Here is a 72,089-nt window from a genome sequence, read left to right on the forward strand (position 1 = left end):
ATTCATCTTCCTCCCTTTACAAAGCTCATATTTACTATGCCTTTTCAAAACACAAATGAAAAAATAAGTTTTATATGTCAGAGATACTATCTGATCAGAATATCTTTTCTTCCTTTTCTCCTGGCATCATGTTATCTTTCTCAAAGTGAAAGGCAACACAAACGGTAGTGGTGAGCCACTGGTACCTACAAGGAGAAGAAAAATATTATGAGGGAGCAATAAGGGGGAGTGAGGTGGGGAAAGCAGCAAGGTGGTGATTGAGGCCAAGGACAACGCCTTGTCTTTTCAGTTGAAACACCAAGCAACACTTATGAAGGGAAGTCATATGAGAAAGGTCTGACCTTGCTCACGTACTCCTTTATAGATGCTTTTGTATCTTTTAGTGCTTACACAGCTGGCACAGTTCATGAAGCTTTCATGGCCCCTCAGTCCTCGGGACAGAGGCGAAGAACTTCCCATAGAAAAAGCAGGGCCCTAGCCATACAGAGAATGTGGAGGCCTGCACAGCCACTAAAGCTCTGATCCATTGACATAGTAGCAAACCAGAGAATTATTGTAACTTGCTATTTTGTCTCTGTAATATTCTAGTACACTGAGTTATTCCTGGCTATGTTGGGAATGATGATTACATGTCAATCCAATTCAATTACTATTTATTTGCTGTCTGCAATACATAGTGAACTGAAAGACACTGAAAAAAGATAGAGGATGTTCATAAGACATGGAACCTGTCCTATTGGATTTTATAGTCAAATGAGGCAATAAGACATACATATAGATAAATGTGATACATAATGGTCCCAAAGATATAACAAAATAAAAAAAAATTAAGAGCCAAGAGAGGCTGGGTGCAGTAGAATTTGTAATGAAAAGACTGAGGTTTAATCCTAACTCTGGTATTTTTACTTCTAAACCCTAGGGCAAATCACATTGTTTCTCTCATCTTTGACTTAGGTCAGAAGTGTCAAACACACCATTAACAATTTTCAATAGAATGTAATTTGGAAAGACTTAAAAAAATAAATAAAATTTACAAAAGAACAGAGATAATATTAATATGTGGTTTTCTAAGTAAATTTGCATCTGTAGGAATCCTTAAAGTTTCTTGATCTTTGATTCCATTTAACTCCAATGACTTAAGTGAATCATAAAAGGACTTGGTCCAGCTTTAAGTCTCTAAGTCCATAACCCTATGGTCTAAGAGGTCATTATCTGAAACATCATTATCCATAGCTGAGATCTGGGAAGATTTAATGAAAAAGATTTCATTTCATTTTAGTTGGGTTTTAAAGAATAGAAAAAAAATTTACAGACAAAAGGGAGAGAGAGAGGATATTTTAGTAGTAGGGAAGAGCTAGAATGAAGGCACAGGGGCATGAGAATACAAGAGATAATTGACATACCAAGGATAGTTCCATTTCCATGAAGATTTGATGGGTAGAACAGAAGAAAGGCTAAAGTGGTAGATTGGTGTGAGATTGTTAAGAGTATTAAAAAAGATCAAATGTTGAATTAGGAAATCCAAATACTTCAAGACAGAAAAGGAATGAAGTAGACAGAAAAGGAATGAAGCTCTTTCCTGATTAGTAGGTTTTAGGGTACATAATATATGATTTGTATAACATCATAGATAATTCAAAACTTTTATATCTGCTTCAAGTTAATATCATTCACTTTAAGATTCATGAGCACTGGGGCAGAGCCAAGATAGTAAAGGCAGAGACTCTCCTGAGCTTTCCCCCAAACCACTCCAAATACCTTTAAAAATGACTCTGAACAAATTCTAGAGCAGCAGAATCCACAAAAAGATGGAGTAAAAAAAAATTTCCAGCCCAATACAACTTGGAAGGTAGTCAAGAAGGGTCAGTTTTACCGGGTTGAAAGAGGAGCACATTTCAACATAGGCCTCACCAGCTCAGACCAGGCATGAGCAAACTTGGAGCAGGTCTCCAGCTGACCAAACCACTGGCAGCAGTGGCAGTTTCCAGACCTCTCACCCCAAAGATACCAAAAAGACCTTGGAAGGTCATCAGGAAAAGTCTGTCACACCTGAGTAATAGTGGAGCACAGTACAGTTTAAGTTATGCCAGCATAGTCCCAGTCCCAGCAAACCAGAGCAGGCCTTAAGAGTGACTGAATCAGCAGTGGCAATAGCAGCGGGGCAGTGGCGGCTTCCAGAGCTCTCAGCTCACAAATGGTAATGGTAATGAGGTCAAACAACTGGTCAAAAGGAATTACAGTGGTGTTTTAGCTAGCACTGAGGCAGAACTCTGTTGCTTTTCCTATACTTGGGTCCAGGTTGCTGTCCTGGGTGACTGTTTCAGGGTGAGAAGGAGCTCTAGCATAGCCAAGCTTGCAGCAACAATGGAAGGGGGGCTTTCCTCATTGTTGCAGGGCAGAAAAGAGTGCTTGTGGTTACTCACAGACCAGTGCACAGGCCAGAAGAGTAGTAAACAACTCTCCTTAGATCATAACACATTGGAAGAACTGAAAACTTACAACTCTGTAGAATATCTCTGAAAATAGCTGCATAAAGACCCTGGAAGCAGAGCCCCACTTTAACAAAGACTTAAAAGTCACCTTACAGGCTTAGAAAATAAACAAGTAATGGAGAAAAACAACTATTTTAATTGCTGTGGTGACAAGGAAGATCAAAAACACACCCTCAGAAAAAGAAAGTGAAGTCAAAACTCCTACTTTCAAAGCATCTAAGAAAAATATGAATTGGCAATGGAGGACTAATCAATTAAGAGAGGTAGAGGAAAAATTAGGAAGAGGGATAAGAGTGATGTAAGAAAATCATGAGAAAATGAATCAACAGCTTGGTAAAGGAGACACACACACACTCAAAAACACAAAATATACGGAAGAAAATAACACCTTTAAAAAACAGACTAGGCCAAATGGTAAAAGAGGCCCAAAAGGCCAATGAGAAGAGGAATGCTTTAAAAAGCCAAATGGAAAAAGAGGTGCAAAAGCTCACTGAAGAAAATCATTCCTTAAAAATTAGAACAGAGCAAATGGAAACTAAATGGAAACAAAACCAAAATAATGAAAAAAAATTAAAGACAATGTAAAATATCTAACTGGAAAAAAAATGACCTGTAAAATATATCCAGTGGAGATAATTAAAAAATTATTGAATTACCTGAAAGCCACCATCAAGGAAAATCATCCTGCTACTCTAGGACCAGAGAAGAAAATAGATATTGAAAGAATTTGCTGATCACCTCTTAAAAGAGATCACAAAATGAAAACTCCCAGGAATATTATAGCCAAATTCCAGAGTTCAAAGGTAAAGGAATAAATATTGCAAGCAGCCAGAAAACAAACAAAAACAAAACAAAGCAATTCAAGTATTGTCAAGGCATGATAAGGATAACCCAAGATTTAGCAGCTTCTACCTTACCAGATCAGACCAGGCCTGAGCAAACTTGGAGCTCAGGAGGGCAAAGGAGTTAGGATTAAGGGGGAAAATGGATATTCAATGAGATAGAGGACTTTCAAGCATTCTTGATAAAAAGACCAGAGCTTAATAGAACAATTTGACTTTCAAGACTCAAGAGAAGTATAAAAAGGCAAACAAGAAAGGGAAATCACAAGGGATTTAATAATTTTAAACTGTTTACATACCTAGATGGGAAGATGATATTTGTAACTGATAAGAACATTCTCATTATTAGGGTAGTTAGAAGGAGTATATATAGACAGAGAACACAGGTGTGAGTTGATTATGAAGGGATGATATCTAAAAAGCAAAATCAATGGATAAGAGAGGAATGTACTGGGAGAAAGAGAAAGTGATCCATGGAATGAGGTAAACTTTCTCACACAAAAGAGAGAAGGAAAAACTTTTACAATGAAGGGGAAGAGGAGGGAGGTGAGGGGGAGTGAGTGAACCATAGTGTCAACAGAAATGGCTGAAAGAGGTACTAACATATATAGTCAATTGGGTATAGAAATCTCTCTTACCTTATAGGAAAAAAGACTGATTAGGGGAGGGGATAGTCAGAAGCAAAACACTTTTGGAGAGGGCCAGGGTGAAAGGAGAAAGAGAATAGAATAAATGGGGGGGGGTGGAGGAATAGGATGGATGGAAATACAGTTAGTAACATAACTGAAAAAAAATAAAATGAGTTTTGATAAAGGCCTCATTTCTCAAACATAAAGAACTGAGTCAAATTCATAAAAATAAGAGCCATTCCCCAATTGATAAATGATCAAAAGATATGATCAGTTTTTTGATAAAGTAATAAACCTGTCTATAGCCATATTAAAAAAATAACACTATTGATTGGAGAAATGCAAGTTAAAACAATTCTGAGGTATTACCTAATACTTATTAGATTGACTAATAGGACAGAAAAGGTAAATGGCAAATGCTGAAGGGGATGTGGGAAAAATAAAACTTTAATGCATTGTATTTGAACAATCTGGCTGGCAGCTTCTGTGGGGGTATAAGATTCACCCCACAGCCAGCACCCAGACAGCTGCCAACAGCACAGGTTCTTTTGATCTGCTTAATTAAGGAAAGCAAGGTGAAGGGGTTGACAAGCTTACTTTTAATTCAGCATTCAAATATCATTCAGTTAGCTCAGGGGAAAAATCCAGTACCCTGAACTTCAAAACAAAATGTAAACAAATTTCAAACATCAACAGACTTTGTCTGATTCAATCCCAACACATAGTTACCAGAGTTCAACAAAGTCTCAACATCCAGGTTTACAAGCTGGAGGGTGCCTTAGCTACAGCTGCCCAGAGTCTCCTCATCAACACCATCTCCAAAGCCCCACACAAATGGCTCTGTCCTCCCTTCTTATAGGGCTTCAGACATCATCAAACATCATCTGAATCACCAGAGCTCAGCCTCTGGTGATTGGTTCTTGAGTTGGCCCCTTCCCTTAGGACCCTGGGAGGTTCACATTCACATGGATCACGTTAACACCTAATGGAGTTTGGGCCCGGGGCTTAGCACCTAGTAAAGCTCTCTGAGATAAATTGAGTCACTCAAAGAAAACAAAGGCCATTCTGGTTACAATTGTTGCCAGAGTTGTGACCTAATTCAACCATTCTGTAGAGCAATTTGGAACTATGCCTAAAGGGTTATAAAACCTGCTATACCTTCTGACCTAGCAATGCCACTACTAGGTCTGCATCCAAAAAGAGATAAAGATAGGAAAAAACTATATGTACAAAAATAGATATAGCAGTTCTTTTCTGGGGGTAAAGAATTAGAAGTTGGGGAATGGCTGAACAAATTGTTGTATATGATAATAATGGAATACCATTAACCTATAAGAAATGATTAGAAGGATGCTCTCAGGAAAGCCTGGAAAGAACTGCATGATGCAAATTGAAATGTACTGTTTACAAAGAAACAGCAATATTGTAAGTTGATCAGCTGTGAATGACTTAGCTCTTCCCTGTAATGGTAATCAGGGCAGGACTTTTTGCTGCATAAATGCAGGAAAACATTGATAACAGACCTCTTAATATTATTGATTAGTAATTTTTCAGTTGGTCCAACTCTTTGTGACCTCTTTGAGTGTTTTCTTGGGAAAGATACTGGAGTGGTTTGCCATTTCCTTCTCCAACTCATTTTACAGATGAGGAAACTGGGACAAAGAGGATTAAGTGACATTGCAGGATCAGATAGCTAGTATCAGAGGCCAAGTTTGAACTCAAGAAGAAGAGTCATTCCAACTCCAGGCTTGGCCCTCTATTCATTGCTCTACCTAGCTGCCCAATCCTTTTCATAGACATGGGCAAAGGCAAATGACTTCCTAATATCTGCAAAGTTGAAAGCCCAACACAATTATTGTGGGTGTACAACCTGTTCTCTGAATGAGCATTAAGATACTATGCCATGCTGTCTGTTCTGATGTTGCCAAGAGATCTGGAAACTTGAAGTTCCCATAACAGACCCACATGACCTGCACTAACTGGAGATGCATGACTTCCATTGTATCCCAAGCTAAGCTTTGGTAAAAGTGATCAAACCTCCCAGACTTTCATCAGCACTGCTCCATAAGTATTTATCATCCAAATTCAAAAAGAGAGGACAAGCTCGATATCTAAATATTGTTGCTTCCATCCTTCAAAAATACACCTTAAACACAGGATTCAAAGAAACATGTCATTTATTTCCTTCTTTTTCCCCAGCACCTAGTGCAGTGACTGGCCAACAATAGTCATTTAATAAATGTTTGCTGATTAATTGAAAAACTCCTGCCTCAGACATATCCCTATGTTACTGACCTAATCTTACTCTCCATAGACAGGTAAGATACCTTTGAAACTAAGGTCTTATGGGATCATTGTGAAGTACAGTAGCACCGTGTACAAATGTATGAAAGATGCGTGTAGAAAGACCAAGTGAGAACGAATATTTTTATTCAATTTGTTTTGTTTGTTTGTTGAGGTTGGAACTAGCTTTACCCATAGTTGACTTAAGTAGTTAACTTAGGATAAAATATTTTGAAGGAGCCACAAAATATTGCCTTCCTAGAAATATCTCAGCTACCTTGCTTGAAGCCCATTAATAACTTAGACAAAAAAGTCTGATTTACTAAAGGCTGCCATTTGGGCAGCTAGGTGGATCAGCAGATAGGGTGTTGGGCCTAGAGTCGGGAAGACAGACTCATCTTCCTGAGTTCAAATATGGCCTCATTCCCTTACCAGCTATGTGACCCTGGGCAAGTCATTTAACCCTGTTTGCTTTAGTTTCCTCATGTAGAATGAGCTGGCAAGGGAAATGGCAAACCAATCCAGTATCTCTGACAAGAAAACCCCAAATGGGGTCTGGAAGAGTTGTACATGACTGGGCAACAACAAGAACAACTGTTACAATCTTTCTATTCCTATCCTTTCCAAATATTTAGTAGTGACTGATCAAATTACCTCAGAGAGCCGGGCAATCTTGTAAAATTAGAGACTGGAAAACTTCAGGGCTGTGTGGGAATGTGGGATAGCATGGGTCAACACTGAGAAATTTCAAATGAGGCATGTGATGGACAAGGAAATTCAAGCATAAACAATGGACAATATAATGGGTTGCTACCTAATGAGCATTTCTAGAAGTGAGAGTTTGTGACTGGGAAGAACAATGCAAAAAAACAAAAAGAGGGTGACAAAATCAAATTTAGATAAGGGCTGTAGGCAGCAATACAAATTAAATAGGTGCAAAAGAAAGCAGTACTTGGTGCTAAAGATTGAGGTTCAAAACCTGCTTATAAACCTTAGTAGAAATAAGGGAAAAAATTGTGGGACTCAGTTTCTCAATTTATTAATAGGTATTATAATTCTGCAATATTTACTTCACAAGATTGTTGAGGGAAAATGTTATATAGATGTTACAGCTTCATATAAATGCAAGTTAATACCATTATTGTAATTATGAAAAGAAATTATAAAAAAATTGCTTTCCCCTCCTGAGTTCCTTTTGCCTATCTATGCTGGTTCTCAATATCCTTATATATCATCAGAATGCAAGGAACAGAGAAAGTAAATGTTTTAAATGTAAAGGGGAAAAAATAATCTAAATCAACTAAATAAAAAAATATTGGAAAAAGAAAGCTATATGAAATGGAAAAAGACACCTGTAACAAATCAAGTAGTATGCCGTTGAGTCTGTTGTATACTGCTTTTTTTATACCCGAAACAGTGGTTGAATCAAGTAACCACAAATACTAAAGAGGAGTAGGCAAAATCACCGTTAGGAAGTGAAAATCAAAGAAACAAGGTGAGAGGAAGGCCTACAAGTCACTAATAAGTCAGCGTTTAAGATTTGCTCTAAGGTATACATGGCACAGCCTTTTGTGGTACCTCATTGTACCTCAAAAGGTATAATATGTGTCCTTTATAAGATGCTGACCTGCTCGTTCAAAACTGAAATAAAAATTCTTTCCGGAAAACAATAGTGTCACCCTTAATTAGAAATGGCATAAGGAACAGTAGAAAAGCTTTGTGCTCAGCATGAAGTCTTGGAAGCATAAAAAAGCCTTTCAGGAACAAAAACTAAAACATCTCAGAGGAAAGGCAGATCAGTGTGACTTCAGAGATGAATTATAAAGACACTGAATCTCAGTGTGTTAGCTTTATGATGAGAACCATTAGCTCTCCATGGACAGGAAATATTTCTAAAGGACCATACAGGCAGAGAGGAAAACCCCAAGGCTCCTGAAACAAAGCCCTTCTTTCTCAAAAGTTAACCTCATTTATGCACTTGTCACCATGTTCCTTGCCTTGACATAGTTCAGTGGCTTGCAGTTCATGTAGCAGAGCATGGCGAGAGAATGATGCAATAAGTGAACACCAGGAGTCTGGATGTAATTGTGTCTGTCCTGACCAGCTGCACCTTGAGAAAAAGCAAAGAAGAGAATGGATAACTTTCGAGAATGAATGTCCTGCAAAGGTTACAGATTTCTTTGACTTGAACCTGTTTCCCCACCACTAGTTTGTAAACTTTTGCAGTCCATGAGATTTTTCTTCCTTTTTTTTTAGAGAATTGGTTTTACCTTTATTTAATGCACCCGGAGTGAACTCACTGTAGGTACTTTCTTCCAAGTTCAGTTCCAGGCCTTATATTATTCTCTCAAATGAGCAAATAGCTATCTCATCATTAAGTGATGGAAAAGCTTCCAAGAGATTTTGAAGAAATTTGTTTTAGGGCACTGAATAGAAAACTAGGCAATAAATCATCAAAGACTTGATACTTTAAAAAGTGTCTCCATGAGGGTTGGTACTGATTAGAAAGTCAGAGATGCTGGATCAGTTTCCTAAGCTTTTCCTGCACATGCCACTGTATGCCACTGTATGCCTATGTGTAATTTACTGCGCTTGCCTTCAAGATTTCAGTGCATCTTCCTAAATCAATTAAGCAAAATATTTATAGACTCCTTTTTAATTGTTTTGAAAAGCACATTTAAATTGCCTCAGTGATCATAATGTATTGCTAATAATAATAGTAACAGTAGCAAAATAATAATAATACCTAACATTTATATAGCTTTTATTATGTGAAACCTTGCCTGTCCCATTCCTTGCATAGTGCCTGCCTCTCCTTTTTACTATAACAACTCAATACACTTTAAAGTTTAAAAAGCACTTACTTCACAACAATCTCATTAAGTAAATAGTTCAAGTATTTTGATCTCCATTTTGCAGATGAGAAATTGAGTTCCAAAGTGGCTGATAGACTCACCCATGTCCATGTAGCCAGTAGTAAGTCTGAGAGGATGCACCATAAGCCCAGTTTCCTGGTAAGAGTACGGTTCTTCAAAATAACAACAAAAGTGCAGGGATGAAGAAGGAGAGGAAAATTTCATAAATCTTTTGGAAATCATCCAAACTTAATCTTGAATTAGTTAATAAGATAAATTTCCATTGTGGCAAATAACACAAAACAAGGGACCAAGTTGACAGAGTTTTTGATGGAGAATGTCGATGGTGGAGAGTGGGGTGGGGGGTTGAGGAGGAAATAAGAGAAGAGTCCTATTACAGCATAGCTCCTTTTGGAGCATAGTGCCACTCTCTAGAGCAGGAAACATTCAATTTAGAGAGGATATTATAGTAAAGACCACTAAGCAACAAGCCAAGGGATATCATAATGTCAAGAACGGGATCTTCCAGAATAAAGCAGATTGTAAAAGAAAGGAGAAATATGAGTGTATCAAAAACTATTTTTCCTACTTTGCAACATTGCTCAACTTGGGCATATTTATAAGGCATGAAACATTTTTTTCTCAGTTATTTTGAATAAAGGAATCACCATTAGCACCCCAACACTAGTGACAGCTAAGCTTATATAGCGTTTTAAGGTTTACAAAATTTTTTACATACACTCTCTCATTTGAGTCTCACAACAACCCTGTGGAAGAGGTGCTATTATTCTCCCTATTTTAGAAATAGGGCAATTGTGTCTGAGAGAGGTCAAGCAATTTATACAACTTCACACCCCAGTAGATGTCTGAGGTACGATTCATACCCAGTTCTTTCTGACTCTAAATCTAGCCCTCTAACCACTACCCTATCCAGCTGTTTCATAAACCCATACTCAAAGAACCAATAACTTGACTTTAATCTTTTCTGTTACCATTCTCTAGGCTCCTTATTCTTTGTCAGTCCTAACCACCCTTTCCCATATCTTGTTCTACCCTTCCCCACAAGTCAACTACCCTGAGGTAGCCCAGACACTCTGGGGCCTCTAGGTCCCTGGCAGTGTTTCCTCTGCCAATAAGGCAGAATACTCAATTGAATTCCTCTCCACAGAGTGCTGAGATGTCATGGCAATGAGCCCTATGTAAATAATTAATAGAATGGAAAAAGGTGCTCTCAGTCTCAACTGCTTCCCGAGAATTCATAAACAAGCATGCAGCAAGACGGCAGGTCTTCAGGGTAAAGGGTAAGTGAACTACATAAGCTGAGAGGAAAGAAAGTGCCCCTTCCAGCAATTAAATATAGAATTGCCAATTAAGACAAGGATTAAGCAAACCAAGTTTTTAAATTTCCCCATTTAAATGTGGCATGTGTAGCGTAGCAAGAATAATGTGAGATGAGGGAAAAAATAACTAAGTGATATGGATAGATGTGTCACTGAAGCAACATGGTCTATGATGTAATCCTCACATTAATTTAGATGAAGTCCTTTTAATTAAGACAACATCCCTGAGGAGTCAAAAGTGAAAGGAACCAAACAACAAAGGAACATTCCCCTTGTATCGGGTTTCCATACAGCTCTTCAGCTGAACTAATAATAATAATACCCATCTGCATCACTAGTTTACTTCACATTAACTAATTACTTTCCTCAGAGAAGCTATTCCTTGGCTTTTAGGAGTCTTCCCTGAACATTTATTCACAGGCTTCCAAAATCCCTTTTCCATGTCTCCAAATTGGCCTGACTGAAACCAAAAAAGAGTAGGGATAATTGTTTTAAAATCTATTATCCTACCCAAACAATACAATTAAAAGATAACAAAAGAGTATCTTTCAATAATATTAATTAGGAGGTTTAAAAAAAAGTGTGTTGATCACCAACTAGCACCAGTGTTGCTAGCAAAACCTCAAGAGAAAGAACAAAAGATTTACCTTAACCTCTCTAACACAATCCTCTGAGAGTTTTCAGCATTCATTTAAAAGAGAGGTGAAAGGAGGAAACTCAAAAGCTCTAATGGCAAACAGAAAAAGCTAACATTGAACAAAAATGCTCAACTGGAAGCAAATCCCAGGAAATTTTCTTGTTAAACTACAAAAGTTTAATTGCTCCCAAGAAATACTTACAATTCAATCAAAGCAACAAACATTTGTTAACCATGTGCTCTGCCAGTCTGTGAAAGATATGAGGGATAGAAACACAAATATTAAGTAGTCCCACCTTTCAGAGTTCCATGGGAGTGAAAGAGCACATATGAAGCTAAGACAATACAAAACATTTATAAATTAATTTGGGAGGGAGCTCTAATGCTAGGAGGCTTAAAAGTCTTATGGATTAGGAATCATTCCTAAAACCAAGCTAGAGCCTTGAGAAAAGTCCCAGGAGTTATGCAAAATGTGGTGGGAATGGTTAACGAGAGGCAAAAACTGATAATTGTAATTATTATCATAGAAGTTATATTTGTTTTGTCATTTTTCAGTTTTATCTGACTCTTCATGACACCTTTGGGGGTTTTCTTGGCAAAGATATTGGATCGGTTTGCTATTCCCTTCTCCAGCTCATTTTACTAATGAGGAAACTGAGGCAAAAAGGGTTAAATGACTTGCCAGCATCATACGTCTAGTGAGCATCTAAGGCCAGATTCGGACTCATAATCTCCCTAAGTCCAGGCCCATCACTCTATACACTATGCCATCTAACTGCCCTGGAGTCAGGAAAATTCGAGTTCAAATCGTACCTCAGACATGTATTGGCTGTGCGGCTCTAGGCAAATCACTTAATTCTGTTTGCTTCAGTTTCCTCATCTGGAAAGTGAGCTGGAGGAGGAAATAGCAACCCACTCAAGTATTTTTGTCAAGAAAATCTGGTCATGAAGAACTCCTCAGGACTGAAACAACTCAACAACAACAACCACCAAAAATTGTGTGTTTACTTACGTCAGAAACCTCTGCATCTGTGATAAATTGCCTGATATAACATGTAGGCAGTATTGTACACCGCAAAACACATGAGGCTTGGAGTCAGACGATCTAAATTCAAGGCTCTCACTACCTGTGTACCATGGACAAATTTCCCTTTCTATAGGACTAAGTAATAGGGATAGAGATAGGTGACTGTAACTGTGATTTTAGGAAGGTAGGTGACTCAGTGGATAGAATGCTGGGCCTGGAATCAGGGAGACATGAGTTCAAATATACCCTTAGAAATTTACTCTCCCTGTGACTGTGGACAAGTCACTTAACCTCTGTTTGCCTTAATCCACTAGGGAAGGAAATGGCAAACCACTCCAGGATCTTTACCAAGGAAAACCCATGGACAGTATGGGCCACAGGCCAAAGAATAGGACATGACAGAATGACAGAATAAAAGAATAACAGTGATTTTATTGATATAAACAATTCCCTGAAGAATAAGCACAGCCTGGGAATGCAAATCGGCACCTTCTCTGCAAATGAAAGTCTTAGAGACTTGTATAAGGCACTGACTTTAAATAGTTTGTCCAGGTTCACAGAGTCACTTATGAAACCGTTGTGAGGAAAACATATTGCAAACTGTAGGAAATTCTATAAGTGTGTGCTGATAGAATTAGATGAGCTAAGGATGTATGCTGAGAATGAACCAAAAAATGAAAAATCATTAATGACACATCTAGGTGACCCAGTGGATAGAGTGGGAGACTTCAAGTCAACAAAGTCAGAGTTTAAACCCTACTTCAAAGGCTTTTTAGCTGTGTGTAACATGTAAGAGCTCTTTACCTCAGTTTCTTCACCTATAAATTGAGGATGATAATTTTATCTGTGTCATAGGCATCTTAAGAGAATCAGATGAGATAACACACGTAACGCACTTTGCAAAATCTTAAAACACTATTTAAATACTGTAGTCATTGTTTTGAGTTTTGCTCTTTACCACTGTACTACACAGGCTGATCAGATAAAGATCCATCGAAATCTTCATTAGTCTTTGAAGTCTCATCATTAATATTGTTGTAATCATCATGATTCATGCTAATGGTTTCTGGTGCTTTGTTGTTGTTGTTTTCATTGCCATGAGGATAGATACAAAGACAAAAATGAGGATTAATTAATCCAGGTCATTTATGCAGTATAGCCCCCCCCAAAACAAACAAACTTGTTTTAAGGGAATTTTATTGTCGTGGCATATTTTTTCTTTTGTAGTTGCAGAGTTTGTTTATAGGTCCCTAGTTATTTCCTGAAGGGTGATGCAAACCTAATGTTTTTTCAGGGCACAATAGATTTCCAGTTGATTTTCAAGTTTTCAATTTTGTATTGATTATAGTAACATACTTGACAGAGTTCCTTTAACAATTTAATTTTAGTGACATTTATTTCAAACAAGGCATAGTCATCTGTCCCATAAAAATGTCCATTTCAGTACTGTTCAATAAAAATGGTTTGTTTTTTTCCATTTATATTTCATTTAGTCACTACATTCCACCCTTTTTTTTTAGTGTATTCTTATTTACAAAAAAATGAAACAAATATGTTCTTGGTTTCTTCCTTGATCTATCTTACCACCTGTAGGAAAGTTAATCTAATTAGAAAGTACCAATACATTTGACATGCGCTGTCTGTGCTCCATTGATTCCTCTGTGAATATCTCTTTCCTGCGGTGGATGGGCAGTGCCATATTAGAACTACAATAGCACAGAGTTACTTCCATACCTTCCTACTGATTTTGAATCATAGAATCATAGATATAGAAGTGGAAACCAAAATCTCTCTAGCCCTACCAGGGACCCAGAGAAACAGCCCCTACACTTCCTCAGGAACTGCATCTAGGATGGGCTGCCTAGGCCTCCCCTCCTCCATCCTTGGCCACCACCCCACCCACCCCTTTCTCTGGTCTGTGCTCAGAGTGCCCAGGGCTTGATGTAGTGTTTTGGATACAAGAGGGCTGAGTGCCTGGCCAAGACCCAAGCTGGGAAAGCTGCTCAGCAGGTGAGCCAGGCTGCTGAAAGAGTTGCCCAGGGCCCAGCTACACAGTGTCTGGATTCCCAGGGGCTAGCCAGTAGAAACATCCTTCTGGAGGTAAGACCTTCCCTGGAAACACTGAGAAGACAGTACCTTCTGAAGTCTACTAACTATTTCCTGACAGAGGGCATCCTTTGCCACCAGGGCAAAAATTGAAACCAGATATTTCTCTTCACTGATGGAGAGAAGAAAAAGGCCTTTTGGGAGGCCCATGTTGTTGAAGACAGGCACTATCGCTGGAAAAACACCTGCGCCAATCTCAGCAAGAAATAGTACTGGCCAGGGGTGTCCATCGATGCCTTAAAACAGACGAAGAGGTATAAGAAATGCTAAGACAGAAGGATAAGGATGGCAGCTCAGGCTGCCCTGGAAGCCAGAGCAGTCAGAGACCTCCAAAAAGAAAGCAGGGCCACTCTTCATTCCTTTGTGTCCCAGGACAAGGGGCTCTTCAACTTTGTCTGCCTGCAGCTGTTTGGGCCCGTGGAGCAGATGGCCAGGGGAGCCCACTTTGTCCTTGTGACTATTGACTACTTTACAAGATCGATACATGCTGCGCCCATGCCAACCTGCTCCCCTGAGAAGACCAGCAGGCCGATCATGGAGCTGGTGAGGTTTGGCTTACCGGAGGGGATCTTCAGCATTCGGTGGCTTGGCTTCATCCTTCAGCTAAATAAAATTTTGAAAATAGCCGTGAAAATACAATGTAACCTGTTGTTGAATACAATCCTCAAACAGATGTGTTCCTAGAAGACTCCAAGGCATTTTCGAAACAGCTTCTTTCCCTGGTGCTGACAGCAAACCCGACGGACTGGGACCAACACTTACATGAAGTTTTCTTCCTCCAGATTATACTCTAGGGCTATGAGGAGTAGGAGGGGGAGGAAGAGGCTTCATCCTTCAGCTAAATAAAATTTTGAAAATAGCCTTGAAAATGCAATGTAATCTGGTTGTTGAATATAATCCTCAAACAGATAAGGGGGACAGTGATGTGTTTGCTGTGGTACAGTGTGACTGATGCCAGGTGTGGGCCCATGAATTGTGTATGAGGAGGCAGCATTGACAAGCTTATCAGAAAATCAGTGTCTGGTGCAGAACCTGCCTCCTGGCATGAAGGAGTGGGGCCAGGACCTGGACCCTTCTCCAGAGCTCTGGAATCTGGGAAGAGCAGGGAGAGCAGCTTGAGGCCTTAAGGAGGACTGTGGAACCAACATGGCCAGCCAGGGCTGGCCCCATCACTGCCAGGGACAGACACATGCTCAGAGTGAGGGCTGCGTACAAAACCTGTTGTGATTGGTGAAATCAATTGAGCCTCCAATGTCAGTATATTCTTCAGTCTTGGAATCCCTGAAAAAAAGCACATCTGTCCCGCTTCTCTTAGCCCCCGCCCCAATACTTACTTTCAGTGTGTCCATCGCCTGCTTCCTCCTCCGAGGAGCCGGGATGGTCAGACAATAGGCAGCTTACATCTCTTAGATGCCTACCTGTCATGGGACATTCACTGTGCCCATGTACCAGGATACAGAGGCAGAAATGAAACCATCTTACCTAAGGCTGCATCTCTGACTCTGAATCCCTAGCCCACCACCTCTCAATAAAGACACAGGATGTTATTTTATTAAAAGTTAATATTTACAGTGTTCTCCTGGTTCTGCTCCTCTCACTCAGCATCATATCATGTAGGTATTTTGAAGTTATTATGAAGTCTGTATCTTCCCCATTTCTTATAGCATAATAGTATTCCATTACACTCATATACAACAACTTGTTCAGCCATTCCCTAATTGATGGGCATCTCCTTTATTTCTAATTCTTTGCTACCATAAAAATAACTGCTATAAATATTTTTGTGCGTACAGGTCCCTTTCCCACTTGTGTGACCTCCTTGGGATATAGCCCTAGGAGTGGTATTTCTGGGTCAAAGCGTATGCATATTTTTATAGCCCTTTGGGCATAGTTCCAAATTGCTCTCCAAAATGGCTGGATCTGTTCACAATTCCACCAACAATGTATCAATGTTCCGATTTTCTCACATCCTCTCCAGCATTTATCATATTCCTGTTTTGTCATGTTAGCCAATGTGACAGGAGAAATGTGGTACCTAAGAGTTGTTTTGATTTGCATTTCTCTAATCAATAGTGATTTAGAGCATTTTTTCGTATGCTTATAGACATCTTTAATTTCTTCCTCTGAAAACTGCCAGTTCATATCCTTTGACCTTTTCTCAATTGGGGAATGGCTTTTATTCTTATAAATTTGGCTCCGACATATTGATTCTGTGATGACTAACTTTGAGAGACTTGGCTCTGCTCAGCAATACAAGGCTCAAAGACAGCTCCAAAGGACCCATGATGGAAAAAGCAAGCTACATCCACAGCAAGAACTGTGGAGTCTGAATGAAGATTGAGGCAAACTATTTGCTCTTTTTTTTTCCTCTTTTTTTGGTTTTATTTCTTCTCTCTCATGATTCATTCCATAGGTCATAATTCTTCATTGCAACTTGACTATTGTGTAAATAAGTTTAATGCAAAGGTTTATATAGAATCTATATCAGACTGCATGCCATCTTGGGGGAGAGGGAAGGGGAGGGAAGGGAAGAAAATTTGAAACTCCAGAACACGTGGAACTAAGTGTTGTAAACTAAAAATAAAAAATCTAATTAAGACTTTAAAAAGTTAATATTTATTATTTGTGGATTAGTTAGGAAGATTAACTGTGACAAAATTTAGTATGAGAATAATTTTTAAAGGTTTTTGATTCATCTGTAAGCCCCATCCCTCAAAAAAAAATTCTTTTAAAACATGCAAATTGCAAGTGGTTTATAGTCCCTTGTTTTCTGTGGCATATCTTTGTAGCTAATTTTGAAATTTTAAAAATCCAGTAATGCTTTTAAATTGTCAATTATTTTGTCTTTTTATTAAACATTCATATTTAAAATAGAAAAAAAAAGTTCTCTAGCCCAACATCTGTATTTCTTGGTTCAGGTAACTGAAGTATACAAAATTTATATGATTTATCTAAGGTTGTATAGTGCAATATCAATTAAGTTGGGTGTCTTTGATTGAGTCTTATTAGGTGCTAAGCCCCAGGCCCAAACCCTTATCTATTAGGTGCTAAGTCTATGTGGGTGTGAAGCCCTCGGGGTCCTAAGGGGAGTTGCTAAGACCAGAGCCAATATTAGGAGCCTGAGTTCTGATTGCTCAGATGACAGCTAAAGAGTTTATAAAAAGAGAGAACAGAGCTATTTGCTTAGGGCTCTCACTCTTGGCAGAGTTCTGATGTAGAGACTCTGGGCAGCTGCAGTTAAGAGCCCTCCAGCTTGCAAACTAGGATGTTGGGACTTTGTTAAACTCTGGTAGCTATACATTGAGATTTGAATCAGACAATATCTGTCTGTTGATGTTTGTAATTTGTTTGTGTTTGCTCTGAAGTTCAGGGTGCTGGCTTTTCCCCCTGAACCAAGTGAAAGATATTTATATGTTGGATTAAATTGAGATTTTAAACCCCTTAACATTGCTTTCCTTAGTATAGCAGATCAAAAGAACCTGTGTTGGCAGCTTTCTGTGTGCTGGTTGTTGGTGGGTCTTACAGCCCTTCAGCAACTGCTATCAGATTGTTGCAACAATAATTAGGATGTGACAGAGACAGGAATTGAAACCGGGTCCTCAGACTTCAAATTTAGCATTACTTTTGCTTCACCATACTGATTTCTATAGATTTCAGATTTTTCCACAGGTACTCAGGAAGACAAATGTAGATGGCACTGTGTTGTAGTAGATAGCAATGGCATCAGATCTCATTCTGACTGTCAGTTATCTCTGACAAATCCTGTTTTTCTATCTATTTTGTAGCAATACTATCTGTTTATAATGAAGAATTATAGTACTAATTGAATGTTTAGAAAAATCATTCTTTTTTAATAATATAAATAAATCATAATTGGTATTATAATCAATTTTTCATAAAATGAAAAGTGCCACTTTAATTTAATGGCTTTGTTTATTCCTAATTATTATTGGAAAGGAGTAGGGTGTTTTCTCATTGGGTATAGATATGTCAGAAGATTTCAGGTGATTTATGCACCAAAAATAAAGCATATGCTACCCAGAATGCACTGGGGCTGAATTAGCTTTTAAAGTAAAGAGGACACTATGGCTCTGTGAAGAGCACACTAAATTTTTAGTTAGAAAACCTGAATGTCAGTGCTGGCTCTCTTACTACCTCTGCAACCCTGAACAATCCACTTAACCTTTTTGGGACTCAACCACCTCATCTATGAAGTTATGGGTTTTCACTAAATAAAGTCCAAGATCTCACCTAGCTCTACATCTATCATCTTAAGACCCTCGTATTTGGAGATCTAGAATCTGCTGACTTCAGGATAGTGCACTCCAAGAAGGATGGCTAAGCTATAAATGTGGGCAAAGTTTACAAAATTTGTAAAATCTTCTATGATCAGCCCAGTGTTACCCCAGAAGTAACTTAAAATATTTGATCTTAATTGCTTAGCGAAGTATTATACATCATCTAATTAGCTTCCACCCAATGTTCTGACCTGTCAAGATCCTTTAGAATCCTGATTCTATCACCCAACACATTACTTATTCATCCTGGTTGTGTGTAATCTGCAGATTGGCTACAAATACCATCTATTCCTTGAAACAAATCACTGTTAAAAATGTTAAACAGCATAGGGCCAAATACAGATCCTTGGGGCACTCTATTAGACACCTACTTCCAAGATGATATTTCACCATTAATGACTACTTTTGTATCTGGCCATTCAATCAGATCCTCTTACCTAGATTATTATCTAGTCCATGTTTCCCTGTACCTTGCACATGAATAACAAATGCTTTTCCATTTTTTTTCTTTTTAGTTTTTGTTTTTTCCCTTCTAAAATCCAAGCCAATTTAGCAACACTATTACTCTCATCTATTAGTCAAGTAATATTGGAGGTAAAGGAAATGAGTTTATTCTGGCATGCCCTGTTCTTAAAGCCAGGCTGTTTGTGATCACTGCTTCCTTTTCTAAATATTCACTAATGATGCCTTTTACTAATACATTCAGGGATTTTTCCAGGAATCGAGATCAAGCCCTCTGACCCAGAATTGACAGATTCCATTCCCTTTCCTTTTGAAAAAAAATTAAGGCATTTGCCCTTCTCCCACCTCTTGATATTTCTCCTATTCTCTCTAATACTTCATCAATCACTGCTTGTTGCTCATCATATCTTTCAAGTCCTTTTCAGTTCTTTACTTAAATTTCATCTGTGCTTAAAATATTTATCTCATTGAATAAAGCTAATTGTTCTCCTCTCTATCTTCTTTATCAACTGTCTGGTAGATACTTTTTTTTAGGTTTTGTCTTGTGTAATTTGATGATATTTGCCTTAGTCTACACACACACAAAGCAAATTTTAATTGAGTAGGTTTGCCTTTTTTTCTGTCTTCACTAACTGCTTCCACTGTAAGTATGTAATGTCACTTTGATCCTTTTTTTAATTCCCCCCGATAAATAAAACAAAAACAAAGTGAAAAAGAAATTTAGGGTCTGTAGCTTCATTTAGTGTAGAAAGTGGACAAAATGCCATTGAAAAGATTCAGTTCCTGCCTCATACTTACTAGGTGTTTGAAACAGGCCAATCCACTTAATCTTGTTCAACTTTTTTCCTCACCTAGAAAATGAGGGGAGATTAGTAAAGATGGCCTCTAATATCCTTTCTTGCTCTTATTATATTATTTTTGCTTTTTTTTTGAAATGTAACAACCCTAACATGACATACTTTTTTCTTTATCTTTCACTATTGACTCATATTTCCATTTTCTATTTTTTTAATTGTTTGGTGAGTGTCATGTGTTTTCAAAATGGTCTCTAGATAGTTCTTTATTTTCCTGTCCTTGGAATTGTTTGATCTAGCATCTTAAAAACTTCATTCTTCCCTTCAATTCTTGGACTGATGACTCCTAGAGAACTGTCAGTCATTATAATAATGTAACACTTTGAAATCTACTTTTCAAAAATCTAGGTGCTTTCCATCTTTCTATTTTTTTCTCTATTTCTCTGATTGTTTCTGTTGCTCTCTATCAGTTCCTTGGTGTCTCTATATTTCTCTGTTTCTATCTCTGTCTCTCTATTTCTCTCTCGGTACTTCTCTCTGTGATTCTGTCACCTATCTCTGTCTGTCTTTGTTTCTCTTTCTTCTTCCCTTCCTACTCTTTCACATATTCTGAGGGAGATCATAGATCCAGAGTTGGAAGGAAATTCAGATACTAACTGGTCCCATCTATCATAGGAAAGATGAGGAAACTGAGGTATAATAAGTATAAGTAACATTCCCTGTTGTGCCCCATCAATGTCCTCATATTTTGTTTCTTTTAACCTAGCAATCAATTTTTCCTTGTTGGTGAGAATCACATGTAAAATAGTAGCAATTCTTGTTGCTTCTTAATCTGGGGTCCTTTAACATTTAAAAATATAGTAGCATTTAAATATAATTGGTTTCCTTTGCAATCCTATAAGTTTTATTTTATTTATTTAAAAGCAGTACTTTGATTTAGCCAAATTGCCATAGGGGTCCATAACACAAGAAAAGGTCAATAACTCTGGCTTTAAACGATAAATTATCATGACAGCAAGTCTAAAGATTGTTTGCAACACAGGTGATGGTGAGGTAATAACTTCAATTTATTATAAGATAATTAAAGTCTCCTCTCTTGTGAGTGTAAAATTTTACTTCTGTTTTTGATTTGTTCTTTCAGCCTCTGATATTACTTACAACATATGTATGTTATGGTATAATCTGTGCTACCTTGGGCAAATCACTTGACCTCTGTTGAATTCAGATTCCTCCTCTGTAAAATTAGAGATTTGGACTAGATGACTTGCAAGGTACCTTCCATTTCTAGATCTATTATTCTATGATTGTCACCCAAATGGTCTCCATCCCTTAGTTCCTGAACATGTTCCCATATAATCCCCTTATACAATTGTACTCAGTCTCTCTTTCACACATCTTGTTCTTTTTTAATATATTCTTCTGTAGTGTCATTACAATTACGGGCATTATCTCTGCTAGTAGCAGCAATAGCTAATAAATTAAACTTCATCTTTGCACTAAAACCTTTAGTTCACCTTTTTATTTAAACTTCGGGTGTTCATATATAGACAGGTAAGGCCACAGATTTTATCATTGCCTCCTTTCTTGGATTTTTTCCTCCTGTCAATTTTTGGATAACTACTGCTATTCTTCTTGTATTATGGCTACTCACTATGGCATCCAGCGTTGTGGATATGTGTAGGCAGTTTCCTCTTTGCCCATTTTAAATTTAAAGCACTTTGGATTAGATTTTCAAATTTGCAAAAAAAAAATTCTCCCCAGCCCTTGTTAGTCTCTCTGTGTGCCTTGCCTGCCATCTCACAGCTGGGGAAGATACTTGGGGGGTGAGTCTCTACATGCATTTTTCTGAAGCATGACAGTGAAAGTAAACCTACTTTTTGTCTGTCTGGAGCTATGGAGACAAGCATTGCAAGCATTCAGCAAAGTCAAAATCAGAGGCAATTGGACAAAATGAGATGAACACACATAGACTCAGATACCTACTGCCTTTATAAAACTTTCTACCAAAGCCTTTTCACTTTCCCTGAATAAATGCCTCATTCAAAGTTCTGAACTTCTGGAAAACAAAAAAAAAAAGAAAGCAACAAGACATACAAACGAAGAAGAAGGAGGAGGAGGAGGAGGAGGAGGAGGAGGAGGAGAGGAGGAGGAAAAAGAAGTTTCTTATTCCTATCATTCTTTAACTTGCAAAGACTCCTGATGAAATATAAGAATTACATGAAAAGAATATATCACATTGAGTTGACTTATACAAACTAAGGTGTAAATGTAAACTTTAAATATGAGTTCTCTGTTTAAGGTCAATATTCATTACCTCCCTCCCCCAAGCATACTTATACACACATACACACACACACACACACTACACTACACTTCCTCAGCTATTAAAGCCTTCCCTTCTATAATGATCTTCCACCTACTCTGTAGGCATCTTGTACATAGCATGTATTTATGTCTTCCTTCATAAAATGTAAGCTCCTTGAAGGAAGAAACTGCCTTTCTTTCCTAGCACTTGACACAGAGCTTAGCATATTATGAGTGTGTAATAAATGTTTCTTAATTAATTGAGTGATCTGTATTATAAAGCAGGAATCGTCAAAACTATTTGGTACTGGCTAAGAAATAGAATGGTGGATCAGTGGAATAGGTGAGATACAGAAGACACAGTAGTCAATGACTATAGTAATCTACTCTTTGATAATCCCAAAGATTCCAGTTTTGGGCATAAGTACTCACCAGTTGACCAAAACTAATGGGAAAACTTGAAAATAGTATGGTAGAAACTAGGCATAGATGAGCATCTTAAACCATATACTAAGATAAGTTCAAAATGGGTACATGGCTTAGACATAAAGGGTGAAGCTTCAAGCAAATTAATAATTTACCTGTAAGATCTATGGAGAAGGGAAGAATTTGTCACCAAACAAGAGACAGAGAACATCATGAAATGAGAAATGGATAATTTTGATGACATTAAATTAAAAAAAAGTTTTTGCACAAAAAGCCAATGAAACAAAGATAAGAAGTAATTCAGAAAGATGGGAAACAATTTTTATAAGCAATATCTCTTACAAAGGTTTTGTTTCTGAAATATATAGAGAACTGAGTCAAATTTATAAGAATACAAATCATTCCCAAATTCATAGATGGTTAAAGGATATGAATGGAGTTTTCAGATGAAGAAAATAATGCAATCTATAGTCATATGAAAAAATGCACTAAATCATTATTGATTAGAGAAATTCAAATTAAAACAACTCTGAGGTACCATCTAACACCTATCAGATTGGCTAAAATGAAGAAAAAAACAGGAAAATGATAAATGTTGAGAAGACATGCGGAAAATTAGAACACTAATGCATCTTTAGTGGAATTCTTAACTGATCCAACCATTCTAGAGAAAAATGTGAAGCTCTGCCCAAAGGGCAATTGAAACATCATACCCTTTCATCCAGCAATAACATTATTGGGTCTGTATCCCAAAGATATAATAAAAAAATTGGAAAAGACCCCCACATATGAAAATATTTTTTATCATCTCTTTCTGTGGTGGCAAAGAATGGGAAATTGAGGAGATGCCCATCAATTGGAGAATGACTGAACAAGTTATGGTACATGAATGTAATGGAATATTATTTTTCCACAAGAAATAATGAGAAGGCAGATTTCATGAAAGACTTCCATGAACTGATTCTGAGTGAAGTGAGAAGACCCAGGAGAATGTCGTATACAGTAATAGCAACATTATGTGATGACCAACTTTGTTAGACTTAGTTCTTCTTAGCAATGCAAAAGGCTTATGACAGAAAATGCCATCCATATCTAGAGAAAGAACTATGGAGTCTCATACTTACCAAAGCATACTGTTTTATTTCTTTTTGTGTTTTATTTGCTTTTTGCTTCTTGTGTTTTTTTTTTCCCTTTTGCTATGATTCGTCTTTAACAATGTGACTAATGCGATAATATGTTTAGTATGATTTTACATGTGTAACCTATATCAAATTGCATGCTGTCTTGGGGAGACAGAAGGGGATGAAGGGAGCAAAAATTTAGAACTCAAAATCTTGTAAAAATGAAAGTTGAAAACTAAAAGTAAATAAATGAATTAATTAAATTAAAAAATAATTGAGTGGTTGTGGGCTGATTTCAGATGAACTCAGATCTTGGATGCAATAGCTACAACATCTAAGTTTGAAACTCAAAATTAGCCAAAAATCTCATTAGGAAAATGTTAGGAGAACAAGACTTCAAAACAAAAGGCACCAGACCACTTTGGTAATAATTTTATTGGATTAATAGATGATTTTTTTTCTTTTTTATGAAAGACTCAGCAACTAAATCCTATCATCATGCCCATGCATCACCAAGGAAGGTGCTCAAGAGTCATTTATTATGTTCAACCAGAGGTTAAGCATAGTAATAAACATCAGAGTGATTATTTCTTTAGGTGTTCTAGCTATAGAACCCCCAGGATGTTTGGGGAATATTTTATCTTGCATGGTTGTGCTATTTTGGATCTTGAAATAAACAAAGGGATTAATGAAGATTCATTGTCCTTAGGAGAGATTTTGAAAGTAGACTGGACATCCAGGGAAGATCAACACTCCCCAGAAATATGGGTGACCTTATCTAGCTCACTTTGACCCAACCATGAGGCAAAACCTACCAACAGCTCTCCTGGGTTCTCATATCATGACATGTCCTTATAAAATTATTTGAAAAAAATTCAAGTGGACCCTCTCCAATGGTTCCTTTCAAACTGTATATGATGAGCAATATTTAATGCCTCATAAGATGAAAATCTGGTCTTCATTTCATAGAGCAACTTAAGCAGTTTAACTGATATTAAATTAATCATCAACATTTATTATATTAAAGCTTTCAAGTGGTCCCCATAGACATAATTGAAAGAAATAGTATATGGGCATATCAGGCCTTACTTTCAAACAGCTTCCAATCTAGTGAATGAAAGAGACTAAATACAAATGCCAAAGCCAACATACACAAGATTATACACCTTGTGTACAAATGAATGTAGCTTAAATTGTACAAACAGGCTCTAGGGTAAACAGGATGAAGAAACCCTCAAATTTAAAGTCCAATATTGAAAGTTTGCTGGAGGTAAAATGGATTTCAAAGCTCTACATTGTTTTCAAATTTTATTAATTTTTCTTTCATTCATTCCAATTTTTGTTGTGAAATAGATATTGGCTGAATGTAAAATCATTCCCTTACACAAAAGATAGCAAAAACTTGAAATAACTATTCTTTGATGAAGAAGATCATGAAAATTGTTTCCTGATAAAATCTATCACTCTCCACCCTGCAAAAACACAGATAGAGTATAAACACAAATCTCTTTACCATTTTCAACAAGATATTTTCATTATCATCATATATAACTTAATAGGATTTCTGTGAGAATTACATGAGAAACGTTCAGCAATATCCTGAACACTTTATAACCATTAATAAAATACATAGTTCCTTATCTAATGAAAATAAATTTTAAAATAACAAGAAATGCACAAATGGGAAAATCCTCTTTCACATGCCTTCACATTCAAGGAAAGCTATTAAACTTAATGCAGAGTCAAATAGGAACTCTTGGACCAACTCTGAATGTACCAATAGATTATGCAAGTTATGTGGAAGAGGAATGGGGAGTTGGAGGATAAGGAGGTAGAATTTACAAATGTATGCAAACTTCCTTTGAAACCAAGTACAAATATGTCTTAGAGGAGGGGAAACAAAACCAAAAACAAAGGACCGCAGAAACAACTCAACTTTGTACTTTAACCTTGGCTGCTTCATTTTTCCTATCACAACAAAATTGAGAAATATTCTTCAGGTGTGATAAGACACAGGAAGATATGGCATCTATACCTATACTATATTACAACAAATATACTTTTCCTGGCATTCTATGAAAGAGATATTTGAGAGGCCTTAGGGTACTGAATCACTGATCTGTGGTCGTTTCCAGACTTCTCAACCCACAAATGCCAAAGAAAATGGAACAGGTCAATGGGAAAACTCTTTTGGACTTGGGTGAGAGAAGGGCCTGAGGCTGAGGAGGCGACTACAGTAACAGCTGCTTTTAGAGCTCCAGGCCCACAGATGGTGGGGGAAATGAAGCGGCTAATCAGAGCATCAGTACAGAGATCTCTTTGCTGCCACTGAGGTTAAGACTCTCTTACTTTGCCCTGCATGGATCTGGGTTACACTCCTGGGTGGCTGCCCTGGGGTGAGGAGGAGTGCTGATATGGCAGAATTTGTGGTGGCTGTGGAGAAGGAGTTTTCCTAGCAGTTACAAGGCAAAAAAGAGTGCTTCAGTTCACTCACAGACCTCAGCCCAGGCCAGGAGAAGAGTAAACATCTCTCCTTGGATCATACCACCTCAGAAGAACTGAAAATTTACAGGTGACGAGAAGTAGCTCTAAAAACAGCAGCACAAAACCCCTGAAGCTTGGGAAAGAGCACTCTCCACTCTGGAAGCAGATTCATACCTTGATAAAGAGGTCAAAAATCAAGTAAGTGACTGGGAAAACAAGCAGACAGTGTAAAAAAATGCAGACTACAGAATCTTACTTTGGTGACAAAGACGATCAAAGCATACAGCCAGAAGAAGAAAACAAAGTCAAAAATCCTACATCAAAATCCTCCAAAAATAAAATGAATTGCTTGCAGGCCATGGAAGAGGTCACAAAAGGATTTTGAAAATCAAGTAAGAGAAGTAGAGGAAACATTGGAAAAAGAGTTGAGAAGGATGCAAGAAAATTATGAAAAATGAGTCAATGGCTTGCCAAGGAGATCTAACAAAAAAAGTAAAGAGGGAAATAACATCTTAAAAATAAGCTAACCCAAATGGCAAAAGAGATCCAAAAAACCAATGAGGAGAAGAATGCCTTCAAATCAGTTTGGTCAAATGGAAAATGAGGTCCAAAAGCTCACTGAAGAAAATCATTCCTTAAAAATTGGAATAAAGGAAATGGAAGCTAATGACTTTATGAGACATCGAGAAATTATAAAACAGATCCAAAAGAATGAAAAAAATGTGAAATATCTCATTGGAAAACCCACTGACCTGGAAAATAAATCCAGGAGAAATAATTTGAAAATTATCAGGTTATCTGAAAGCCACGATCAAAAAAAGAGCTTAGACTTCATCTTTCAAGAAATTATCAAGGAAATGTGCCTTGATATTCCAGAACCAGAGGGTAGAATAGAAATGGAAAGAATCCACCAATTACCTCTTGAAAATGATCCCAAAATGAAAACTCCCTAGGAATATTGTAGCCAAATTCCGGAGTTCCCAGGTCAAGGGGAAAATATTTCAAGAAGCCAGAAAGAAACAATTGGAGTATTGTGGAAATACAATTAGGATAACACAAGATCTAGCAGCTTCTACATTAAGGGATTGAAGGGTTTGAAATATGATATTCTGGAAGTCAAAAGAGTTGGGATTAAAACCAAGAATTACCTACCCAGAAAAACTGAGTAGAATACATCAGGGGGGAAATCGATTTTCAATGAAATAGAGGACTTTCAAGCTTTCTTAGTGAAAAGACCAGAGCTGAATAGAAAATTTGACTTTCAAATACAAGAATCAAGAGAAGCATGAAGAGGTAAACAGGAAAGAGAAATCATAAGAGATTTACTAATGTTGAACTGTTTACATTCCTCCATGGAAAGATGCCATTTGTAACTCATGAGACCTTTCTCAGTATTAGTGTACTTGAAGGCAATATACAAATGTATAGCCAGAGGGCACAGAGTGAGTTGAAAATGAAGTGATGATATCTAAAAAATAAAATTAAGGGGTGAGAGAGCAATATATTGGGAGGAGAAAGGGAGAGGTAGAATAGGATAAATTATCTCTCATAAAAATGGCAAGAAAAAGATGCTATAATGAAAGGGAAGAGGGGAGAGATAAAAGGGAATGAGTCAACCTTACTCTCATTGGATTTAGCTTAAAGCGTGAATAATGTACACACTCAGTTGGGTACCTTACCCTATAAGAAAGTGGGGGTGGATGAGGGGAGGGGATGATAGAAGGGAGGACAGATTGGAGGAGGGCGTAGTTAGCAACAAAATCTTTTGAAAAGTGACAGGGTCAAAAGAGAAAAATGAATAAAGGGGGGATGGCATAGGATAGAGGGAAATATAGTTATTCAGGCACAACTTGGTTATTATGAAAGTTTTTGCATAATGATACACGTATAACCTATATTGAATTGCTTGGCTTCACAATGAGTGTGGGTGGGGAGGGAAGAAGGTAGAGAATTTGGAACTCAATGTTCTAAAAACAAATGTTAGAAACTGTTTTTGCATACAACTGGGAAATACAAGCGATGGGGTATAGAAATCTATCTTTCCCTACAAGAAAGTAAGAGGAATGGGGATAAGGGGGAGGGGAGTCAGGTGATAGAAAGGAGGGCAGACTGGGGAAAGGGTCAATCAGAATACATGCCATCTTGGGGTGGGAGAGGAGGGGAGAGATGGAGAGAAAATTTGTAACTCAAAATCTTGTGGAAATGTATGTTGAAAACTGAAAATAAATAAATTAATCTTAGAAAAAGAAAGAGATACTTGAAAAAAATGTAGGAAAGAAGAAACCTAAAATTTGGCAGATAAATAATTATTTTTACTTTAAAAGCACATGGATTTCTGAAAATGATATTTAGTTCTCACAAAAGCTCTGTAAGTTGAAATGTTATAGAAGTCCTATTAATAAAGATGACAACAGAGATCTTTAGAGAAGTAATTATCGCAGCTTATCAAGGGCTAAAGTTCTGAGTACGAATGCTTTCAATTTTAGTCTATTACTGTGACTGTGTCACCTTAGTACCAAGACAATCAGTCAAACCAAAAGGGAAAAAAAATCATAGGCTATCAAGACAAAGCCAAATTGTGGAAAGCTCCTGTGGACTATTCGCCATACTAGAAATTTGGCAATCAGGCCAATAAACTGTTTTTAGTCTATAGGGAAGACAGACAGACAATTGACAAATACACCACAGAGAGTCCACAAGGGAGCCATCTGGTTTTAACTGTCAATAAAGAATCCATGGCAGCAAAGAAAGTTTATTTATACACATAGGAATTTGACTCAGCTTGTAAAATGAAATAGCCTGAGCAAAACCCTGGGTAGAAAGAAATAAAAGATAAACTGACATTAACTGCTTCATTTTACTAGAGTTAGGACTATTTGAAGCAGTCATTTCCTAATTTCACTGACACGTTGGTACCAAAACATTCCCTCTCTCACATCATATTAATAGATCAAAGGTCTTAACATTTTTTGTGCTGTAGACACTTTGGATAGTCTGATGAAACCTAGAGACTCCTCGGAGATATACTTTGAATGTATAAAACATATAGAATTACAAGGGAAACCCAACGTTCATGAATATATATATTTATGTGTATATATATATATATATGTATATATATATCTATGTATGTATATCTTACCCGAAAGAAGTATACTGACACCCCTAAACCTATTCATAGATATCTTCGTGGTTTGTGGACCACAGAGTAAAACTTCATGGAAGAGAGTATATTTTCTATTTTTATTTATTGTAGAATATTAAGAATTTTATGATACAATTGCTCTAAGAAAGTGGTAATTTATTGGTCACTGAAGATGTTTAGAGTATTGTCATTTAGGTACTCATATATGTTTGTCCTTCATTTTCGAAGAGGACCAGTGATATCAGAGATTGATGTCTTGACCTGAACGTAATTAGATTTAAGTGAGATGGAGTTGTACAAAGCTGTCAGCCTCACTCCCTCTTCCAAAGTCATTGAAGTTCAGTGGCAAGACAAAAGTCAAGATGACTGGTGATGGCCTAGGATGCAATGAGTGACCTTGGCATCTTCTATGCCTAACCAAGCTCTAAACCTTCCATAGTCGCTCTATCAGCTCCCTTCATAGCCATTGGAACAAATTCTTTTCATCTGCCCATTCCCCCAGCAGAAGTCTTCACATGCTTCGGGTGAACATCTCCCTAATTCACTGATACGTTTGAGTCCCATCAGTTATACTCAACCTGCTTTAGCCCATCTTCTGAGATGGTGTAAGGGCAAGCAAAGTGGGACTTTTTTGTTGTCTTCGCTTCTGGAGTGCTTCTCAGCACTAAGGCGATCAAGTGGCTTTGATTGAGTCTTGCCTTTGTTTGTAGGAAGGCCCACACCCTTTTGCTAGTTAGGTCACAAGAGGTGTGAAGCTCTCTGACCCTGAAAAAGTACTCTGAGGTTAGCATTTTGTTTGGGGCTTACTTACTGGAAGAGCGTCATGTGATTTTACCAGAAGAGCCTCTAGGTAGCTGTTAAGGATCACCGCCCCCCCCCCCCCCGCCGACCCCCCTTTGAAAACCTAGATGTTGGTGCTTCTCTCTGGCAACTACGTATGTATTGTGATTTGGTCAGACAGATAAAAGTCTGTCTGTCAATCTGTTTGTAATTTCTGTTTGCAGTTAATCTGAAATTCGGGGTGCTGACTTTTTCCTGTGACCTAAGTGAATGGTATATATGTTTAATTAAAATAAGACTGTTAACCCCTTAAAGTTGATTTTCTTAGAAAAGCAGATCAAAGAATCTCTGCTAGCAGCCCTCCTGTAGCTGGTGTTATTGGCCTTACACAGCCACAATAGCGGCAAGTAGCATTGTAGCTACAGATGCTTTACTAGGATGTTGCCGCTTCACATTCTACAGTTTCTTGAGGCCATAGATGGGAACTGGGTAAAAGGTGGACAACAAAAATGAATGAGCAGCCCTGAAAAGATCTCAGTAAGCCCTCACATCAGAGACGCTAGTACTACTTGAACACCCCATATACTCCACTTAGATTTAGGGTATCGACAATATGATTTAGACATAAAGGGTGATATCATAGGCAAATTAGGAGAGCAAAGAATAGTTTACCTGTCAGATCTATAGAGAAGGTAACAATTTATGGCCCAACTAGAGATAGAGAACATAATGCAATGCAAAATGGATAACTGATTACACTGTTAAAAAAAAAAAGTTTTGCCTAACAAAATCAATTCTACGAAGATTACACCAAAAGCAGAATTATAGCCCTTAGGGCATAGTTCTTAATTGCTGTCTAGAATGGTTGGATCAATTCACAACTCCACCAGTAATGTACTAGTGTTCCAATTTTCCACTTCCTCTCCAACATTTCTCATTTTCTTTTTCTGTAGTATTAGCCAATCTCATAGGTGTGAGGTGGTAACTCAGAGTTGATTTAATTGCATTTCTCTAATCAATAGTGATTTAGAGCATTTTCTTTTCATATGACTATAGACAGCTTTAATTTCTTATCTGAAAACTTACTGTTCATATCCTTTGACTCTTTCTCAAGAGGGCAATGGTTTGTTTTTTTTTTCATAAATTTGACTTAGTTCTCTCTATTTATGAGAAAAGAGGCCTTTATCAGAAACGCTAGCTGTAAAAACAAATGTTTCCCACCTTTCTGCTTTCTGTGTAGATGAAACTGCTATCCACATACAGAGAAAGAACTATGGAGTCTGAATGCAGATCAAAGGATACTATTTTTTAAAATTTTTTTCTTTCTCATGTTTTTTTCCCTTTTGTTCTGCTGCTTCTTGCATAACACGACTAACGTGAAAATACATTTAAAAAGTTTGTACATCCCTTATTCCTATCTTGGGGAGGGAAGAGATGGAAGGGAGAGAGGGAGAAAAATTTAGAACTAAAATCTTATGAAAATGAATGTTGGAAACAATCTTTACATGTAATTAGAAAAAAATACCATCAAGTACAAAAATGAAGAAAGAGAGAGGGGGCACTAGGATCATGTGCTAATAAATAAAATTCGTGATAAGTAATTTTCCTAAAATAGTTTTAGTCCTGTGAAATAATTTATATCTATTATTTTCTCAAAAAAGAAAAAGAGTGGATCAGATGAACATCATTTACCATGGATTTTCTGACACCATTCATATATATTTCAGTTCAAACTGGAGCTTGAAAGAGTTAAGGCATTCATTTGTATAGGAATGTGCAAATTAATTCCCTACAGAAGTATGAGGTTTATACATGCAGAGACAGTGACAAAGTTGAAGTTATGGGGGAAAAGCATATGACTGTATAGATATATTTGTACACACACACAAACATATATATGTGTATATACATATGTATGTACATATATATATACAAAATATTTTATCTTATGTTTTTCTTGTAAAAAAATAATCTACCCAAAGAGTTCATGTTCAAAGATTTGTATAGACATATTGTGGTTTTGCAAAAGGTTGTTTGAATGAAAACTCCTAATACAAAAAGATAGTGTCTTTGCACTAACATTTAGATACACTCCTTTAAAAGTTTATTATTAAACCCATGTTATTGATTAAAAAAACATTCCCACAACACTTTTTTTTCTTTTTATGATAACTCAAACACTCTCAAAAAGTCAATGATTGTCATTAAGCAAGGTACAGTCACTTCACTTCAAGGTTATCCCAAATTTGCTTAATTAAATTTGTTAATTAAAGATGAAGAAATAAACATTAAATCTAGAATGTTAGAGTCTCCTAATTGGATAGTTATGGGAAACATCTTTATCTAAAAGAAGCATGTTCATTGAGGCCACATCTCACACACTGTCTACATGGAAGGGACAGATGACGGGACAAAAGTGAAGATAGTTCCTCTGCATCGTGGAAATACAAAAACACAAAAACCTTTAAAGAGCAAGTGCCTAGATAGAACGATATAATGTTCATTATAGAAATGTAAGAGTTGTCCCTTTCTTCTACCTACCAGCTTCTTCAAGCCATGTAGACCCATAGAATAGTCCATTATATGCATGATACAATTTTGAACTAGGAAAACCTCTCTCTGTCCTACTTATTAACGTTGTAAATTCTGTTACCTGGGGACAAAGCACTTCATCTAAGACATAAGAAATAAAATGAAAACTTCCCTGAAAGATACAATTGCAGTTTTTTTGATGCCTTATGAAGATATTGGAATAAATTCCTATCAAGATATTGATGACTAAAATTGGATTCTTCCCTGCTATCCTCTGACAAAGCTGCAAATCTACAACAAGCTCCCATCACACTATGCCTAGACTACTTCAACAGGCTTCCAGTTGTTCTCCCTGCTTCAAATCTCTTCCTCCTCTACCTCATCCTTCTCTCTCTCTCTCCCTCTGTCTCTCTCTCTCTCTCCCTCTCCCTCTCTCTCTCTCTGTATATATGTTTATATGTATACATACATATATGTGTGTATGTATACATACATGCATGTGTGTATATATACACACGTATATACATATATGTATATATACATATATTGCATATTTATATATACATATACACACATGTGTATATGATATACACATATGTGTATGTACATATATATACTTACAGATTTTTCTTACTTCATTAGAGTCTTCTTGTACTAAAGCAAGAATTAATTGAAACTAATAATATAGCAATTTCATCTGAAAGATCATTCAGTATTTCACATCTATAACACTCCCCAACTTATTTTTTAAATGAATAGAAATTTCTTTCTTTGTTGTACCCCTAAGGCAATTTAAAAAGAAAAGTACATTTAATAAGCATAATTTTGTGACACATATAGGTGGTCAAGTACAACAAATTCCCCAGTGACTATATACAAATTATATCTATTTCTATCTCCATGTTCTTATCTATCATCTCTCTCCCTCTCTGCCTCATGCTGCATCCTAAATCTTTCACATCTCTGTAATGAATAGCATATTTCATGATCCGTCTTCTGGAATCATTATATTGATAATAGTTTTCACAGCTTTCAAATTTTTGTTTGTTTTTATAATTTGTCTTTATAAAAATATTCTCCTGGTTCTTCTCATTTCATTTTTCATCAGTTTATGAAAATCCCCAAAACTGCTCATTTCTATGATATTGATATCATTACACAAATGATTCTCCTGTCCTATGCATTTCTCCATATATCAGTTCATTTATTTACTGTTGTTTTTCCCACAAGTGTTTTTGGCATTGTCTATTGCTCATTTCTTACAGCATACTAATACTCCATCACATTTGTGTACCACAATATATTCAGCAATTCCTTAATCGTTGGATATTATTTTACTTTCCAGGTTTTGGAAGAGGGCTTACCCTCAAAGACAGAATCAGGTAGAGAATGCAATGATGTGTGCAAGCATCTTGTAATGTTCTTAGGCACTTTGTTTTCTTACCTTCCATTGCCCCAGGTACAAGTCTGGACTGGAATATCTCCCTAATTCTTCCTATTTTAGCTCAAATATACAGCTATGGGTGTATCCCATGGGTCTGTGATCTTATTGCTGTGGTTATTCCCAGTAGTGAGTCAGCTCACAACTCATGCATATCCTTGTATACTTATATATGTATCATATCTTATGGTTTATAAAAGTGCTTTCCCTATAATTTATGAAATAGGAAATATGAGTAATATTACATCCATTTTATAGAGATTCTGAGTGGTTATCTGACTCATCAAAGATCATAAGACAAGCAGGTATCATGGTCAGGATTTAAAAATAAGTAATAGAGTTAATGTGTATTCCCCTGTATATTGTCCCTAAGTTTTGTCCAGTGAAATCATGCAACACATATTCCATGAAGATGCACTATTTTCTTTCAACGTATATTGTTTTCCTTTGGAAATAAATATTCTTCAGTCTTCCAACAAATTTTGCTATTCCTAAGTTCCTGACTTCAACTGATTTTGGGGATCAAATTAGAATGCACATAAAATTCTGTATTAAAAAAATAGAATAGTTTAATTTTTGGCAACATGATTCTGATCTTAATTCCAACCATGCAGTTCACCCCAGTTTCTTGTCACTGTATGCAACTCTCTCTCTCACTTTTCTAATAAACTAATCCTGAAGGCTATTGTGACTAATTTGACAAGGAACCATTTCCCCTGACGGTACTGGAACTAAGAGAGAGACTATGTAGTGTCCCTTATATTAAAAAGAGAGTGATCACGTACTTTTCTCTAATGTAATTGTTTTTCCATATAGTAGCAGAGGGTATCTATATACTATGACTTCAGAATACATAATTCATTCCACATGGCTTATGAAACCTTTGGTTATACCATAAAACAACAATTCAACTAGGTGACAAGTGAACAGCATTAGGAATTTTGATAATGTCCAAATAACAGACTAATATTTAGCTCTTTTTCTGCATATTGGAACTGTGTAGACTAACTATTTTTATTGAAATCTATAGTAGCTATAAGGAATATTAAATACTATTATGTATTGGCCAGATACAGAGGAGAGAAAATATTCTTTTTATTATCTTGAATCACTTGTGCAAAATAGATAATTCATCTTTCGACATGGGAGATTTGTCTGGGAAATTGGTTATTTTTTTTTTTTTGCAGTCACTTGGAGCTTTAAGGATTTAAAAATACAGTGTGATCAGAATTAACGAGCCCTGGTTGACAGAGGCATCCTCAGTGTTATGATATTCTTTTATGAGAGACATGAAAATTCCAAACATCCTGTACTTCTCTAAGGTTCTATCTAGCCAGGGATTACTATGAGGCACCTTTATGGGCTGTTTGAAAATTTCCTTGCAAAGGTCAGTTCCCTGTAGAATTGATATTAATAATTGGTTCAAAAGCAAAACTACTTCTAAAAACTGTTCTCCTTCCAGTTTTAAAGTTTGGGAAGCAAACTAATCTGAAGCAAAGGTATGGCTTTCAATGATCTTTGTTTAGAACAGAAATTTATTCTAAGCAGATTTTTAGGACAATATAATATGCAGTCCTCATTATATAGTTTTGAAAGATCCATGGTGAGGCAGAGTTCCCACATTGTATGAATTATATATTTTTTTAAAGTTAAAATTGGCATTTTTAGACCTTGTTATTTGCTTCCCTCTGGCAGCTGCCATATTGCTAGAAACATAACCATGTCTGCCATCCTTTGTGACAAACTCAACAGGGGGCCCATCAGAAATTTCTGGTCTCATAGTCTACTTTCATGCTGATTTAAAAATCAGAAGAATCCTATTCTTTAATAAAATATTAAAAACAAAACTCAGTAGCAGAAGTGTTTCAGGCAAGACATGGAGACTATTTAAGATATCTGGTAAATTCAGAAAACAGCAAATGACAAAATTCAACTTCTTTGGTAGCCTAAAACATAGTCAAATAATGGTAGATCAAATTTTAGGAGATGCTTTTATGTTTATTAGTAGTAATAATAATATAAATAATGGGCTTTAGGTAATAAGGAAAAATAAAGACATGTCCAATTTTTAAAACTCAGAAAAAAATACAACAATTTTAAAAATAACAGGAAAGGTAAAGATTAAAATAACAATATCTTCCATCCCATTGTAGTCTTGGGACATTCACGATGATTATGGAACAAATCCCGAAAATGCCTCCCTTGCCATGGGGCAGGTACACACACACACACACTGTATATACATATATATATATATATGTGTATATATATATATATATATATGTATGTATGTATATGTATTCCAGTTACACCTTTACATCTTAAAGTGTTTTTAAAATTCTTTAAAAAATTTTTATTTCCAAATTTTGTCATGCTCTCTCTCCCCTTCCCCTCTCCCTCAGATGGTAAGCAATCAGATATAGGTTATACATGTACAGTCATGAAAAACATTTCATGGAGCAGTTTTTCAAGGTGTATGTAGCACTCCAGTGACTTTCTCTAAGCTCCGTCCCTCAGATTGTTTTTTTTTTTCTCCTTCAGGTAACTTATTAAGGAGAAAACTACAAGCATAGCTTTGATAAAAAATGAAGTGGTTGCCTTATCATCTCTAAATTTTCTTCTGCCTCCAACATCCTATATTTCTAAGAGGCAAAGGGGAAAAGAGGATTGAGTAAATTAACAACTGGAGACATTAGCTTTTGGTAATTGTTCCACCTCATAATCATGACCTTGAAATAATAAATATTTTCCCCAGGTTGGCATCAATACCTAGAACAATGAGTTTTCTCAAGGAGTAAAAGAATGTTAGTGACAGAAAGCACCTTCCAGGTCATTTTATGCAATGTGTATCTAGTACATTAATTCTCTGTATAGTACCCCAATCAATTGTTGCCCAGCTTCTTCTTTACCACTTTCAAAGAACATGCATACCTTACCCATCTCTCCTGATTACTGAGTCCACGCTTATTTGCTAACCTCCTTTCCAACCTTTACTATCTTCCTACATGTTTGCTTCTGACCTGTTATTTACCAACATGACCAAGTTTCCATATCTGTTAAAAAAAATCCTTCCGCAGTAAAAATCCTAAAAAAAAGCCTTCTATTTCTACCTCTACTTCACTTACTCATTTCTCAACCCTTTACAACCTGCCTTTGATATTAACACACATACTAGTGATCTATTAGTTGATAAATCTATTGGCCATTTTTTCAAATCTCATTCTTCTCAAACTCTGCAGGAGAATACTACTGACTATATCTTCCCAAACACTCTTCCATTGTCTCTCTGTGTGTGTTTCTGAAGTAGTTCTTGCTTGTTTCTTCTAATTGCTCCTTTTTATTCTGAAATGTACTGTTCTAATATCTCAAGACTTTTTATGTCCTGAACACTGGGTTTTCCCCCAAAGTTTCACCCTGGGACCTCCTCTCTCTCTCTCTCCCCCAATTCTCTACACTTTTAAATTTTGTCACCTCTTCATTTCCCATGGGTTTTACTATCACTTTTAGGCAAGTGATTTCAAAATTTCTAACACTATCCCTCATCTGTTTCTTAGAGGCCTGGCATACTTCTCTAACTCCTTGTTAGACCTTTCAAACTTGATATCTCATAGTCATCACAAATTCATTTTGTCCAACACTAAATATATTATCCTTCCCATCCCACTCCTCTTCTGAATATCCTTAATTTTTGTCAAGAGCTGCTTGATGTGCTTCCAACATGCCAATTTACTTCCTTGTCATTATCCTTGATTCCTTTCTTTCTTTCATCCCATATATCCAATAGATGCCAAGTGTTTCTATCTCCATATCTCTAACATCCACTCCTTTATTTCTATTGACATTCCCACCACCCCACTTCACATATCACCATTAGCCTGAATTTTGTAATGTTCCTTTATTTGTCTCCCTGATTCAAATCTCTCCTCACTATAATCTATCCTACAGAGAGATGATAAAATGATTTCCCTAAGGTCTAGATCTTAACATTTCATTTACTTACTGAATAAACTCTGATGACTCCCTACCTCCAGGGAGTCAGGATCAAATATAATTTCTTACATATGACTTTTATATAATTATTTCTTATATACATGCATGTATGGCTTTTCTTCTACATATGACTTCACTTACATACACATATAGACATCACTTTCATACATTCATATCATATAAGTGACATACATATACTTATGACTTTATATAATTCCTTATATATTTTATAGACATATATATATAATTTGTATATATGTATATATATAATTTATATAATTTCTTACATATGACTTTTAAATCTTAACTCATTTTGACCCTGAGCAAACTTTCTAGCCTTTTTGTATCTTTCTCCCCTTTTCCACAAAATATGGTCCATACAAACTTGCCTTGATGTTCCACTTGACACTCCACATCTCCAGTTTCTTTTGCTCCTGCTTTCTCAAATCTGGAACTCCGTCTCTTCTCACCTGGACCTTTTTGAATCTCCAGCTTCCTATAAAATTCAGCTCAAAGGGAACTGCTTGTAGAAGTCCTTTCCTTATGACCCCATCTGCTAATACCTTTCTCTATGTCTACCTTGTATCTACTATAGCTTGTTCACATTTATATAGCTTGTATACTAATTATGTACATGTTGTCTCTCAAGAATTGTGAGCTCTTTGAAGGCAAGAACTGATTTAGTTTTTCTTGTATGCCTAATGCTTGAATCAGAGCCTGGTGAGCAGTAAGCAATTAATAGATGCTTAGATCATTGATTGATGGGGAACTTAGTTCTAAATTTGTATACATCAATCAGTGTTAGAAAATTTTCCATTTAGTTGAATCAAAACCTCTCACCAGATTTTGTTGAAAATAATGGCATTCATTGGAAATGTGTGACTTTGCTAGATATTAGAACAGGTCTCTATCAATCAAATAATTATTCAAAAGACCTTAGATTAACTGGGACATTAATTTCAAAATGAGAGTGATATCATATAAGAATCATGTTCAGATAGACCGAGGAAACTTGACTGTGCACAAGGGATCATCTATACATTTTTAAGCAGTTGAGAAAGTAAGAAAATCCAGAAACTAAAGTATAGATAATAATTAGCCAAAATCTCTGAAAAGAAAAAGAAATCCAAAAAAACAGATCTGGGGATAGGGGGTGGAGGAGTGGTAAGGGAATCCTTAGCTTTTTGCTTGTCCAGAATACTCTTTAATGTACACACATACACACACAAATGCATACGCACACACATACACACACACACAACAACAACAACTGAGGTCCTCTAGATTAAATTGATTTTCTTTAGATTGTGCAAACCATAACCTAATGATGTTGGAGAATCATCTATGTTCTATCAGGCCTACTCCTACTATCCTAAAGAGGAGATATAGTCAGCCTAGCTCTAGGATCATGACTCATCAATGGAAGTAGGGTTTAAAGAAGATGTCTATTTCCCATGGTTGTTACAAGACTGAAATGAGCTAATGTAATGCATTTTAGTTATTATTATTTATAACTGGCCAAACTCATGATATGATTGCAGGTAAAGAAGAAAGATTCCTAGCCAGTACAATGCTCTAACTCTTTAGTTAGCTTGTATCTATAACACTATAATGAGATTTATATTGTATTATCCATTCCATGACCAAAATTTAGGATTATGTTGATTCCTTCAAAATAAGACATAATTAATGTGTTGAAATCTTTACTACATGACATGGTAGGTGTTTAATAAATGCTTCTTGACTGATTGGCTGATAACCATTTTGCTCTCTCTCAGAAGACATCACAATAATAACTAAAATCTGGGAGTTTGGTTCCTATTGTTGGGTCTCAGAGAAAACAATAAGGCCATATTTGAAATACCCACAAAGTAACATAGCAATCTGGTTTCAGGCTTCTTTTTCAGTGAGTTTAATCTTGAATGCCTTCAGAAGGTCATGGAATTATATTATCAGATACCATTTTATCTACGTAATCATAATTGATGATCAACTACATGCCATCTTCCAAAAATGTTTTCTTTTCACTGCATACTCTTGAATACTTTGCAAAGCACTTAACTTTAAACTCCACCTTCATGTCAACCAATAAACATACTTACATTTATTAGCTCTAAAGTGCAAACAATAATGCTGAAATGATTCACATTTCTCTTCTGGCAGCAAGCTAGTTACCATATCATGAAAAAATACCTTATTAATCATGTATATGAGTCTAAAGTCCATTAAGCAATGGACTTGCCTAATAAATATAATAACATTATAAAAATGAGTTAAAAGAGTGGCAACCAAATCATCTTCTTCCTTTTAAAAACTCTACTGAATTATGTGATTAAAGAGATAATTTAATTAAAAGTTGGACAAGTTGGGCAGGGTAGAAAAGATGTAAATCTCATATTATGTCAGAAGTAAATTTGCTTTTGATCCTGAAAAATGAGAGACAATCAGGGGTTAAATGAATAGGTATTCAAAGGAGATATATAGAATGTTCAAGTAGAAAAGTGGTTCAATTGAAATTTAAAAATTCTTTATATCAGAGGTTTTTCTTTTATAATCCCACAAAGAGCAAGCATCCTTCAAGATATGCAAGCAGTAGTGAAAACACCTCTTTGAAAAGGTAATGAAAAGAGGATTGGTGTATGTAAAGTATATGAATGTTAAAAATGTCCCTGAGATATAAGAAAAATACTAACAAAAATTTTCCATAGGAATCAAATATAATAGATCTAAAATTAAAAGTTGGATTAAAATATGTCAAGCATAACCCTTTCATTTTACAAATGAAGAAATTGAGGCATGAAGAGGTTGAGTACAAGTTCAAATTATTTAATTGACAAACAATGTGAGGCCCAACATAAGGTAAAGCAACATACCTTCCTTTTAGTATTCCAGAAGTAAGCCATCCAAATGCCTCTTTTCCTCTTTCAAATAGTCACATACTGAGATCATACACTTAACTGTAATAATACTACCATTGCTTAAAACAATCTGAAATAGATCAGCTACAGAGTACCCTTTGAGACTGAGTATGAATTTGGGAAATAGCAAAAAGAAGTTTGGAGTGAAATCTTACTATTAACATTTTTGGATTAAGAGTCAAATGCAAATGAAATATAATAAGATAAAGTAAGCTTCTAGATAGTGGCAGAATCATTGGATTGACTCCTGGGCTCAAAATGAAGTCCCTGGTCAAAGTTCACAAATACATTTAAATTCTACATACCTTGGACAACAACCTAACAAGTAAATTGACCACTTTCTGACTCAATTTTCTCATCTGTAAAAATAGTATAATAAGAATATCTGCCTCCCAGAGTTGCTATAATGATACAATGATATTTGTAAAACACTTCACAAATCTTATAGCACCATATAAATGGTAGACATCCAATTATTGTATAAAACAAATGATAACATGCATTTTGCAACAATTTCTAAACAATGCTCACAAATAAGTTTTGAGTAAATTTTGTGGCACATGCAGGAAATAAGGTAGAAAGTGGTAGATGGATAATTCTATTCTGCCCTATCCAGAAACAAATAAATCAAATTAAGTACATGGCATAAGGACGATAATCTTCTCTATAAATTTTAAAATATTTCAATTTATCCATAATAGAACTGTAATCTTTCCCTTAAATCCACCGCTTCTCCAGATTTCCTGTTTCTTTTAAGGTTACCAAGATTCTTATATTCATCTAGTTTTACTATCTTGTATTCATCCTCAACTCTTCTTTCCTCATCTCCTAAAATTCTATTATTCCTCACTCTTGTCAGTTTGCCCTACACAACATCTTACACCCCACCTTCCCATCATTCTGAAGGCCAACACTAATTTAGTACCACATTTATTCTTTTGAACTATTGCAGCATCCTCTTACTATCTTTTCACTCTAAGCTTCCTTCTGGTCTATGATCTCCAAACTACCTTCCACCCACCTGCCAATTGATATATTCAAAGCCCAGATCTAACTCAATCATTACTCTGTTCAAGAGTTTTCTACAGATCTCTATTACCTCTAGGATAGAAATTCCTTAGCTTGGCATTTAAAATTCTTCAAAACCTGGCTTCCAACTATCTTTCCAGGATTCTGTCATTTTATTCCCCTTTATGCATTCCATGGTTTAGCCAAACTTTCTATTTGTTGCTTCTCTAACTCAGTATTTCTTGTGTACACACACACACACACACACACCCATCCTATGTGTGGGGATGGATGCATGTGTGTGTGTGAGTGTGTGTGTGTGTGTGTGTGAATGTGTGTGTATGTGTAGTCTCCCAGGGTTGGAATTTTCCTCCTTATCTTAATCTCTAAGAATCATTTGCTCCTTTCAAGGTTCAATTCGTATGACATCTATAGACCACTACTAGGTCTATTTCCAAAGATGACTTGGGAAAAAGGAAAAGGACCTGTATGTTCTAAAATATTTATACCAGCTCTCTTTGTGGTGGCAGGGATGTTCATAAATTGGGGAATGACTGAACAAGTTGTGGTATATGATTGTGATAGGATACTACTGTGTTACACGATATGATGGGCTCAATGATCTCAAGGGGAAAAAAAAAAAACATGGAAAGACTTGCATAAAATAATGAAGTGCAAAATGAGCAGAACCAAGAGAACATTGTATATACTGACAACAATATTGATTTAAGAATGACTTTGATCAAATAAGTCATTTTAACTATTTTACTTACCCAAATTAACTATAAAGAACATATTAACAAAGATTCTACGTACATCCAGAGGGGAAAAAACTAATAAATTGAAATTCACATAGAATAATTTTCCATATATATGCCTACTTGTGTCTAATGGTAGCCATCTCTAGAGCAGGGAAGGGAAAGAAGAAGAAAAAATAAATTAGGATGATATATTTTAAAAGAATAACAATTTGTACAAAAGAGATTTGCTGTTTCGTTTGCAATCATCTTGTTTTTAAATTGTACAATGTTATGGAAAAGTTTGTTTTATTCCATAAATTAAAAATTAATTCAAAAAGAAAGCCTTTCCTGATTTCCTTTTCCTTCATTAGTGCTATCACCTTTCTTAAATTATCACCTATATACTTGTCATATTAGATATGAATTATCTACCAGTAGAATATAAGTTCCTTGAGGACAGAAAAAGTCCCTACATCAATTCCTTGCTCATTGTGTATATTTAAGTGAGAGTTGGATTGGATTGGATCAGCCCTAGATAGAAAAGATGATTTAGAAAATGGAGAAGGAAGATAATATCTTTCACAAATGTGGAAATATGATGAATTCTTAATTATTCATGCTATAGGAGAGACTGATATATTTTCTAAATATAGAATTGATCAAAGGATGTGTACAATTTTTAAAAGAAGAAAATCAAACTCTCAATGTTCATCTGAAAAAGTATTTTAACTCATAGATAATTGACCCTCTGGGGGTGGAGCCAAGATGGCAGCTGGAAAACAGGGACCAGCCTGAGCTCCCTGCTGAGTCCCTCCAAAAACCTATTAAAAATGGCTCTGAACCAATTCTAGAATGGCAGAACCCACAAAACAACAGAGAGAAGCAGGGCTCCAGCCCAGGACAGCCTGGATGGTCTCTGGGTGAGGTCTATCCCACACGGAGCTGGGAGCTGGGAGCTGGGAGCTGGGAACAGAGTGGAGCAGAGCCCAGCCTAAGCAGCGTGGACCAACCAGACCAGGAGCAGGGCAGAGGGGGCCCTAGTGCCCTGAATCAGTGAGTTGCGGCAGTTACCAGACTTCTCAACCAACAAACACCAAAGACTGTGGAGAAGGTTAGTGGGAAAAGCTGCGGGAGTGGAAGGAGTTCTCGGCTTCCAGCCCCAGGGGCAGCGGAGGTGGGGCAGCTACAGCTGCTGCTGCTTCTGGCCCCAGGCCCACCTGGTGGGAGGAATTAAGTGGCAGATCAGAGCAGGCGTGCACAGCCTGCTGAAGATCTAAGCCCAGTTCGGGTTGGGGGTTCTGGGGGAAGGAGTAGTGCTGGTAGGACAGAGCTGGCACCTCCCCCTCAAATGTGGAACATAGAACTCTTTAGTCTACAAGCAGTCATACGCCACTGGAAAACTCAAGGGTCAAGTTAGTTGCTTGGGAATATGGCCAGGCAGCGAAAACACACCCAGATTCAATCTCAGACTTTGGATTCTTTCTTTGGTGACAAAGAAGACCAAAACATACAGCCTAAAGAAGGCAACAAAGTGCAAGAGCGTACACAAAAAGCCTCCAAGAAAAACATGAACTGGTCCAAGGCCATGGAAGAGCTCAAAAAGGAGATCGAAAAGCAAGTTAGAGAAGTAGAGGAAAAACTGGGAAGAGAAATGAGAAGGATGTGAGAAAACCATGAAAAACAAGTCAATGACTTGCTAAAGGAGACCTAAAAAAATACTGAAAAATACACTGAAGAAAACAACACCTTAAAAAAAAGATTAACTCAAATGGCAAAAGAGCTCCAAAAAGCCAATGCCTTGAAAGGCAGAATTAGCCAAATGGAAAAGGAGGTCCAAAAGACCACTGAAGAAAACACTACTTTAAAAATTAGATTGGAGCAACTGGAAGCTAGTGACTTTACGAGAAATCAAGATATTATAAAACAGAACCAAAGGAATGAAAAAATGGAAGACAATGTCAAATATCTCATTGGAAAAACCACTGAACTGGAAAATAGATCCAGGAGAGATAATTTAAAAATTATTAGACTACCTGAAAGCCATGATCAAAAAAAGAGCCTACATATCATCTTTCAAGAAATCATCAAGGAGAACTTCCCTGATATTCTAGAGCCACAGGACAAAATAGAAATTGAAAGAATCCATCGATCGCCTCCTCAAATAGATCCCAAAAAGAAATCACCCAGGAATATTGTCGCCATATTCCAGAGCTCCCAGATCAAGGAGAAAATACTGCAAGCAGCCAGAAAGAAACAATTTGAGTATTGTGGAAACCCAATCAGAATAACCCAAGATCTGGTAGCTTCTACATTAAGAAATTGAAGGGCTTGGAATACGATATTTCAGAGGTCAATGGAGCTAGGATTAAAACCTAGAATCACCTACCCAGCAAAACTGAGTATCATGCTCCAAGGCAAAATATGGATTTTCAATAAAATAGAGGACTTTCAAGCTTTCTCAGTGAAAAGACCAGAACTGAATAGAAAATTTGACTTTGAAACACAAGAATCAAGAGAAGCATGAAAAGGTAATATATATATATATATATATATATATATATATATATATATATATATATATATATATATATATATATATATATATATATATATATACGTATATACATATATACACACATACATATATATATGTATATATGTTTACGTATATATAAGTGAATGTGTATGTATGTATATATCTATGAGTATATATATATATGTATGTATACATGTATATATATATATATATATATAAAAGAGAGAGAGAGAGAGCAGACACAGGGTGAGTTGAAGATGAAGGGAAGATATCTAAAAGAAATAAAATCAAATTAAGGGATGAGAGAGCAACATACTGAGAGAGGGAGATAGGGAGAGATAGAATGCGGTGGATTATCTCGCATAAAGGTGGCAAGAGGAAGCAGTTCTGTGGGAGGAGGGGAAAGGGCAGATGAGGGGGAAATGAGTGAACCTTGCTCTCATCAGATTTGGCCTGAGAAGGGAATACCATACATACTCAATTGGGTATCTTACCCCATAGGAAAGAAGAGGGAGGAAGATAAAAAAATAAATGGGAGGGATGATGGAGGGGAGGGCAGAGGGGAGTGGGGGTAATCAAAAACAAACACTTTGGAAAGAGGACAGGGTCAAGGGAGAAAATTCAATAAAGGGGGATGGGTTGGGAAGGAGCAAAATATAGTTAGTCTTTCACAACATGAGTATTGTGGAAGGGTTATACATAATGATAAACGTGTGGCCTATGTTGAATTGCTTGACATCTTAGGGAGGGTGGGTGAGAAGGGAAGAGGGGAGAGAATTTGGAACCCAAAGTTTTGAAAACAGATGTTCAAAAACAAAAAAAAAATGCCTTTGCATGCAACTAGAAAATAACATACACAGGCAATGGGGCATAGAAATTTATCTTGCCCTACAAGAAAGAAAGGGAAAAGGACACATTCTAGAGTGGGAGTGGGATGATAGATGGGAGGGCTGACTGGTGAATACGGCAACAAGAATATATGCCATCTCGGAGTGGGGGGGAGGGTAGAAATGGGGAGAAAATTTGTAATTCAAACTCTTGTGAAAATCAATGCTGAAAACTAAATATGTTAAATAAATAAATTTAAATTTAAAAAAAATCATAGATAACTAGAAATGCAAATTAAAACAATGCTGAAAACTCACCTCAATTTGCCTATTAAAATGACAAAAGTGGTAAACATGGATAGCATATTGTTGGATGGGATGTGGGTAGACAGGAAGGCTAATGCACATCTTGTAAATCTATGAATTGGTACAATGTTGTGGAAGTTACTTTGGAATGTTGTGAGAACTTACTAAATTAATAGGTTCTTTGATGCAGAGATTTCTTGAGTTTATACCCAAGGGATGATCTTGATAGGAAAAAAAGTCTGTCTACACAAAACAGATTTACAGTAGCATTGTTTTAATAACTAAAATAGGGAAACAAAATATGTACTCAATGATTGAACAAATCTATTTGTGTGTATGTGTGTGAGTGACACACACACACACACACACAGAAATGTAATAGAATATTTTTTTTGTTTCATTAGCATTGTAATTTGGCAAGGGAGTTAAAATGCTAGAGTAGAAAAGCTGGAGTCAGATGATTTGGGTTCAAAGCCCATCCCTGATATATACTACTTGTATGACCTTGAGTAAGACCTTTCTAGGCCTAAGTTTCCTCATTGGAAAAATTCAGGATTTGGATTCAAGCATCCCTAAAATCCCCTATAGGCCTAATTCTATGATCCTACGTCACTTATCATCTTTGAGACTCAGTGTTTTCATCTATAAAGTGAAGAGACTGGATGTGATGACCTCTCAGGTCCCTTCTAGCTTTTGGATTCTATATACCTCTATTATCAGCAGTAAGCAGTGGTGACCAGTTTTCCTTTTCAGATCCCTCAAATGAGAAAATATGTCTTGCCAAGGTGCAAGTAAAGGAAAAAAAGGTCCATTGAATGTCTTCTAGATTTTCCAATGTGGTAAAGTAAAAGCAACAAACACATGCATGAATACATATGTACATATATATGTGCATACATACACAAGAGACTGAATAGTTTCATTTTTTGCTTTATGTTCCCATTGCCTAGCAAAGTGGCTGGCATACCATAGATCTCTACGTATTGATGTCTATGTAGATATCACTATGCATACATACCTATCTATATGTTTATATCTATATATACAGATAGATATTTATATGCCACACAATCGAACAGTTAATTATACTGCCTTGAACAATTTACTGGTGCTCACTGTGTTGTCAAGTCAGCAAATATTTATTAAGTGATTACTAAGTGCCAGTTACTCTCTGGTTATGATGAATGACTGGAATATCAGGAATGAGAATGAAGACATGGCCGAACTGGGCACTCTCTTGAAAATGGAGGATCTTGGAGGAATTGACCAATCACAATAAGAAGCATCAAGATTGGAATACATTTCCAAATGGAGAAGGCCAGGGCCCAAGTGAATCGGGGGGCATTATGTGAAAAAAGACAAAGAGTCAGAAGTGGAGCTCAGAGACGAATGAATATGTGTTATTTTTTTGTTTGTTTTTCTTTCTTCCTTTAGTAGATTTTTAGATAACTGATAATAGAGGCAATGTTTTATTTTTTTTTTCTTTCCTGTTTCAGCCTTCACATCCCCTTAGTAGCATACAAGAGTCCTTGAGGACAGGAACTGCTTTTATTTATTTGTTTGTTTTCGCCTTTATGTTTTCAGTGACAAGCTATCTTATTCTTAGAAGCTACAGGGAAAAAAATGTTGCATTGATCACATAGGAGTTACTAAACAGAATCATAGGATCATGGCTCTCAAGATGGAAGGAAGTTTAATGGCCATCTGTGATACAGCTGTGTCATTTTACAGACCAAGTAACTAAAGCTTAAGGAGTCTGAGTGATTTGCCCAAGGCCACACAAATAGCAGATACCAGAGGTAGGACTTTAATCCAGGTCCTCTGACTTCAGAGTCAGTTAGTTGTCCTTCCACTGATGAAGAAAAGAGGAAAAAAAATATTAGTGAGTTTTAAGACAAAGAGCTCCAGTGATATTTTTTTAATCTGACCCTTAGGAGAATGCCTGACAGTGACAATGTAGTGCATGGCACATCTGTGATTTAGCACATGGAGCCCTTCTTTTAAATATGTTGTCAATTAGTATACAATACTTGTATGTACTTAACAGTTTTATACGTCTAACAGCTAATCCATTCATATTGATTGCACTCTGGTTTAATCAGGATGTAGAAAAACAGATGGCATAAAAATTACTCTATTAATAATCCATTGTAAACTGTTCATTCACAAGGGTAAAATATTTTACCATCTTTTTTCTCTAGTTAAAATTTTCTTATGTCATGCAGTTTTCTTTTAAATTATATTTGTTGTGAGAGAACAAGAATGGAATTCTTATTTATCTTTTAAATAGCTGATCTCATCATAGACTCAAAGTTCTTTCTAATATAATTGTCAATCAAAATAAAATTTATGTGACAAACATTGCTGCTTTAATAAGGGACAAGAAAATCTATATAAGATCATCATCATCATTATTATTTTATGATTTTATTTTAGCAAAAATAACTTCTTTGCCCTTCATTATCTAGCAATCGGATTACAAGGTATCTGTGAGTAAGCAACATATCTTTGTTCCTTTTGTATATTCCCACAACTTCTGTTTCAGTATTTTATTAGTAGCAAATTTTCAATAAATGCTTATAGAATAACTTCATTATTAGGAACACTTTAAGATTATAAGGTAGCTGATTTCAAAATCATAGATTATTATTAGAAGAGCTGAGTGAAACACACTGACAACATTCTTGACAAATTCTCATATGGTAGATACATTAAAATTATTTCTTGTTCTGGTTTCCCTAACTTCCCCGACCCCTTACCAGTCAGTATAGTAAGTTTATAAGTAGCCAGTATAAAGGGGAAACAGTAGAAAATAAGACTGCAAAGGGGAACCTGGAACTCATGTACAAACCACTCCAAAGACCAAAGGAGAATAATTTACAAATTGTAACATATAGTAACCAAAATTCACATCCTGGTGATATGCGATGAGTCAGCAGAAGACATACAGGGGCTGCTATCAGGACTCTGGTTCTATGATATCTAAATTCCAGGCAAATTCCGGACCTCCACAGCCCTAGACCAGTAGAACCCTAGAAAAATGAGTCTTCAAACTCCTCCTGAGCATTCTTCCACCTCCATGAGGTCCATGCTGCTGAGTGCTTCCAACTCTAATCCATGAGTTTTGTTGCTGTTCAGTTGTTTAAGTCATGTTTGACTATTTTGTGTACTCCATTGGGGTTTTTTTAGCAATGATACTGAAGTAGTTTGACTTATCCTTCTCCAATTCATTTTACAGATGATGAAACTGAGGTAAAGATGATTAAGTGACATGTGCAGGATCACACAACTAATAAGTATCGGAGTCATCTGAGATCTAAGCGTTCACATTTGAACTCAGGTTTTTCTGACTCTAGGTCTAGCTCTCTATCCACTGCACCACCTAGCTACCCCAATCCATGGATCTATGAGTGATATTCTTCCCCACTCTCTTTCTCACATTGCCTCCCTTCACCATATCATTTCCCTCTCACTGAGAATCAAAGTCTGCCACTGTACCTCTTTTGCCCCTTTGTCTGTATCCTCTGTGCTTTATTAAAATGGAAATATTGCCCCACTTCCTGCTGCCAGTGGTGGTTTTTCCTGCCAAGTTCCCAAAGAATCAGGCTCGCCTACCTACGTTTCATAATTTCATAAATTATCAATTAAGTAGGACACTTAGAAAGGTAGCTAATGACAGAATCTATCTCCACAAACATCTTTACCAGGCTAGAACAATGGGCCAAATTTAACAAGATTAAATTTGAGAAGAAAATGTAAGATCTTGTAAAACACTTGACTGTAGATCAACTGCACAAATATAGGATAAATGAAATTTGTCTAGGTAGCAGTTCAGAATGAGGGAGGTACTGTTGTTGACCATTGGCCCTTGTTATCTATCACAGTGTGATAACCATTGAAGGAATGTTTTAGGGTCACCACAACTTGGGGCAGGGGGGTTGAGAAATATTGTCACTAGAAAAAAAATATGTGTGCATACACACAAAAATAAATGTTTGTATGTGTATATGTGTGTGTTTATATACACAGACACAAAGACACACATACAAATGCATCTGTGACAAGGAAGAAAGTAAGGCTATTCACATAATAAGAGAGAGCAATAAGTGTTGTATAATCTATGTGCTATGTTCCACGAAGACATTCTTGCTGTCACATCACTCATACATCCACACTCTAACTCTTGTCTCCGTGCTTGCACACAGGAGCTTTCAACACAAGGCTTTTACTAATATGGTGCCCCCCTCACCTAATGCTTAGTTCTTTGCTTTCTTAATTACATTGTATTTATTTTGTACATACTTCTTTTATGAATATTTAAATCTACATATGCATATATACACATATACATGCATAGACAATTACATATCATACATGCATACATACACTCTTCCCATACGGAATAGTTCTTTAAATCAAGGACTGTTTCATTTTGTCTCTGTATCCCCATGTCATAGCACAATATGTAGCACTTAGTGTATATTTACTAAATGATTGTTAGTTGATAGCCCAATATAGGTCTTACCTCCTGAAGGTATCAGTGTGTTGGATAAGAATTAATGTCTGTACAAACAAAGAAATGAGCATAAAACAGTTTGAATCATTTGGATTTAAAGGTAAAGGAATTGGGTAAAACTCTGGTTTGTGACCTTCTATCATTTGTTTTACCTTTTTTCTGTAGGCCTCAGTTTTCTTAGCTGCAATGTATGAAGGTTGCACTCATTAATCTTTAAAATTATTTGTAGGTTTAAATCTATGACCTTAATGTCCCTAAATCATTAAAGTTATTACATATCATTTTAGATGGCAGTTAAAATGACTTGATTAATATTTCCATTTCAAGATTTCTTCTCTTTCCTGGTGCTTGAAGCAACGTTTCAATTAACAGAAAATTCTCTTATGTGGAAGACCTAATGATTTTATATCAGAGTCAAGTCAACAAGAATTTATTAAATGTCTACTATGTGTTAGGCACTGTGCTAAGCAAGGAGATAAAGGCAAAAACAGCTTCTACCCTCAAGGAGCTTATTGTCTAAAGGGGAAGTAGAGACAATGTAGAAATAAAAGTTAAAATAAGATATAAGCAAGATAAACTGGTGATAACATAGAATCCAAGCTACAAATCAGAATTATCCTTTTATTTTTGCCTTATGAATAAGTTGAGTCAAAGGATGGTGCCTTTAATTAGGAAAAAAAGATCAAAAAAATCAAACTGGGGCCTATTCACTGAATGGGCATTACCTCACTCTAAGTGAGTACATGAAAAGGACTTTACCTAAAAGGGCCATGGTCCCCCATTGCATCCTGGGCCATCTCCAGTCATCCTGATGAATATCTGGTCACTGGATCCAGATGGCTTCGGAGGAGAAAGTGAGGCTGGTGACCTTGCACAGCCCTCCCTCACTCAAATCAAAATCAACTGCAAGTCATGTCATCATTTCCCTGATGTTATGGTCCTCTTCAAAAATGAAAGACAAACACAACCTGTGAGCAGCTGCCTGAAAGGGGACCCAGCTACTTGGGTAACTAGCTCATCCTCTCCCTCTTCCTCTCTCTTCCCCTCTCCCTCTCCCTCTCTCTCTCCCTCTTCTTCTCCTTCTCCTCTCCTAATGAAAGTAAATTTTGATGGCCAACAGCTGCCCACTTAACTTGGGGTTTACTGGTTAGAATTCTTTCTCTCTCTCTCTCTCTTTCTTTCTTTCTTCTCTCTCTCTCTCTCTCTCTCTCTCTCTCTCTCTCTCTCTCTCTCTCTCCCTCCCTCCCTCCCTCCCCTTCCTTCCTTCCTTCTTTCTCTCTTTCCTTCCTTCCTTCCTTTTTTCCTTCCTTTTTTCCCTTTCTTCCTTCCTTCCTTTCTTTCTTTCTTTCTTTCTTTCTTTCTTTCTTTCTTTCTTTCTTTCTTTCTTTCTTTCTTTCTTTCTTTCCTTCTTCCTTTCTTTCACAAAACCTAAAACCCAGTTCACTCTGAAGCTCATAGATTGTCCCTGCCCCAGCCCCACTAATTGGCTGCATTTTGGGCCTTCCTGCCTTAGAGTCAATGGCAATAGTAACTATTTCTCTTTGGAACGGCAACCCTGAGGGTCTTCCCCTCCCAATTCGATTTTTTCTTATCTTTTCTTCTAATTAAAGGGGCCATCCTTTGACTCACTTTTTAAAGAGGGCTATTCACTGAATGGGCATTACCTCAGTCTAAGTGAGTACATGAAAAAGTCTTCCCCTAAAAGGGCCATGGTCCCCTATTGCATCCTGGGTCATCTCCAGTAATCCTGATGAATATCTGATCAATGGATCCAGATGGCTATGGAGAAGAAAGTAAGGCTGTTGTTGACCTTGCGCAGCCCTCCACTCAAATCCAAGTCAACTGCAAGTCGTGTCATCATTTTCCTGATGTCATTGTCCTGTTTGAAAATGAAGGACAAATACAATGTATGGATAAGTTGATAAATTTATTCAAGTCTTATTTAAGATTGACATTAGCCACAGATTTTTCTAAACTAAGGTATAATTTCAATTTTCATTTGTAGTCTACAAAATAACTTTTAGCTTCTTCGAAGCAACACTTTACCTTAACATTTAATGGTTTTTCTATGTTAAATTGGCCTATGTGGAATGATGTATTTTTTTAATGATAATAAACTTTCAGTAAACTGTATCAACATTTTTAAGGCAATTAGACTCCTTAAAAAACATAGGAAAGCAAACTGAATAATATCCTGTTTTATTAATTTGGCAACTCTTGTCATGGTTTGAACCAAGTTGATTTAGAAATTATATTATTTATTGAAATAGGAAAAGAGGATAGAAATGGATTCCATTATTGAAAAGGAGAGACTAGATTATCATTCCAGTCACCTGGCATATGTATGCAAGTAGAAATATATTGATCTATTCCTGTCGCAGTACATAATAACAATACTGTGAAGAAGAGTTCCCTCCTTGCTGACAATGGAGATTGATGAGAAAGAATCTATTTTTAGATTCCTTTAAGCTTATCTTCCTGATGTAGGATTTAGTCATTAAGAAAGTTCTGGGTTTGCACAAAAAATGGCAAAAACCATCTTTCATATATAGAACTGAATTCCTAGGGATTCTTAAAACTACACAAGGTAGGGGGAGGATGAGAAGGAAAAGGGGAAGCAGAGGAAACTGCATGAAGTCATTTTTTCAACAGCAGAAAAAATCTTGTAAGAACTATTAATATCTAAATTATTTTAATAGGATGTATTTGCTCGTTATGTGCTAGACAATGATGCTATGTTGGAAAGGTTTTCCATTAATCCTTTTAAATTTCAAGTAATTATAACAAAGTTTATGTCTGAAGCTTTATACCAGAGCAATGAAATACTCAGTTAAAACTTTGATGACACCTCTTTAGATAATAGATTGCAGTCTAGGAAATTGCACAGGTATCAGTGGCATATTACTAATTATCTAGAATCTTATTCCTTCCCACCCCCCAAAGAGGCATCATGCCTGTAAGAATCTTAATTGTTTATTCAAAATCTCCCTAGACTTTCTGATGAATCATATAGAAATGGCCTGAGAATATGACAGTTCAAAATTAAGGGGAGTGTTGGAAGCCTATATAAATGACTTATAGAAGTATATTCAAAAGAAGAGCCTTACGGATCTTTGACTCCTAGAAATAAGTCATAGTCTCAAGAGATCATAAATTTACAGTTGGAAGGGACCTATGATGTCAATGAGTTCACTTATGTGACTTTATACAGAAGGAAACTATTCTCCAGGAGACTAGGTGATTTATCCAAAATTATTCAGGTGGTAGACAGGGAAGCCAGAATTTAATTCAAATAATTCTGGAAACTAATGAAAATCTATGTCTTGACTTATAATTATCTTCTACATAGCATCACAATGTACCATAAGTATTAATTAGCAGTCAAAATCTGGTTTCTTCCATCATCATATAGCCCTGTTTGTTCTACTTATACTAAAGACCATGAGAAATAGAATATATATGTGTGTATATGTGTATGTGTATGTATGTGTGTGTATATATATGTATATATGTATGTATATATATGTATGTATGTATAAAGCATTTCACAAATGTTCTGTTGTCACAGAAATGTTATCCATTATTATTATTTTTGCTTCCTGCCTTAAAGACCTCCTTTTCTCAATCACTCTCCACAGTCTGTTGTTCTACCATGGAAAGTTTTGTTCCTGGAATGAACCTTTTCTTATTTTAGCACATAGTGCATTTTATCTGAGGGATGGAAGTAGGAGGGAGAAAAGAGTAGGAGACCATTCTGAGTATATAATCCTTTTTCTAACCTTTCATACTTACAAATGACTTTGAAATTCTGCAATGAAACTATGAATTTACAAGGTATTAACAGCTTTAGCTCCTATTAAGGCATTTAACTAGTCTAATTAATAGATTATGAGATTAATCACACTGAGCTTCCTGTTTAGCTTCATCATTCCACCCTAAGAAAATTGATTAAGACTGAGAGGGTCTTAACAAAAGATATTTGATGAGATTACTAGAAGGACTACCCTCAGGCCAGGAGTGTATGTACTGAATATGGAGGTAAGGAGGGGTGGAGAACCCAACATACAATTATCTACATTCATACATGGAAAGAAATACAAGAACAACTCCACAACCCAGCCTCAGAGAGAAAATGGAATCCTGAATGGAGTGGTTTCGGTAAATAAAGTGTAACTTCTCTTTCATATATTTTGGAATATTACAGCACTTACTAGAGCTGGTGATGAGTATAATGAGCTCATTGTTTATTCATTGCACTTCTGCAAATGTTCCAATACAATTTGTAATGGTTAATGGGTATGCACAATAACATGATTCCTCTATTTGTTTTCCAATTATATAAAACTGATGATTGCCTTGCCTACATCTTGCCCTTTATATTACCATTGGGGATGGAGACATTTAAGCTGCTCTCAGGTAATATATTCTGTATCTTCTACCCATAATTGGTCTTACACATGTGACCTTTTGCCTCAGCCATTTTTTCAGTTAATCATGTGATTTGGGATATCATTATATATGTTCCTCTGTGGCATCATATATTCTAATTTTATTAAATAGTTGTCATATTTGTAAGTATAAACTCCTTTCTCATGAATGAAAGAAACTCTTGCTCACTTATTATTTCCAGATAAGGGCACTGAAAGAAAACTTTTTATTCCCCTTTCTCCTACAGAATCATTTTCTGAGTTCTTTAAGTGTTAATGAAAGCCTAAAAAAATGCTCAAGAAACAATATGGCTTTCATGATGTCTTCTTCAAAAACATCATCTCTAATTGTATAACCAAAAAAAAATTGAATTTTTGTTAAAATTATTTAAAGCATTTTTCAATTTAGCTTTTAACATTCAATCAACTTAGAAAACATCCCTGTCATTAGAACTAAAACTTCATTTGGTTGTACTGAAAATCTTTTTTTTTTTCCAATGTATCACAATAATGCTTTATCTTACTTGTTGTATCTTAAAAAAAAAAGTATTGGCATTAAAGGACATAGCTTAAATCAATATTAGTTGAGCACAATCCAGCCCACAATTAACTGTTATTGTCACAAGAACAAAGCAACCACTAGTGGAATTCATAATAATATCAGGAAAAGAAAGAAAAGAAATGCTTTGCAGAAATGAAGATTTTCTGAAATGTATTTTTTGTTTACTTTATGCACCTATCCATTTAGTAGGGTTATTAACTGTGATACAAAATACCTGTATTGGCTAACTCAGAATAATGATATCTTAGCAATTTATCATTGAGAGAAGTAGATGTAGCATAGTAGTAGTAGTAGTAGTAGTAATAGTGGTGGTGGTGCTGGTGCTGGTAGTAGTCATAATAGTAGTAGTAGCAGCAGCAGCAGCAGCAGCTATCATTCACTATATGATACTATATTTATCTTAAGGCTTTAAAAGGTTCTACAAATATTTTCTCCTGTGATCCTCACAACAAGCTAAAAAGCATTTGCTATTGTTATTCTCATTTTATGATTTGGGAAACTGAGGCAGATAGATTAAATGATTTGACCAAGGTCACACAGTTTATAATACTATACATACATACATGCACACATAGACATGTGTGTAAATGCACATACGTACTCAAGCATATACATACGTATCTTTAAACCTGTGACTCTTATAGATATATGCACATGTAGATGTATATATACACATACACATACATATACACATACATACACATATGTATATACATACTCTGTATGTGAGTGTGTGTTAGCTAGGACTTATAGAGGTCCTCAACATTTATAAAGTACTTTACAAATATCTCCTCTAATCCTCACAATAACCCTTGGGAGGTAGGTACTATTATTAATCATATTATAAAGATGAAGAAACTGCAAGATTAAGTGACTTAACTAGGGTGATGCAGCTAGTAAGTATCTGAGCCAATATTTGAACTCATTCAATAGCGGAATCAAGGTGATGCATTTGAGGGAAAATATATTTTCTGTTCAGAACTTTTGTAATAAAGACAATGCTGATTTTAGATAAATATTATACACCTGTTTTGTGTGTGATTTGTTCACTCTAAATTAAGGAAGTAATCAGTAATTTGGAATTATGCCATCATAGGAGTCATGCCACCCTTGAATGCTTTGTTAACATTTAAAGTTCTTTTTCCTATTTTCTTTGCAAATTGACAATATTGATTAATGAAAACATTTCATCAATTATTGTTTTAAATTGGTTCTTTTCCTTCAAAAATGTCTCTATTCCCTAAATATGCTGAGAGCATAAGACTGAAGATAGATGGTTTGAAGGGAAAGATACTGAAATGAAAGGTAGAATTATTTCTTTTTAATTTCCTTGTTCTCTAGTTTCACTTAAGGAGATTAAGCACCCTTGATTGGAGATCAAGAAGGAACACCCATTGAATTTATATAAACTTTTAAGTTTGTAAAGTGCTTTATAGAAATTATCTCATTTTATCCTCATAACAACCTTCAAAATTAGGGGCTGTTGATAGTGTTATTCTACAGATGAGGAAATTGAACAAGACAAAGCTTAATTGACTTGCCCACAGTCACATGGTTAGTTACTGAATGAGGCTGGATTTGAACTCACGTGTCCCTGCCTCCAAATCCTGTGCTCTATTTATAGTGTCATCTTGCTTCCTCTAATAAGATTATTCTATTAGTTTATTCAGTAGTTAACTCACTCTTTCCTTAATATACCAAGCACATAGGACATGCTAATTTTGAGCAGCCCCTGTGACAAGTGAGGTTGCTGTTTCACAAATAGATGCAGTTGGGAAAGTTGGGTCAAGAATATTCTCACAAGCTGTCCTTAGTCCTCTTCTCGAGATAATGTAGAGAGAAGACATGTAAGTTCAAAAATACATATTTACTGTTTTTCACAATGGTGACTATGGTGATGAGGTCACCTTGGGAAAGTCACTAGCTCAGTCTCCTTTGTTTGAAAACTCATCCAAGTCATGCAAAGGTACCCTAAGTATCCATTTCAAGACCTAGGTCCTCAACTCTTCTCCCTCTAACCTACTTCACTTAGTTATCTCATCAACTACCATGGATTTAATTGTCATCCCTAATGGTGATTGTCAAATCCCCTTAAATAGTCCTAAACTTTCTGCTTCTCTCCTCCATTACTGCCATCACCATGGTATAAGCCCTTATCTTCTCATTCCTGTATCTCTCTTAATTTAGTTCTTCTTCCATTTACCTACAAAAGTTATTTTCCTAAAGCATAGGTCTAATCATATCCTTCCCTACTCAATAAACTTCAGAGTCTCAGTATCCCTTCCAGGATCAAATATCAAATCCTTTGTAGGGCATTCAAGGCCCTTTATAACATAGCCCTACCCCTTAGTTTTCTTGAACCTCATAACCCTTTGCCATAGTTCTTCAATCCAGTGAAACTGTCCTTCTTACTGTTCTACAAAAAAGACATTCTATCTTTATGGTCTGGACCCTATGCCTGGAATATTCATCCTCCTCAATTCTTCCTCCTGGCTTTCTTCCATCAAATTCCAACGAAAATCCCACTTTCTATGGGAAGCCCTTCCCAGTCCTTATCTGTAGTCCCTTTCTGAATTTAATTATTATTATTTTTTTTGGTTATCCTGCATAAAGCTAGCTTATACACACTTGTTTATGTGGTATCTCCACCATTAGATTGTGAACTCCCTGAGGTCAGGGTCTATCCTTTGTCTTCCTTTGTATCTGCAGTGCTTAGCATAGGGCCTGACTCATAGCAGTCACCAAATAAATGTGTATTCATTAACTGGCAATCTCAGTTTCATTTCTTACTATTGTTAAACCAAGAACAGCACTACCTAAAAATATAAAATCAGATTTCAATATATGTTTGGGCCTATAGCAATTGTTGCTACACAACATGTCAACTGTCTTTTGATATGAGCATTAGTGTGACACAACGGACAGAGTCAATGATTTGGAATTATAGAAGCTAGGTTCAAATTCTAGACCTCCTAATTATTATGTCTGTGAATTTGGATGGGCTATTGAACAGCTCTGGTCCTCAGTTTCCTCATTTGCAAAATGAGGGGAAGTGGACATATTGCCTTATAAGGTCTCTCCCAACTTTAGATATGGCAATCATGATGCTGTACTTTATTTTCCTTGAAGAAAGTTCAGAAGGCAGAGCAAGATGGCATAACAGAGGCTGGGATCCAGCTGAACTCTCCCAAAATTTCCCTCAAAACAATTTTAAAATCATTCTTCATATGAAATTTTAGAGCAACAGACCCAACAAAATGTCTGGCATAAGATAAACTAAGAGGTCTACAGGAAAAGTCTATAGCATTAGAGTGGGTAGAGGCCCTGAGCTAGGCAGCAACAGGAGGTCTGGTAAGGGAGTCAGACAACTGGTCAGAAAGAGGGGGAACTTTGCTGGCACTGGGAAGCAGCTGGTATTGATTGGCATTCTATTGCCCATTAGCATTGCTGGGTCACAGTTCAAGAGTGGAGAAGACTAACTTTAAAAGCAGAATAGGTCAAATGGGAAAAGTGTTACAAAAGCTCACTGAAGGAAATAATTCCTTGAAAATTAAAATGGTGTAAATGAAATGTAATTACTCAATAATACCTCAACAAATAATAAAACAAAATTAAAAGAATGAAAAAATAGAAAATGAGAAACATCTCATTAGGAAAAAAAAAATAAAATAAAACTACCCCAGAAAATAGATCAAGGAGAGATAATGTAAGAATTGTTGATTATCAGAAAGCCATATCTCAGAAAAGCCTAAATATCACATTTCAAGAAATTATAAAGGAAAAGTGTCTTGATATCCTAGATCCAGGGCATTAAAAAAGTGAAAGAATCAACTGATCACCTGCAGAAAGAGATCTCAAAATGAAAACTCCAAGGAATAATATAGCCAAATTACAAAATACTCTGGTCACAGAGGAAATTTTGCAAGCAGCCATAAAAGAAACAATTCAAATATTATGGAGCCACAGACAGAATCACACAACATTTAGCAGCTTTCACATTAAAGGAGCTCAAAGACTTTAAATTAAAATCTTAGAATATGATATTCTGGAAGGCAAAAGAGCTAGGATTAAAACCAAGGATAACTTACACAGTAAAATTGAACATAATATTTCAGAGGGAAAAAATATGCATTTAATAAAATGGAGGACATTCCTCCATGTTTTGAAATGCTTAGGTTGCCCTACTTAATATTCCAATGTGTTTCCTATGATAAGGTTTTAAAGTATAGATATGAGGGGCAGAGCCAAGATGGCGGTGGGTAAGCAGGAACTAGTGTGAGCTCCGTACCGAGTCCCTCCAAATACCTATAAAAAATGGCTCTGAACCAATTCTAGAATGGCAGAACCCACAAAACAGCAGAGGGAAGCAGGGCTGCAGCGCAGGACAGCCTGGATGGTCTCTGGGTGAGGTCTATCCCACACGGAGCTGGGAGCTGGGAGCTAGGAGCTGGGAACAGAGTGGAGCAGAACCCAGCTTGAATGGCGTGGACCATCCAGACCAGAAGCCGGGCAGAGGGGGCCCTAGTGCCCTGAATCAGTGAGATGCGGCAGTTACCAGACTCCTTAACCCACAAATACCAAAGACTGCTGAGAAGGTTAGTGGGAAAAGCTGCGGGAGTGGAAGGAGTTCGCGGTTCGGCTTCCAGCCCCGGGGACAGCGGAGGTGGGGCAGCTACGGCTGTTTCTGCTTTTGGCTCCAGGCCCACCTGGTGGGAGGAATTAAGTGATGGATCAGAGCAGGGGTGCACAGCCTGCTGAAGATCTAAGCCCAGTCCCAGTTGGGGGTTCTTGGGGAAGGAGCAGTGCTGGTCTGGCAGAGCTGGCACCTCGCCCCCAAACATGGAACATAGAACTCTCTAGTCTACAAGCAGTCATACCCCACTGAAAAACTCAAAGGTCAACTTAGTTGGCTGGGAATATGGCCAGGCAGCGAAAACGCACCGAGATTAAGTCTCAGACTTTGCATTCTTTCTTTGCTAACAAAGAAGACCAAAAGATACAGCCTAAAGAAGTCAATAAAGTGCAAGAGCCTACACAAAAAGCCTCCAAGAAAAACATGAACTGGTCCCAGGCCATGGAAGAGCTCAAAAAGGATTTGGAAAAGCAAGTTAGAGAAGTAGAGGAAAAATTGGGAAGAGAAATGAGAAGGATGCGAGAAAACCATGAAAAACAAGTCAATGACTTGCTAAAGGAGACCCAAAAAAAAACCGAAAAATACACTGAAGTAAACAACACCTTAAAAAACAGACTAACTCAAATGGCAAAAGAGCTCCAAAAAGCCAAGGAGGAGAAGAATGCCTTGAAAGGCAGAATTAGCCAAATGGAAAAGGAGGTCCAAAAGACCACTGAAGAAAATACTACTTTAAAAATTAGATTGGAGCAAGTGGAAGCTAGTGATTTTATGAGAAATCAAGATATTATAAAACAGAAGCAAAGGAATGAAAAAAAGGAAGATAATGTGAAATATCTCCTTGGAAAAACCACTGACCTGGAAAATAGATCCAGGAGAGATAATTTAAAAATTATTGGACTACCTGAAAGCCATGATCAAAAAAAGAGCCTTGATATCATCTTTCAAGAAATAATCAAGGAGAACTGCCCTGATATTCTAGAGCCACAGGGCAAAATAGAAATTGAAAGAATCCATCGATCGCCTCCTCAAATAGATCCCAAAAAGAAATCTCCCAGGAATATTGTCGCCAAATTCCAGAGCTCCCAGATCAAGGAGAAAATACTGCAAGCAGCCAGAAAGAAACAATTTGAGTATTGTGGAAACCCAATCAGAATAACCCAAGATCTGGCAGCCTCTACATTAAGAGATCAAAGGGATTGGAATACGATATTCCGGAGGTCAATGGAGCTAGGATTAAAACCTAGAATCACCTACCCAGCAAAACTGAGTATCATGCTCCAAGGCAAAATATGGATTTTCAATAAAATAGAGGACTTTCAAGCTTTCTCAGTGAAAAGACCAGAACTGAATAGAAAATTTGACTTTCAAACACAAGAATCAAGAGAAGCATGAAAAGGTAATCAAGAAAAAGAACAAGAAAAAGAAATTGCAAGGGACTTACTAAAGGTGAACTGTTTTGTTGACATTGCTACATGGAAAGAGGATGTGTATCATTCATGAGACCTCAGTATTGAAGGGAATACGCATACATATATGTTTATGTATATATATGGGTGAATGTGTATGTATGTATATATCTATGTATGTATGTATATGTATATATATGTATATATATATGTATATATATATATATATATATATATATATAGAGAGAGAGAGAGAGAGAGAGAGAGAGAGAGAGAGAGAGAGGGAGGGAGAGAGCGGACACAGGGTGAGTTCAAGATGAAGGGAAGATATCTAGAAGAAATAAAATCAAATTAAGGGATGAGAGAGGAACATACTGAGAGAGGGAGATAAGGAGAGATAGAATGGGATGGATTATCTCCCATAAAGGTGGCAAGAGGAAGCAGTTCTGTGGGAGGAGGGGAGAGGGCAGATGAGGGGGGAATGAGTGAACATTGCTCTCATCAGATTTGGCCTAAGGAGGGAATACCATACATACACAATTGGGAATCTTACCCCACAGGAAATAAGAGGGTAGAAGATAAAAAAAATGGGAGGGATGATGGAGGGGAGGGCAGATGGGGGTGGAGGTAGTCAAAAACAAACACTTTCGAAAGGGGACATGGTCAAGGGAGAAAATTCAATAAAGGGGGATGGGTTGGGAAGGAGCAAAATATAGTTAGTCTTTCACAACAAGACTATTGTGGAAGGGTTATACATAATGATACGCATGTGGCCTATGTTGAATTGCTTGACTTCTTAGGGAGGGTGGGCGGGAAGGGAAGAGGGGAGAGAATTTGTAACTCAACGTTTTAAAAACAGGTGTTCAAAAACAAACAAAAACGTTTTTGCATGCAACAAGAAAATAAGATACACAGGCAATGGGGCATAAAAATTTATCTTGCCCTACAAGAAAGGAAGGAAAAAGGGGATGGGAGGGGAGTGGGGTGACAGAGGGGAGCGCTGACTGGGGAACAGGGCAACCAGAATATATGTCATCTTGGAGTGGGGGGAGGGTAGAAATGGGGAGAAAATTTGTAATCCAAACTCTTCTGAATATCAATGCTGAAAACTAAATATGTTAAATAAATTTAAAAAAATTAAAAAAATAATATAAAAAAAGTGTAGATATGAAATAATAAATTCCATTTACATCAAATGTTTGTACAGTCATTGTCTCTTAAGGATGGCCAAGCCAATACTCGCATCATATTCAATGCCTCCTCTACCAAAATTGTGCAGTTTCTAATGAAAATGGAAAATATCCTGAAGAATCATTACTAAAAAATTAGTTCCAGCCAAAGAAATCCACACAAATAAAAACTACATTGAAGCAGCATTTGCTTTGATTTTATTTTTTTAATTCTATAATTTTTATTTAATATTTTAGTTTTCAACCTTGATTTCCACAAGATTCTGAGTTACAAATTTTCTCCCCATTACTACCCTCCCCCCATTCCAAGATGGCATATATTCTGATTGCCTTGTATCCAGTCAGCCCTCCCTTCTGTCACCTCACTCCCCCCATCACTTTTCCCTTTACTTTCTTGTAGGGCAGGATAGATTTCTATGCCCCATTCCATATATATCTTGTTTCCCAGCTGCATGCAAAAACAACTTTTTTTGAGCATCTGTTTTTAAAAATTTGAGTTCCAAATTCTCTCCCTTCTTCCCTTCCCACCCACCCTCCATAGGAAGGCAAGCAATTCAACATAGGTCACACATGTACCATTATATGAAACACTTCCACAATACTCATGTTGTGAAAGGCTAACTGTATTTCCTTCCATTCTACCCCGTCTCCCTTTATTCAATTATCTCCATTGACTCTGTCCCTTTTCAAAAGTGTTTGCTTTTGATTACCTCCTCCAACTATCTTCCCTCCCTTCTATCACCCCCACCCCTTTTTTATCCTCTATCCCTTACTTTCCTGGGGAGTAAGATACCCAATTGAGTATGTATGTCATTCCCTCCTCAAGTCAAATCTGATGAGAGCAAGATTCACTCATTCTGCTTTACCTGCCCCCTTTTCCCTTCCAGCAGAACTGCTTTCTCTTTCCAAAAATGTGAGATAATTTACCTCATTCTGTCTCTCCCTTTCTGCCTCTCTCAACATATTCCTCTCTCACCCCCTAATTTTATTTTATTTTTTAGATATCATCCCTTCATATTCAACTCATCCTGTGCCATCTGTCTATGTTCCCTTTAACTCCCCTAATGCTGAGAAAGGTTTCATGAATTATACACATCATCTTTCCATGTGAGAATGCAAACATAACAGTTCAACTTTAGTAAGTCCCTAATGAATCCTCTTTCTTGTTTACCTTTTCATGTTTGTCTTGATTCTTGTATTTGAAAGTCAAATTTTCTATTCAGCTCTGGTCTTTTCATTGAGAAAGTTTGAAAGTCCTCTATTTTATTGAAAATCCAATTTTGCCTTGGAGCATGATACTCAGTTTTTCTGGGTAGGTGATTCTTGGTTTTAATGCTAGCTCCTTTGACCTCCAGAATATCATATTCCAAGGCCTTTGATCCCTTAAGCTAGAAGCTGCTAGATCTTGTATTAACCTGATTGTGTTTCCACAATATTCAAATTGTTTCTTTCTGGCTGCTTGCAGTATTTTCTCCTTGACCTGGAAACTGGAATTTGGTGACAATATTCCTAGGAGTTTTCTTTTGCAGATCTTTTTCAAGAGGCAATCGATGGATTCTTTCAATTTCTATTTTACCCTCTGGCTCTAGAACATCAGGGCAGTTTTCCTGATAATTTCTTGAAAGATGATGTCTAGGCTCTTTTTTTTTTATCATAGCTTTCAGGTAGTCCAATAATTTTTAAATTATCTCTCCTGGATCTATTTTCCAGATCAGTGGTTTTTTCAATGAGATATTTCACATTGTCTTCCACTTTTTCATTCCTTTGGTTCTGTTTTATATCATGAATTCTCATAAAGTCATCAGGTTCCACTTCTCCAATGGTCTCTTCTTCAGTGGTCTTTTGGACCTCCTTTTCCATGTGGCTAATTCTGCCTTTCAGGGTATTCTTCTCCTCATTGGCTTTTTGGAGCTCTTTTGCCATTTGAGTTAGTCTATTTTTTAAGGTGTTATTTTCTTCAGTAATTTTTGGGTCTCCTTTAGCAAGCCATTGACCTGTTTTTCATGATTTTCTCACATCACTCTCATTTCTCTTCCCGATTTTTCCTCTACTTCTCTTACTTTCTTTTTCAAATCCTTTTCGAGCTCTTCCATGGCCTGAGACCAATTCATATTTTTCTTGGAGGCTTTTGATGTAGGCTCTTAGACTTTGATTTCTTGTGGCTCTATGTTTTGGTCTTCTTTGTAACCAAAAAAGGAATCTAGAGTTTGAGTTTGAGTCTGAGTTCGTTTTTGCTGCCTGTTCATTTTCCCAGCCAACTACTTAACCCTTGAGCGTTTTGTCAGGATATGCTTGCATGTAGAGTAGAGACTACTTTGTCCCAAGCTTTTGGTTCCTACTCCACTGTCACTGCAGACTCTGTCACAGCAGCGCTCCTCCTCCCCCAAGAACTGCCAACCAGGACAGCAATCCAGATTCAAGCAGGACAGAGCAAGAGAAACTGCCTCTGTGCCCACAAAGTGCTCCTTGCACTCCTGTTCTTATCTGCTGCTAGATTCCTCCCACTGTGTGAGCCAGGGACTTGGGAAGCAGCCTCATGAGCTTCCTGCTGCTTCCACTACCACTGATGCACCACCAGAGCTGGTGGCCAGACTGCTCTGAACTTGATCCCACAGTTTCCCACTATCCTGCTCTTTGGTGTTTGTGGACTGAGAAGTCTGGTAACTTCTACAGCTCAATGATTCATGGCCCTAAGGCCTGTTCTGCTGGCTGACTCCAGATCTGGTCTGTCCTGGTGCTGCCCATGCTGGGCTGTGCTCCACTCCCAACACCATCCCAGTGACCATCCAGGCTCTCCTGGGCTGGAGACCTGTTTCCCTCTGGTCTTTTGTGGGTTCCGTATCTCTAGAATTTGTTCAGAGCCATTTTTTACAAGTGTTTGCAGGGATTTGGGGGAGAGCTTAAGCAATTCCCTGCTTTCCAGCGACCATCTTGGCTCCACCCCTGCCTTGATTTTATTAGTGTAGAATTGGCCATACTCCCCCATAAGCAGATAGATAGGTACATAGATAGAGAAATAAATAGATAGATAGATACTCAGATAAATAAATCCACAAAAATCCCCGATGATTTACTTGAATGCAGGAGACAAAACCTGAATGATTTAATATCATTTTTATAACCTTGCATGATGAGAACCTAATTATATCAGCTTCTTTACCCTGAGGAAAGGTTGAGAAGAGAACATGGTCAGGTAAAACAATTGCATTAAACCTGGGTGCCAACATTTTTCTTGCCTGGGTGAGATTTGAGTTATCCTGAAAGATTTGCACACCCTTAAACAGAATATAATACAGGGACAACGGATATTCAAAACCAATTTGCCTATTTTGGAGTCACCTGGGCATTTTCTACATATTGGGAAAGAAGAAAATGTTCATGTTGAGTTTGAAGTGAGTTTTGCTTTTTCTTTTCACAGACAGGGGACTTTAAATTTATCCTTTTCATGCTTTAAATATGAAGCAATTTAATTGCTTCCATTTAATGGACCTGAAACAAACAAATAAGGAAGGGGATTAATTAATTTGTTTGAAATCAGAGTTGTATTTTTAAATTGAGTAGAAGGGAATCAAGCAGCAAAGGGGAAATGGCTTGATCAGCATGGTGCAATTTTAAGAGCATTTGTTAATTAGATTATAAACTGGGTAGAAGCATGTGAATTTGTAGAGGTCTCTAAGCTCAGTGATAGAGTAATAAGCATCCATGGATGCCTATAAATTTTATTATCAATGTGTTTTTTGTTTTTTTTTTATTTTTTTTGCCCAAAAGCAGCTTCTTGACCAAACCAATATAATTTCAGATACTCTATTAGCCACAGATTTCAGACATACACTATGCATTTGAAGATCTATTCTGCTTCTATTTAATTTACTTTTGACTACAATTTTGTATGTTTGTTGTATTTTTTTTCCCCTGTACTGCTCTAAGACCATGAAGGATGTTACATGAATAGAACACAATGAGTTGGATGATAAAATTAAAAGGCTCTCCGTTGGCAGATAAAGCAAGAGAGAATAGTTCATTTACTCACTGGCTTTTCAATTAACCTCTTAAATATTCTGATTTGACTTTGACAGCTGATCCTCATGGACTATGGATATGCTCAGATACATGTAAAAATGAGTATGCCTCTTGAAAACAGGCCAAATGAAAAGAAATTCAGCATGTATTAAATTTTAATTTTATTTTAATTTTGTATTTTGGTCTTCCTCAGAGTGATTTTGTAAAGCATCTTTATTTACTATATATTTGTGCATGTGTCTGTGTATGTGTGTGTTTGAGAGAAATGATTTTTAACAAATAATGATTTGTGGAAATTCAGATTTCCCCCTTTTCTTAATTCTCATTTTAGACGTCAGTCTCTGAAGGTTGAGCTAAGCTTCTCCTCTATCTAGATCCCACTCAGCTGGGGCAACCATTGTATTCTGCTCAGGTTTGGGTGGGACATAAATTGTTTATTTAATACCTTAAATTTATTTATTTAAATACCATAAATTCTTTGAATAGATTTTCCAATGGTGGGGGTAACATAGGAACTAAATGACATAATAAAAGTTCAGGTCCAGCTCCTCATTGTAGTATTTATTCTCTCACTAATTGTTAACTATGGGAAACAATAGGCGGAATTCTATTTCCACTGGATTAAAACTCCTCCCAGTTTTGTAGGGGTGATAGCAGGATGTAAGTCAGAGGTGACTAGTTGTAGTCAGAACTGTGATCTAGCAGAACCAGCTTCTGATCAGTTAAAAGGTTAGAAGTTTGTAGGCATGCTTAATGAACTGTTTGTGTTTGGGCATGAAGTGGCCAGTTCAGGAGGTTGCATCTAGCTTACAGAGAGAAAGGAAGGAAAATTCAAATTGAGAACCATGTAAAAAGCATTGCATTTGTCTGAGCAAGCATACTCTCCATTTGAGAGGTGCCCATTCACTAGGAATGTAGAATAATTGACTAAAATAAAATGAGAACTTCCCTGGCATCACAAAGAGTATTGTGTTCTTTCCAGAGTGAGCATGTTTCTCATATTAGCTATTCAGGGCTAATTGCCACCCTGAGGAACACTATTTTTCAAGGGCATAAAAACTGTGAGCCTAGCCACTATGATTGTCTTTGGTCTAAGAGAGAGACACAGCCAAATGACCATCTTTTTATTAAAATGATGGCATTATTAATAAAATGATTATTACCCAAAAATTGCTCAAACCTTTTCAAAAGCCACAGTTTCAGGGAGATCATTAATAGAATTCTATTTTAAAAACACCTTATATTTCATGGATTATTTTAATTCGTGGTTAAAACTAAATATCATCCACATAAGCTCTTCCTCTTCTTTTTCTTTTTTTCTCTTGGCTGATTACTCTTGGAGCCAAATTTATTCTTGATTGTCTATACACCAGCTGAATATGAAAATGTTTCCAAGTGTCTTGTGTCATATCTGTGAGTATCTCAACCATTATCCAAGTGCAGAGAATCAATATAGATGATGCAGCTATACCAGTATGTTATAGTGCATCCTTGGTTTGATGATGTAATTTCTTTCATTTAAAGCATTGATTGACATATGAGACATAGTGTTCTCCAAAGGGATAATGACAAATCCACAAGGTGAAAAGCTTCAGTATGTTCCTAAGTGGACTGTTTTCTTTAATACTTCTTCAAAGGTTTGCACTTTGAAATTCTGAAAACTGATTGTATGGGGGAAGTGGAGTTTAATAGAATGTAAAGACATTTCTGGCATTACACTCTTATTTTAAGGTTGTCTGTCTAGTGTAAACGTCAAAATTAAATCTGAAAAATTCAAATACTTGTACAAATGACAATTAGTTTGTAGCTTATGCATACATCTGTATAATATGGCTGGAATCTAATTGCTTAGATTTGTTTTCTTTTTTTTTTATCCCTGACTCATTTATGGTGAAATATTTATTTTAAATATACCTAACATTTGCCACCTGGTATCTAAACTTACATTTTAATTATATTTCATTCCATATTAGGAAGTCTGTTGTGTTTTGTTTTGTTTTTCAGGAAAATAAGTTTATCTACAAAGAACTAGATATACCTCTGTTAAATCTGGAAAATATTTAAAATGATCAAGACTAGAGGAGTCAAACCCTCCTCAGTTTCCCCTGAACCTGATTAAAGTGTAACTGGGAAATATTTAACAAAATAAATGAAAATACAATGTAATATAGAAAACCTTATATTTTTAAACTAAGTTAAAATATGTCTCATTGGAATCCTTGTGTAATAATTAATAGTCCTTGTTTCTATGTGAGTTTTAAAACACCCTTCAGGAAAAATACCTATGCTAATATTGTAACTGTCCCTTGGGTGAGGTGAAGAAAGATTTGAATTTCATCTTTCCTCCTTCATATCAATCCCTTTAGATAAAAACTACTCCAGAAGATTCAATTCAATTCAGTGTAATAAGTTATGTTTTCTCAGTCTTCATTTCCATTCACTAGTCTGCTGCTTTTCAAACTGTCAAACATACCTCCTTCCATATGTTTTTCCTCCCTTGAGTTTGATGACATGTTTCTCTTGGCTTTTCTTCTACATATCTGATCTTTTCTTCTCAATCTGTTTTGCTGGATGATTAACAAATTCCTGCCTGCTAAAACTGAGTGCCAACTTCATCTCGGTCTCTTAGAAATCTTCTCTTTCTTCAAAACATAGGTCAAGGAAAATCACTTAACCATTCTGGACCTTACTTTCCTCATCTGTGAAATATACCAGTTTGTACTGGATGACTCATAAGAACCATTTCAGTTCTAAATCTGTGATCTTATTATGTTTTTTTTTTCCCATACAGCCTTCTATAATCACCAATTTATTTCTGATTGTGACTCCATTATTTTTTTCTCCTATTTCTCTATATGTTATAGGAACTCTCCCTTACAAAGATAATCAATTCCTTGACTATTTGATAACCAGGGATTATTTTATTTTTCTCTTTATATCATTAGAATGTAGCACTTAGTAGACATCCAATACATATGTATATTTTAATTGAATTGCTGAAGTGATTTTAAGGCTAATAGCTGAAGTGTTTTTAAGCCTTTTGTTTGTCAAGAACCCTTTTGACAGTCTGATGAAGTCTATGGATCCTTTTGGAATTTATGTCCTTAAAAATATGAATTAAATATGTAGGATTGCAAAGGATATTATATTTAAATAGATTTATTAAAATATTGTTAAAGATAAGTTCATTAATTCTAATTTAAGAATTTTTGGTGAAATGGGTTTGCTTTTGTTTTTCTTCATTTGTTGTTGCTGTTCAGTCATTTCAGTCATGTCCAGTTATTCATGACCCCATCTGTGGTTTTCTTGGCAAAGCTGCTGGAGTGGTTTGCTATTTCCTTCCCCAGGTCATTTTTTATAGATGAAGAAATTGAGGCAAACAGGTTTAAGTGGCTTGCCCAGGGTCACAAAGCTAGTAAGTGTCTGAGGACATATTTGAACTACTAGCTGCCTAGCTGCCCTTTTTGCTTAACTAGTACAAACTGAATTGTAACATACCAGAGAAAAACCTAAAATTTTAGAGGTAGTGAGCTTTAAGATGTAATGTTCTCTCCTGGCAATGAAAAAGCATGCATACATGATTGCTGAGTTGTACTTATTAAACGCTAAAAATTCATGGATAGATTTCAATGCCAATAAACTGCAAGTGAGAAGAGTCAAACCATGATCTTGACTTAGATCCTAATGATGGTTAAAATGTTTTATTTTGGGTTGGACTGAATCAGGAAGAAATCATCTCAGATTAACCATATTTACCCAGACCATGTGTTAGTCTCTTCTCACTCACAGCTTTCCTCCTCTTACTCTGGAATGAGTAATTAATTCAATGCTATAATTGCTATCAGAAAAGATGTGATAATTGACTGCTTTTTCAGCTCTACTCTGTCCCTATGATTTTCAACTAAAATCCTTTCCCTATCCACTTACTTCCCTAATTGTGTTAAACTCTCCTGTTATAATGTAAGCTCCATAAGAACATGTATTACCTCACTTTTTTACCTGAATCCTTAGTATAGTACCTGGCACAAAGTAGGTGTTTTGTATCTATTATCTATCTATCTATCTATCTATCTATCTATCTATCTATCTATCTATTTACCATCTATCTATGTATCATTAATTCATCTACTCATTTGAATTATGAAATGTATTCAGTATTTCTGGACTTTGGAAAAAGAATTTTACAGTGTAACTCACAACATCCTTCTTGAAAATGAGAGGCATGTGGGATGGATTTTTTTAATGCTGTGATTTTGGGGATGTTTGATGGATGGAATCCAAATAGTGGTGAATAATGGGTCAGTGTTAATTAGAGGGATGTCTCTAGGAGTATGCCACAGAGAAATTGCAATTAATATTGTTTTGTTGAGCATTTATTATTTATTACTGAGATGAGGGAATCATCATCAGATTTATAGATGACAAAGATTCCAGGGGCAGTTCATACATTGTATTCATGAGGCAGATAGGAATACTAGAGGTAGATGGAGCAAACAGAATGCAGGATGTAAGATATGAGATAGAATGCAGGATGTGACCAACCAGGAAGAGCTCATAGATCACCATCTGACCTCAGGAAGATTATGCATTGATGCCCCTCGCCATGGACTTATCTGTTTGCATTTACAAAGACACTCTGGACTACCTGACATTTCAGAGCAGTGCTTCCCTACCACCTCTCCTATTCCTCCTCCTATCTTCTTAAACTGTAGTGTAGTAGCTCCTCCTCTCACTTTCCTGTCTGTGTGTATACCAGACACATAATCCAGCCCAGTGTTATGTATCCCATAAGAAGCAGAGCACACTTGGGGCTCTAGTCTCTGTATTGGCAATCAAAATGGGTTTGAGTGACATATTTGTGACATCAGAGGCTTTAAAACCATGTGTGTTTAAATCGCATTTTTGTGACTATTTTAGGTTGTATAGATGAGTTGCATGTGTGACTCACCTTTGACCTGGAACAGGATATATAAAATCAGGAGCTGGCTTTCTTTTTTCAGAGCTCTGAGCTG

The sequence above is a fragment of the Trichosurus vulpecula genome, chromosome 6 (assembly GCF_011100635.1).
Source record: "Trichosurus vulpecula isolate mTriVul1 chromosome 6, mTriVul1.pri, whole genome shotgun sequence".
NCBI lineage: Eukaryota > Metazoa > Chordata > Mammalia > Diprotodontia > Phalangeridae > Trichosurus > Trichosurus vulpecula.